A 72,089-nucleotide genomic window follows, 5' to 3' on the forward strand; every position below is an offset into this window, starting at 1 on the left:
CTTTCTATTTCATCGATTATCCATAAAAGAGATGAAAAATTAGGGCTAGGAGGAGTTTTGGGGATTTGGGGGTTAATTCCTAAAAGTAAAATCTAATAAAATTATTTAATTTTAATTTTATAATGTTATTTTCGGGTAATGCGGGTATCCGCGGGTATACCCGAGGGTACCCTCTACCCGCAATTTTTGAGGATGCGATACCCGCACCCGACCCTCCACCCGAATTTTGCGGGTATCGGGTACCCGATACCCGCGCGGGTATCGGGACGGGTGAGGGTATACCCGATACCCGCAACCCGATTTTCCACCCCTACTAGAGAGACACAATCCAATGTAGTTAAAGGAATTAATTAGTTGACTATAGTCGCTCTAAAGTGGAAGTCCATCACATTGAATTAGGGAAAATAATATTTTAAATCAATCCTTTTAAGTGTAAAAAGTAACTAGCGATATATGAGTCCATTTAATGTAAACTTCATTTGATATACACTCGTCTAAGTATGTAATTATATAGGATTGTCGCATGCATCTAGGTACGGTATCGTAAAAATCAGTATTTGATTCAAAATTGTGTTTCCCAAGTTGTGAAAATGGCATCTAGAATTTTACAATTAGGTGGATTCATGACTAAGAAATGGTGGATAAACCTTCAACTTTCTAAGCTAGTGGAATTATTATTACTCACTTTTGTTTCCATTACAAAATATATAGTGTTGGTTTAAAGAAGAAAAACAATGATGGAAGGGCTCATGCACCTTTCTTGGTCATGGTACACTTGAAGGACATTTGTTTCTTGAAAAGAAATTTCACATCTCTAAAAGTTTCATAGCTACTAAGCTATTATGTCAATTCCTTTTTTTTTTTTTTTTTCTTTCGAGTTGTGTCAATTCTTGCTGCAGAACAAATCCATTGAATTATTGATGAATGGGGTTCTTCCTTTTTATTTATGGGTTGTCCACCATGCCAAAATAAATATATTAATTTATGTTAATGAATCTCATTCTTTGAGCCCACCACCAGACAAACTTCATATTTACAACCCAAAAAATAAAATAAAAGATTAATAGTATAACTTGCACTCGTGTGCTCGTGTCCTTCTATATGATGTGAGTTCATTTTTCGTATGTCCAACTATTTGTTTTCTTTTTCTGGGGCCATCAAATTTATATGCAATCATAATTAAATGATTTTTCTGACTTGCCTCTAACGTTTTCATGAGGTTCTGAACTTGGAATCCTTTAAAAATAATTTCGTCGTATGCTTTATCACTTTGAGTATCATGCAGCTTCGTAGAGATATATTTAATTTTATTTAAATGTTTTTCTTTTCTATATATATATATATAATTCAGATGAATCGTGTAGAAAATTTTGATTTTAAGTTTCTCATGCTTTTCGTTCTAATTAAATAATTTTTGACTTGGAATATTTGATGAAGTAGTTGAAGAATCCTTTGTGACCTCAAAATATTCGTAAGCTAATAAAGGATATGTACTCTTGAGTAATTGGATATGACATATAGAAGTTCATTCTTTAATAATTTTAATTTCTTCTAATGGCTAAGTGTTGCAATTGCAATTTAATTATAAAAATAGAAAAAGGAATGAAATAGAAAAAAAAAATGAAGAACAGTAGCATTTAAAGAAAGAAGATAGGAGAGAGAGGAGGACGGATGAGAGAGAAGAGAGAAAAAAATAATTTTATGACTTTAAATGATATTAATAACTTATTTATTTTAAATTTATTTTATATAATTTTTACATTAAATTAAAGATCTTATCATCATCTTTAATTTAACATCCATATTGAATATTTTTTTATGAATCAAAGTTTATGATTTTTAAAAGAGAATCAAAATAAAAAAAGAAAAGTGAGGAGAAAGAAATTTTGGTGGGAAAAAGTAGCCGTTATACTGCTCTTTTATATTTTATATAGATTTGTGACGAGGAAAATGGAAATGAAAATGCAAATACTATATTTAAAAAAGTGTATTATCAGTAGCTTTCCTTCGTGTTCATCAACTACATCTAATGTCAAGTAATGCTCAATGGAAGAAAAATAAAAACTAAGAACTCATTGATGGCATAAATATACTAAGGGCCGAGCCTCATCAAAATATTTTCGGTGAAAAATCCAGTGGAAAAAACACTAATAAAGAAAAAAGAGTACTCGTCTATTACAATAAAAAAGAAAGAACAAATCAAAAACAACAACAACGAGAAGCACGATGATAAAACATCCTACCCAAAAAAGACCCAAACCAAAGGAGCCAGTACCCAGCGTACTAAGAAACTGAAAAAGTTCGAGAGAAGCCAATCTGACCCAAACATCCAAAAGAAACGACTACCACACCTCGACCAACAGATAGTGCATATTAATGATCCGCGACGCAATTGTCTTCCCGAAAAATGTGAGAAACATGAATATGCATATTAAGAGCCTTTTTCCAGCTACTTTCGAAGCGCCATGGTGCAGCCCGGGAGCTAGTGGAGAGAAGCCGAACCACGTACTTGGAATTAGACTCAATCCAGATTCAAAATCTCGTTCCAAAGCAATGATAAGAGCAAAGGATTCTGCCTCATAAGTGGAAGCAGTCAAGAACTTCATTACTGACTAATGAAGTATTTTTGTGAAGTACTACTACTAGTGCCAAGTAATGACTAATAAAGTATTTTTGTGAAACGAATTAAAGTGAGTGAAGAAATGGCCCAATTTAATTCTGATTAGATTTTGATTTTAGATAGTATTTCATCTATCTATCAAAAATAGTCCTAAAGGTGGACGACACGAGTTTTAATAAAAATGATTATTGTATTGTGAGTGAAGAATGGCCCAATTTAAAAAGTAATGTTTATAATGATAATTAATTGTATTATGAGTGGAGATTAGACAGGGACAAATTTAGATTTTTTTATTTATTGTGGGGGCCCAAAATATAAGCATACTATAAATATAAAATACATTAAAAGAATTGTACTACATAATTATTTAAGTTGATTACAATTACAATTTACGAATTTTCATTGATTGAATTTTTGCATCATCGACCATCAAAAATCTATTTCTCAATGCATACAATCAATCTATCAATTATACATTTATCTCATCCGACTGCATAAACGATTCTTTTTTATATTTATTGCAAAAAAATACCATTTCAAACTAAGTACTATATTTATTGGAAATTGAAGATTTAAAGATTTAATTATATATTGTGTGTGTGTGTGTATATATATATATTATAAAAGGTAAACAAAAGAATTATGGGGGCACGTGCCCCCATAACTGGTAACATAGATCCGTCTTTGAGAATAGGACCCATAAATAATTTTTTTTTAAAAAATTAATTGTTGTGTACATTTTAAAATGACAAAAAGAGACTATTTTTTGTGAACGGATGTAGAATTATATTTTATGGGTTATTACAGTAGTAACATCATCTTTCATTTCGTAGCAAAGTTTACATATCGATCCAAACTCTTCCGGCGATTGAAATTGCTTTTTTGCATGTTGATGGGAATTTTTTTTGAGAAACCGAAAATCGCACCAACCATTTTTCTTATGATACAAATTTTGTAAAGGGTTAATAGTGTTTTATGTCCCGAACTTTCAGCGTTTTCCACAAAATATCACGAACTTTCATTTTCTCCTAAAAAACCCTGAACTTTCAAGTTTTCCATAAAATGTCCCATTATACAAAATTTGGTAACAAAAAGATGAATTATCTAGCCGAAAGAAATATTTTGGGGACCGTCATTATTGGAAAACTATATTGGAACCACCATTGTTGGAAAACACTGAATGTTCGGGCTTTTTTATTATTTTTCCATCATCGAATTTTGTATAATGGGACATTTTATGGAAAAAATTGAAAGTTCAGGATTTTTTAGGAAAAAATGAAAATTCGGGAGCATTTTATGAAAAATACTGAAAGTTCGGGACATAAAACACTATTAATTTTTTGTAAATGTGCTGATGCTGCTATAAATCAAAAGATATTTTTCTCTCGCTCTCTCCCAGCGCAAGGATGACACACAGTTTTCTCTCACTCTCGTATTATAATCCTAATTAAGATAGTTTATTGCCTTCTAGTATGACATCATATTACATTTGTGGATGTTTGATATGTGTCAATACTAAAGAATTTATAGTATATAGTTTATATAAAGAAAATATATATATGCCTTTAACATTGGATGTTTGACACGTGTCAATACTAAGATATATGCCTTTAACATTGGAAAATTTTAAATCCTTAGGATTGTCACGTGCATGTCTTCATCTATTTATACAATATAGATAATGTCATACAAATTGACAATAAAAGATTTAAAATGCGATAATCCGTCTTTTCAAGTATATGATCAGAAAAAAAAAATAATAATAATAATTTGCGTTGTTTAGATTATTAGGGTGTATTTGCTTTGAGGTATAAGGAGGGGCTAATTAGCTCCATTTACCACTTTATACGTCAATTAATACTCTGTTATTTAATTATAGTATTACAGACATTTTCAAATGCGTTTGCGAATTATGACGTTGTTTTAAAAGGGCAAATAGCACCAAAATCCTTGTAGTTTCGCCCGTTTCGCATATTTCTCCTGACCTAAAAATTTCTTGTTAAAATCCTTGAACTTAATCCTGATTCTTAATTTTTCCATAAAATTGATCAGCCCCTAATTATGCTGACATGGCTATCGAAAATCCACGTAGGATTAAATTTCCGGCGAAACAAACGACGGTGTTTAAGTCATCACGTAAAACGACGTCGTTTTATATCTAATTTGGGGATTTATTGAAATCAAATTGAAAAATTCGGGGCAAACTTAAATTCCTTCTGAAATTAGGGGACAAAAAATACCCAATCCAGGTAGCAATTGAAGAAGAAAATTGTCATGTCTTGGTCTTCATCATCCTGCCGAAAATTACCCAATCCAGATATCTAACAGAATGAAGAGATAATATGATCAAGAGGAGCTGAGAGAGCGCCAAAATCTTCCTCAAATCCAAAACCTCCTCCATTGATGATTGTAATGGCATCACCAAGAATCTATGGTTTATCAATGTCGTCCATGGACGCAGTCAATTACACTATGTTCCTCAAGTCGAGAAATTTTGATGGCGGGCGCGGGGCTGACGCAAAACACTTGTTTCGGTTTGGCTTCAGATTAAGAGTGAGAGCGAGAGGGGTTCTGTGGTCGCCGCCGGTGACTCGCGACACCAACAGCGCCAGAATCTCTAGAACTCGGAGGACTTCGGTTGAGAGTGAGCGGCGCGACTCCATAGCGCTGCTGAATGAGAGGATCCTCCGTGAGCACTGCAATAGGGTTATTTAATTGGGTTAATTGTCGAAAAAACCATATACTTTTTCGATTTTTCGTTTTTTCCCATGACAAAAAAAAAAATCTGAACAGAAATCCATGAATTGAAAAATTAATTGCAATTTTCCCCCGTGTCCATTTTCCGGCGATCTCCGATGGAGCTCCGATTCAACGTGGCTGCCACATAACATTAATTTTCCACCTCACCTAAACCCCTAATTTTCCACCTCACCTAAACCCCTAACATTAATTGCCAGTTCTGTCAGCTCTGGCAACTCTGGTGGCCTTGTGAGTGACGGTCCGCTACTTCGAGTAGGTCAGCTCTGGCATTCCATTAAGATCTACAGATTGTGTATTTTGAGCAGAGCATTTCATTTCCAGATTTTGAGCCATCAAAATCTACAAACCAACATTTCATTTCCATTTACAATGATCATGAACAACAACATTTCAAATAAACCAACATTTCATTTCCATTGATTATCGCCGAAACGGATTTTTCTCGGTGTGAGATACACGAAGGGTGGCTGGTATTCCAAATCCACATAGTGCAGGCGGTTGCAAAAACTCCTGAATTTGAGCTTCCAATTATGTTTTGGGATATTTTGCTCGACGAACCCTAAGCTTCGACGAACCCTAAATCGACGAACCCTGGATCGACGAGCTTCCAGATTTTGTAATTCAATTGTCAAAAAAATATAAAACAGCGTCGTTTAATTATAATTAAAATGGCGTCGTCTCGTTCAATTCCCGGCGATTACACGCTGGAAATCCGATTGCCACCTCGGATTCAATTTGGGGAAAAAATGGACGCGGGGAAAATTGCAATTAATTTTCCAATTCACTGATTTCTGTTCAGATTTTTTTTGTCATGGAAAAAAATCAAAAATCGAAAAAGTATATGATTTTTGCGGCAATTAACCCTATTTAATTCAGGGATAAAACAACGCCGTTTTGGGGTTCGTTTAATGACTAAGCACATGCTTTGCCACATAGGCGACACGTCATATAATTAGTGGCCGGAAAACGTCATTAAGGGAAAATTAAGAATCGGATCAACGGTCAAGAATTTTAACAAGAAATTTTTAGGTCAAGGGAAATATGCGAAATGAGTGAAACTACCAGGATTTTGGTGCTATTTGCCCTTTCTAAAATATCAATTTTAATAGTATCTTATTTCTTAAAGATGGCAGGGTATCTATTATAAAAATGGGTTATATATGTATCTATTATCCAAATATGTATGTACTGTAATTAGTTTGGGTGATGGCAGGGTAAATTAGGAAGGAAACATGGTGAGCTGAAAGGAACGGGAGAATCAGAATCTTGTGGAATCCGCACAAACTTGAATTCTTGAACCGAATCTCCGGTGATTTAATTGCCCAGAAACGATAATCATTTTGCCTTCTTACCATAATTTATACATGGTACGGTGCTAATAATCTAATTTAATATATCTAAGCAGTTATAACATTAACTAATAAGTAATTTAAAGAAAATTTTAGTAAAACATATACTATTAAAGCAAACAAGCTCTTATATCTGTAGAACATAAATTGTATATAACTCAATTTAAAAAAATATCTATATAATGTCATCTTTATACGTATCGATTCGCTCTAGCTAGGTGTTTGGTTCTTTCCATAATAGTTTTGAGTATGAATATATCTACCAATCTCTCCCCTAAAAAAAAAGAATAAGTATCTACCAATCTCCCGAATATTGTAAATTAAAATTAAAGTGATTTACGTTTTGTTCTCTAGATCGTTTCTATATATCTTATTACTTCTTTCCTCTTTCCGATTCGACATACATTATTATGATCAATCCAACTCGGAAAAGAACAAATCAAAGAGAGGGAAAGAAAAAAGATTTAAAGAAGAGAAAGATATAAAAGAAGAGAAAAAGAAATGGGTAGCTAATATATGCTTTAGCTTGTGACTCTAAAGATGCTTCAATGAATAAGCTGTCTCCATTTTGCTTTACTAAATGCATATATTTTTTCCTTTGCATGGAACTTGTTTGATTGCAGAATCTGAAACCCCACTTTAATTCATATATGCAATCAAATTAAATACTCCCTCCCAATTAGCATCATATCATCTTTTAATCATTATCACACACACACACACGCACATATATTATGGGACTAATTTAAATGAGTTATAGTATATATCGCATAACATAGAAATCAGTTTCAGCTTTAGCTTGTGAAAATCTATAATTGTTTCATGATTCTGTTTAACGAATTTGTGGTCTAAGGTCATAATCTCATATGTAGCAAAAAAATTAATTTTTTAAATTCATCCATTTTTACAGCAAAATTTATAATGTTTCATAATAAATTTATTTTACATAATAAAATCTTTTGCAGAATAACCACTCCCCATGTATCAATTTTGTAATCAAATTCCTTTTTGGGGTCAATGCCATAGGTTAATTACATGTACATATTCTAATAAGCGTTGCCATAAAGCAGTTTTTATACATATCATAATTCTCAAATATATATTTACAATAGGCCAAGACAGAAAAGTGCATAAAATCAAGAAAAAGTGTGAGATTCTTCCTACTACTACTTTGACAAAAAAAAAAAAAAAATCTTGTCTTGGAGTAGTTAGTTTAGTTACTAGTACTAATATGATGCATGCATATATGTGTAGATATATAAAAGTGATAATTAATTAATTAATGACTAATCGAACTGGTCCTTTGTGTTGGTGGTGGTTGGTGGTGTCTTATTCGAAACGGTGCAGCACTGAAACCTGCAAGGGTCGGCCTCCATGAGCAGCTGCACCACCTCGTTCATGGTGGGGCGCAGCGCCGCAGTGGCGCACGTGCAGCGTATAGCGATCCGTAGCACCTTGATCATCTCATCTCTGTACGACTCCGCGATCCTCTCATCCAACACCTCCATCGCCCCTTCCTTGGTCTCCACCTTTGTGGACACCCAGTATATGATGTTGTTGCTCTCCCCAAACTCCGCCTCCACCGGCTTCTTCCCCGTTATCAGCTCCATCAGCACCACCCCGAAGCTGTACACGTCGCACTTGGTCGTCGCCTTGGATGAAAATGCATATTCCGGCGCCAAGTAGCCATAAGTTCCTGCCACCACCGTGGTGGTGGCCTCCGCGGCCTGCAGCACTTTGGCAATGCCAAAGTCGGCCACCTTGGGCTGGTAGTCAACATCCAGGAGGATATTAGTTGACTTGATGTCTCTATGAATGATAGGCGGCATGAGGTCGTGGTGGAGGTAGGCCAGGCCCTGCGCCACCCCGAGCGCCACCTGGTGCCGCACGGGCCAGTCCAGCACCACCTTCCCCTTGTGCAGTGCGTCCCACAGGTTCCCATTCGGCATGTACTCGTACACCAGCAGGCTGCACTCGGCCCTCCACAAGTAGCAATACAGCTTCACGATGTTCTTGTGCCTTATGCTCCCCACCGTCTCCACCTCCGTCTTCAGCTCCTTGTCCAGAACCACCTTGTTTTTCCCGCTCCACAGCTTCTTCACCGCCACCTCCTCCCCGTTGTTCAGCTCGATCCTGTACACCGTGCCCGACCCCCCGTATCCCACGATGTTCTTCTCCACCATCGCCTCCACGATCTCCCTCTGCTCGAAGCTTATGCGGTGGAAGCTCTTGATCTCGTACGAGAAGAGCAGGGACTCCTCGTTTTCCATCCCGACTCTGTCTCTGCCCAACCACCTCCTCAGGTACAGAGCCGTCCCGACTATTACCACGCCTACCGATATGAGGATCAGCCAGAGGCTGTTGCCCTTCCTCCGCCCGTATGATTGCGGGCAGGCGGCCAAGTCTGGGCCCGACGCGTCTAGCTTCCCGGGGACGCAGAGGCCTGGATTCCCCGCGAAGCTCTCGAGCATGCCCTGGTTCATGAAGGGGAGCGGGATGGGGCCGGAGAGCTGGTTGTTGGAGAAGTTGAGCGAGTTGGGCAGCAGTCTCGACAGGCTCTCCGGTATCTCACCCGAGAGACGGTTGTTGGAGAGGTCAACCACGTTACACGAGCTGAGGTTCGAGAGAGCTTCAGGAATGGATGAGCTCAGCATGTTCCCTTGCAAGAGAAGGACATTCAGCCGTCTCAGCTCTCCGATTTCGGATGGGATGGGCCCCGATAGAAGATTGTAGCTGAGGTCCATTTTCACGAGGTTCGTGGCGAGGGAGATCTCCTGCGGTATGGCGCCGGAGATCCTGTTTCCCTGCACGAACAGCTCTGATAAATTGCTGGCAAGACGAATGGACTGGCTGATGGAGCCGGTGAGATTGTTGTAGGCAACGTCGATGATCGACACGTGCGGCAGGGAGAGGAGACCTTCTGGAATGTTCCCCACGAAGTTGTTGTTGCTGACGCGGAAGCGGACCAGGGAGCTGCAATTCGAATAGCTCACGGGTAGCTCGCCCGACAGCATGTTCTTTAGAAGGAGGAGGTAGCTAAGGCTGCCCCTGCTGCACATGCCGTCGGGCAGCCCGCCCGTGAGGTTGTTCTCGGAGAGCTCCACAGCCAGGAGCGGGGACCGCCGCCCCAGGTCCCGGGGGACCTCGCCGGTCAGGAAGTTGCCGTAGAGGGAGAGCATCTTCAAGGTGGTGGAGTTCCCGATGGCGGCGGGGATGGGGCCCGTCAAGCAGCTGTTGTAGAACTGTAAGTACTCCAGCTTCGGGAGGCGGCAGATGGACTCCGGTATCCCGCCGCTGAACTTGTTGACGGACATGTCCAGGTCTCGTAACTCCGTCAAGTTGCCGATCTCTTCGGGCAGCTCTCCGGTCAGGTGGTTGTAGTAGAGCTCGAGCTGCCGCAGGTTGCGGAGGCGCCCCAGCTGGGGCGGGATGCTGCCCGTGTAGGCGTTTCCGGTCAGCTCGAGGTCGACGAGGGAAGTCATGTTGCCCAGCCACGGCGGGAGGGTGCCGTAGAGCTGGCAGGTCGACAGGACCAGTGTCTTGAGCGTTGTTAGCCCCGTCAGATTCTCGGGCAGCTTCCACAGGTTGAAACCCGGGTTCTCGTTGAAATTCAACACCTCCAGATTGGTGAGGTTGGTGATCGACATGGGGAAGTCGCCGGAGAATTTGTTGTAGGAGAGGTCGAGAATCCTCAGCTTCTTCAATGGGAAGAAGTCGGGCAGGGGTCCGGTGAGGTGCGTGGCGCTCATGTTGAGCTCCTCCAGGAAGGAGCAGCCGGTGATGCCGAGAGGGAAGTCGCCGTGGAAAGTGTTTAATCCGATGCGGAGGCTGCTAAGTCGTGGAAGATACGTGCATATTTCTTCTGGGAATTTTCCGGTGAGGGACCAGCCGGAGAGGTCTAGCTCCACCACGTTATGTTGGTCGTCGCATGAAACTCCGGTGTAGTTGCAGTAGCTCGGGCCTTTCCAATTGGGCACCGGAACGGAATTGGTCATGATGGAGAAGAATTCCGCGGTAGCGGCAGCATGGCAGCAAGTAGAAAGGGCGGCGATGACGGTGGCAGCGACGGCGAGGAAATGACGGTTGGGAGCCATGGATCAGAGAGTGAAAGTGTAGTTTGTGGAGATGTGGGAAGGAGGGAGAGGGAAAATGGTTATCCACATGGTGGTAAGGAGGGAGAGGGAAAGAGAGAGAGGGTCGAGTATATATAAGTGGGATAATTTGAGTGATAGAGAGACAAGGGTGAAAAAAAAATAAGATGAGGTTCCAATTTTGCAAAATAAAGAAGCTTTATGTTTATACCTCCACTAATTAATATTATCAACGTCAATGAGAGCCCTTACCCTTTTTATATTTGTAGTATCAAATAGTTTATTCTCTCATTGATATATACTTGAAAGATTTATGTTGTACGTATTGTACATAAATTAATCTTGTATGTATCACACTATCTTGAGTTGTAATTAAGCAAGTACAAAATTAAACAATATTATATCATTTTTTATAATGGTATTAATTTGAGTTGTGTAATGTAGACTAAATAATGTTTAAGAAAGACTCTCTATGCATATGGAGAATAAAAAACGCCAAAGCTTAAAATGAACAACTTTTAATCATTTATCATATGAAAAATATTATATTTCACCCCAATGTTTGAACAATTTCACATATATACACCGAAACGTATGCTAAATTCATATTCATATTATTATTCTTGTGACAAAAAGTCGATTTTCTTTCTTGTGGAATCAATTGCGATCGATCAAATAATTCGTTACTGAAATTGAGACCGCATAGGAATTTGGTAGCTTAACTTGAGTTACTAACCACGAACCAATTTAATTCCCAAGTATACATGCAAAGAATGAGCTGAGCTGCTCACAAGGCTAATTACAAATTTATAAGTTTATCTAATTTTGACAAGTATATATACGAAGATCACGTGTCCCTTATAGTGGCAGGAAAGGGGATTTGTAGAAAGTTTAGATAAGCTTAGAATATGTCCAAAGCCTTTAAAACAATCTTTTGATGATCAAAAGTTTATAATTAAAGGGCTGATAATGCCATCTATCCATTTTATGTGATTGATGATGTTAGGAAATCAAATAATGTATTATTGATTATTGCGAAAATAATATTTTTTATTTATAATTGATATATGCAACGTATATTAGAAAATACGTAGGATTTTTTCATGGACGAAGGGGGTAACAATTAAAAAAATATTGCTACGGATATTCCATCACAAATACAATCACAAATCTCAATGTTGTCGACGAATATTCCATAGCAACGAAAAGCTGTCGCAAGACTGTAACAACATGAATCCGATGACGATAATTGCCAATTGAAGTTCAGACGCCATCGTCGTTCCATTACAAGACTGGTGATAGTCGAGTTTCGTCGCAAGAATATTGTGCGACCATTGTTTCTACATCGGCCAACATCGATCGAAAGTTCATCGCAAGATTTAATTTGGTAAAAGTGCAGTTCAATTCAATGACACAAATGATTATGATTTTTTTGTAGTGATAATCATTGTTTCAAACATAATATTCCCTCCGTCCCCAAAAAAGTTTGCTCCAAATTCTTTTTTGGGATGTTCCTCAAAAGTTTGCCACAATCTCCTTACTTTATATTTTTGTACATGACCTCACCATCTACTTTACAATTACAATAATTTAAACACTATTTTTGTGTATGGTCTCACCATCAAATAATTTTTTACCAGCTTTTATTAAAACTTGTGCCGTACTCTTAGAACAAACTTTTAAGAGACAGAGAAAGTATATGATATAGCAAAAATTATAATGGCATGAAAAAAAACCAATTTAATTATATTTCTTTAAAAATATGGATCCAGAGTACTTATATGACAAATTCTTTTCCTCCATGTAAAGCAAGATATAGTCCATTTAAGGAGTTGTATTGATTCAGAGTTTGAAATATATGTTAACTATCAATTCATGATGAAACATAAAGTTGTCAATTTAGGACCTCAATAATTAAAACTATCAATCAAAGAGGTAAATAGAACTTCTGCACATTCGCCTTACTTCGACACAAAGAACCATATATTTTGGTTTTCTTTAATTTTTTTATTTACATTTATATTGATTTTAAATAATGAACATTGCTTCATTAATTACAAAAATAAAGTACGGCTATTTATAAGCTTGAAATATATAGATAAAAAGAAGGGTTAATTGTAGTTAATGACTAGAATTTCAGAGTTATTTGTAAAAATGATCTGAATTTTAAAAGATATAAAAGAATAGTCTAAATTATGAACATTGAGAGCAATGCGGAACCCTAGGGCGGCGGAAACCCTTGTTTCGTTTCTTTGATTTTTCTGATCGACGATGATTTCCGAGCAACCGGTGGTGAGAACTATGGACAAGGGAGGGCTGAACCTTCCGTTGGTGACTAACAATTACGGACATATGGATATTAGCAGTCAACGTAACCAAGTGGGAGTTATGGGGAAGAATGGAGAAAATTTGGAGGAACAAAACAATAACCTGCGGAGGGAGATTGATATGAAGGTTGTGGACAGGGGCCAAAATTCTGGAGACGGGAATAACCAGGATTCAGGGAAAGCTGCGGTTACGCCTGAAAATAAATCGTATGCGGAGGTCACTTCTTTTAGGCAGAAGAAACGGCAGGATATCGCTGCGCATCATTATCATGCTTTACGTCCGACTAAAGATGGTGATCAATTTTCTCTGAAAATTCCTAAAGAGCTATATTATCAGCAAGTGAATGAGTTTAAGTATGCCATTATTGGTCGCCTCATGTTAAGACGTGGTGATAAGCCACGACAGACTTTGGAGCTTCGTGCGGAACTTCAAAAACTTTGGAACCCTGCTTCTTCATGGCAATTAATCCCGATGGGGAAGGGATACTTTACGATTAAATTTACAACTGCGGAAGATAAAGCTAAAGCGAAAACCAAGGCGGTTTGGGACTTAACGGTTGGATATCTTCGCATTAGGGAATGGGTCCGTAACTTTGACCCTTTTAAGGAACATTCCTCGTTGGCTAATGTCTGGGTTCGTATCCACTACCTGCCAATCGAATATTGGCATCCCGATGTTATTGCGGGGATTGGGCGATTTCTGGGACACCCGTTGAAATTGGATAGCACCTCGGTGGGACGTGAGTTTGGTCAATTTGCTCGTATTTTGGTTGAAATAGATATGGCCAAGCCTCTCCCTGATACTTTACTTGTTGAGGGAGAACCTTTATCTTTTCATGTGGAATTTGTCTACGAGAATCTTCCTCTTTATTGCTCTAGGTGCAAGATTACGGGGCATGGCCAAGATACTTGTCGTCGAGGACAACCTGATAAGTCGGACAAGGAGATGAAGGGGAAGCTGCAAAATCAGGATCCTGTCACAATTAGTGAGGATAAACAGTGGCAGGTGGCCAGGAATGGGAAGCCAAACAAAGCTATGGCAGGAGTTTCTCAAACTGATTTGAGAGATAAGAATAACGGGAATTCATCACGGACTCCGGGGGACGAAAGAGGGGAAAAGAACCATAAAGAGCTGGATGGCGCTGTTGGGGTTGATGATATTGTCTCATACCGTTCACCTGTGGAGCTGGGGGGTGGAGTTTTGATTCAGAAATCGTCGTCTCCTCGGGTGGGTTCTGGTTCGAGCAACAGATTTTTGGTTCTTGAGGATGATGAGGTAGATGTGGAGGCTCATAAAAACAATATGAGCGACAAGCAAACACACATGAAGTATCCTTCTGACGAGGAGAATGAGGCTGCTACAGATTCTGAGGAGTCGGTGTACGACGAGCAGATTATTTTGGAGTCGAATCAGCAAGAACAGAAGTCGAGAAATCAAGATTGCACAGATGAGGACATTGCTCTTAAAGAACAACAATTGGCAGACAAGAGAAGAGAGTTGATTGAGATGGAAACTGCTATGCAAGCGCAAAGACAACAGAAGACTAAGGCTCAGGTGACAGGGAACTCTAATACTGATTCGGTCATGGTTAAGAGGGGACGTGGTAGACCAACTAAACATGAACAGGCGTTAAAAGCTTTGGAACTTAAGAAAGCTCAGGAGGGGATCAAAAGCAGGCTTCGGAAATCGGTTGATACTGGACAGAAAGCTATGGACTTCGTCATTGAAAGTGGTGATAAAGCGAGCATACGTGCGATGGATAATGTCGTGAAAGGGAGATGGGCAGATGAAGTAGAGATGAGCGATGCTCACTCTGCTGAATTCTAATTTTTCGGTGATGAATATAGTCGCGTGGAATATCCGTGGCATGACGGACGAATCCATGCGGTTACTTAGGGAGATCTGTTCTTCCTATTTTCCCATTGTTCTTGGTGTTATTGAGCCCAAAACAGCTTTCAGGAATGTCCCTAACAACTTCTGGAATTCTCTCAACCTTATCCCTGTGCATCAAAATTGTAGACTGCCGAGATGCTCGAATATTTGGTTCTTTGCACATCAGGATGTTTTTACTACTGTTATCTTTTCTTCTGCTCAATCGGTTATTGTCGACTGTTATTGGCAGAATTTCTCCTTCAGAGTGGCTGTGGTTCATGGTGCGAATGATCAGCTCACTCGTCAGATTCTTTGGCGTGATCTTCTCCGGTTTGCTGGGACTAGCATGGTTATTATTGGAGACTTCAACGCGGTTAAAGGGGCCCATGAGCGCATTAGTCAGGCTCTTCCGTCGCCGGGTTCTTGCAGGGATTTTTGCAATTTTATTGAAGATCTGGATTTTGTGGAATCGCCGTGTGATGGTTTGCGTTTTACTTGGTCTGGTAGAAGATTTTTACCACGTCATGTGGAATCTATTCTTGATAGAGCTTTTTTCTCTATGGAGTTTGGGAACAGGTGGTCGTCGATTGTTTCCTCGGCTCTTCCGCGTTTGACCTCTGATCATGCCCCTCTTGTGTTGCAATGCAAAGATGATTTTCGTCCTGGTCGGAGGAATTTTAGATTTCTTAATATGTGGACGACTCATCCAACGTTTCAGGAGATGGTGTCGTCGTCCTGGAACAGATCTATCGACACTCGTTGCTCGATTCTTTGTGTTATGCTTAAGCTGAAAAGACTAAAGCGGGATATTGGTGTTTGGAACAAGGAGGTTTTTGGGAATATTGATTTGAATATTAGGAGGTTGCAGGAGCAGCTCGCTGAGGTCCAACAACGTATTTCGCTGAATGGCTATACTGATGATGTTTTCGAAGAGGAGATTGGACTTCAAGCTAAGATAAATGTTCACCTCTCTCAAAAGAGTAATTTATTGAAACAAAAAAGCCGCGCTATGTGGTTGCAGGATGGGGATCGTAACACGGCCTTCTTTCACAGAATTACCAAGTTTAAAAGGCGTAACTCTTCCATCTCTCACTTGCAGATTGATGATAGGGAGGTCTTTGAACAGCCCGCGATCGAGCAGCATATTATCAGCTATTTTTCTTCGCTTTTCTCGGATGATGGCAGCCCGGGACCGGAGTATACGGAGATTGATATGTTTGTTGATCATGTCATTACGGATGAACAGAATTTGTCGCTTATTCGGATTCCGGAGGACAGTGAAATAATGGCTGCTGTCTTCGCTATGGATGCAAACAGCTCGCCGGGGCCTGATGGTTTTTCGGGCACGTTTTTTCAGCATTGCTGGGTCACGATTAAGGAGGATGTGACAAAGGCGGTTAAAACTTTCTTTCTGAACTCCTATCTTCCAAATGGTTGCAATGCTAGTACGCTTATTTTGATTCCCAAAAAGGAGTCGGTTAAGACCGTGGCGGATTTGCGGCCTATCATTTTGTCTAACTTCTTCTTTAAGATCATTACTAAGATCTTGGTTACTCGGCTAAGTTTGGTGGCTGCCACTCATGTTTCCTACAATCAGTATGGTTTTATCAGTGGTCGCAATATTCATGATTGTATTATGATGAGCTCGGAAGGTTTTTCGTGCATGCAGCGTACGGATCGGGGTTCCAATCTGGCTTGCAAAATTGACATCCGTAAGGCTTTCGATACAATTCGCTGGGATTTTATTTGCTATGTGTTGAAAGCGAATGGCTACCATGAGAAGTTCATTGATTGGATTTTGGTCATTTTCAAGTCGGCTAGGCTCTCAATCTTGTTCAATGGTACTCTTAGCGGTTACTTCTGTTGCTCGCGTGGGGTTCGTCAAGGAGACCCGTTGTCTCCTATTTTGTTCGGTATTGCTGAGGACGTCCTGAGCCATCTATTTTATAGCTGTGTTGCTTCTGGTCATTTGAAGCCCATGCGTTTTACTCGGGCTTCGAATTTCCCAACCCATTTGTTTTATGCAGATGATATTATTCTTTTTTGCAAGGCCTCTGTCAAGAATGCACGTAAGATCAAGGAGATCTTAGATTTTTATGGGAGGATTTCTGGCCAGATTTGCAGTGCGGAAAAATCTCACATTTATTTCGGAAAAGGTGTTTCCATTGCTATGCAGAGAGGGATTAGTCGTGCTCTGAGCTTTCTTGTTGCTAGCCTGCCGATCACTTACTTGGGGGTGCCTATTTTTACGGGTAGGCCAAGAGCGTCTCACTTCATGGCTATTCATGACCGTATCATTCAGAAGTTCGCTCGTTGGAAAGGTTTACAGCTTTCCATGGCGGGCCATATTTGTTTGGTGAAATCTGTTATTCAAAGCTCAATTACTCATTCGATGATGATTTATCGTTGGCCAAAATCCCTCCTGCATAATTTGGATAAGAATTGTAGGAATTTTATTTGGACTGGACGGACTGACTTGAAGCCTAACTGCCCAGTGAGCTGGAATAAAGTGTGTTCTATTAAGGAAGAAGGGGGCCTGGGTATCCGTTCTTTCACTTTGATGAATAAGTGTTTCTTAATGAAGCTGGCCTGGAAATTAATTAAAGGTGGGGAACCCTCTCATGAGATTATTCGCACACGTTACCTCGACATTTTTGGTCATGCCAAACGTGTGGCTAATTCGCCGGTGTGGCTTGGGATTAAGGATGAAGTGAAGGACTTAGTGGAGGACTCTTATGCTTATATTGGCAGCGGCGACTGCACTTATTTCTGGAAAGATGATTGGCTTGGTTATAAACTGGTAGAGAAACTCAATATTCCTCATTACATGTGGGATTATCTGAATTTTTCTGTTCAGGATTATTTCTATGATGGGGTTTGGCACTTTTCGGAGTCTTTTGTGAGATGTTATCCGGACATTGTGGTGGATATCGTTTCTATACACATTGGGCAGGAGAAGGACACCAGGTTTTGGAAAAATTCGGTGAAGGGCGAGGTGTCTGCTGCTCTGGCGTTCTCTAATGCTTGTCATCGTTTCCCTTCGGTGACGTGGGGGAAATGGGTTTGGGAAAATTTTATTCCGGTGAGACGCTCTCTGATTTGTTGGCGCATGATTCATAAGCGTCTTCCCACCTTGGATATTTTAATTCGTCAAGGGTTGATTACTCCGAATGGGTGCTCTTTTTGTTTTGAGGCGGAAGAGTCTATTTCTCATATTGCTTGGAGTTGTAAGAAGGTGGTTCCTATTTGGTGTGAGGTGTTGGGATGGTTTGGCAAGGAGGAGCTTATTCATTGCTTAGATATTCATACTTTATTGGTTCAAGCTTGGAATAGTAACTTCAGTTCACAAATCAATAATCTTTGGAAGGCGGTTATTATCAATATTCTTTGGAAGCTTTGGGATGTCCGTAATAAAATCATATTTGATAATGGACGGTTTGAGCAGCGGGCGATCATTGCGTTTGTTAAAACGGCTATTAAAGAGTTGGATGTGGAGTTTCCTCGTTTGGGTAATACTAATAATTCTTGGCCGGACTACTTGATTACGCGTCGTCTTGGAGTGCAGAGCAGAGCGGCGGCTCCTCCTTCTTTTGTCGACGTTCATTGGTGGCCTCCGGTCAATCATTGGATGAAAGTGAACACTGACGGTTCTGCCATTGCCGCTCCGGGGAGTATTTCTGCCGGGGGGGGGGTCTTTCGGGATAAGTGGGCAGCGGTTCGCGGTTGTTTTCACATCAAAGGCGGTATGGGTTTTGCTTTTGAAGCGGAGCTTTTAGCGGTCATCACGGCCATCAATATCGCCCATTCTAGGGGATGGCATTTCTTATGGGTTGAGTCGGATTCGTCCTATGTGGTTAATCTCCTCAATTCCAGATCAGAAGACGTCCCTTGGAGGTTTGTGGCGTCCTGGAAATCGGTGTTGAGGATTCTGCCGGAATTTAATATCATGGTGACGCACATTTATAGAGAAGGTAACTCTCCAGCGGACATTATGGCGAATGGGGAACGCACTGAGGGGTGGTGGCCTTATCCTATCGATGAAATTAAGAAGGCGGTGGCCTTGGACATGGCAAAGCATAGCCATATTCGGATGGTGAAATGATGGGCTGGTTTCTCTGCTGCATTTCGTCAAACAGCTGGTGTGATGTTTCTGAAATCTGGTCGAGCGATACGCCTCTCGCGGATTTGTGGCTATATTGCAGTGTTTGGTGGCACGTTCACGTGAAGTGGTTTACAGATAGGTGGTGGGTTGATCTTAGTCAGTGGACCAGCTACATGATTTGCGATATGATGGTTCGGACTCCAGCTGTTTCCGCCATTGATGAGCTGAACTTAGGCGTTCTTTTTCCTTTCTTTTGGATTGAGCTGAGCATCGGTTTTCTGAATTCTGAAGGTTTGAGTGGCTGCGACCCTAAAAGTTTCAGAGAGATTACGAGAATTGTTAGTAAGGTTGGTAGTGGGCTGTCGTGCATGGTTGATATTCACATTGGCAATTTTTCAAACAGTTGGGGGGCTTTTTGGAGGCTCTTTTTCGTCGATTTATGGCTGGAGTTACACTCTTGGATGTCGTGTAAGTTGGTTAACTGGGGTTGGAATGGACAGGCCTTCGGCGACGGCCTCTCTTCGGCCGGTTTGGCTTCGTGCGATAGGGAGAGAGAGCTCGGCGACGTCGCCTTAACGGCTGAGATTTTGCTGCATCATCTGGTTTTTGCTGCAGGGATTGCGCCTTCAAGATGGTTCGACTGTTCTTGGTGGTTGTTTGGAGGCACTGATTTGTTTGGTTGTGACTCTCTTCTGATGGATCGATGGCTGGAGGAGGGACTCGGCGTTGTCGTTTTACCGGCAGGGGATCCTTCTATGACCGACGTCGATTTGGCTGATTCGTTTATTTTTTACTTTGTGGGTCCTTGGTTTCCTTTTGTTTTTGTTTTCTCTTGTGTTGTGAAGCCGGGTTTTTCTAGGGGCGATGGTACGGCCGGAGCTTCTGAGATTCTCCTAATTCAGCTTCTTAACACTTTTTTCTTTATAGACGAGTACTCTTTTTCCTCTGGCTGAGGTTTTAACGAGGCTCGGCCCTTAGTTTGCTCTCTGTGCTCTCAAGGGTTTAGGTTTTTTTCTCCTTTCTTTTTTTAATAAATTTCTATTTTAATAAAGAATAGTCTAAATTATGAAGTCATTTGTAAAAATGGCCTGAAATTTTAAAAATACGGAAAAATAACCTAAAATTTGAAGTCATGTAAAAATAATCCAAACTTTGAAGTTATTTATAAAAATGTCATGAACTTTAAAATATATAAAAAATATTTTAAATTTTGAAGATCTGTAAAAATTGCCAGAACTTTAAAAAATCTTAAATGGTCTAAACTTTCGTAAATACAAAAAATGACTTGAATTTTGACAATGTAGAAGGCCCGAAATTGATATGTGCAGCGGGAAAAATCCGTCAACGTGGCTCAAACTCAATTAACACTCCAAGCTGGACCAATGAGACAAGCGACCCGATTAGTCCAACCCGTCAAATTTTGAACCAACTTGAATCGATAACGAGGCTGGCCTAATTACTTAAGGAAACTTGTTCGTCCAGTTTGATAAGTCAAGTTATATTTGTTGTAGGATCAACCTGGACCGCCCCAGGTTGAATATCTCACTTCAAGCCCAACTTGTCAGATTGGTCCGTCTAGCTCGAAAACCTATAGACCGACTTGAATCCACACTCAAGCTAGATATATCACATGAGGCCCAAGGGTTCTTGTCAATCCAGATTGACAAGGTTATCGGACCCAGTCGTCAAACCCTAAAAAACATCTCATAGCCGTCAAACCCTAGAAGACGTCTCTCGCCAAGCTGACGCAGTCAAAGGGTAAATCTTTATGATTCCGTCCAAATCGCAACAACTTGTGAGATAAGGGTTTAGATGAGGCCGGATTATAGAAACCCTAGCGGCTGACCGCCCTCTATATAAACAGCTCGACTAGGTTACAAAGACGGACGAAAAATCTTACTTGCTCTCTACTCCTTGAATTCTCTCTACTCCGCCGCCACGCTAATTGCTCTTCCAAGCCGGAAATAGCCAACTTGGCCTATCTCCGCCTCTCATATTCCATTATCACAACACACCGTCACCATTTCCACCCTCTGACGCCGCCTACAGCCTGAAAAAACAACACATTCCAGCATGTCTTTCTCTCTTATTTCATCTTGTTTTTTATTTCATTTCGTTATTCCGTTACTGACTTGAGCGTCGGAGGCTCTACGGTCGACACCCCCTCCCGGTGCTCAACCTAGGGCTCTTACGTGTTCTTGTGTTGACAGGTTGCTAGTGTCCGATCGATCCGGACGTACAGATGTTATCCTCAATTGTAGATTTTAGCCTCTACAATATGAAATGTGAAAATTCTAAGTTCACTTGGTCTCAGAATGCAAATAAATTATAAGAATTCTCTTTTCCTACGAACCTTAACCTTGCATAAACAATTTTCTTTTCTTTCGCAAAAAAATTGTATTAGTAGTACTCGTGATAATCCAATGAATAATTTATTAAATACTGGTTGATCCTTCTTATTGAGGAGTATCTTCAACCCAAATTTTTTGTCTCTATCCGTGCGCAATTAGGATTTTGTGAGCATGGAGTTTAAAAAATTCGTATTGTCAATAATATTTTGCGAAACTAAAATTGTTTGTGCGAGATTAGGGTTCGTATAAGAAGAGAATTATTATATTTTGTTAGGAATATTTCAGGTGAATTTGGAATTCAACATAATTTTCACATCAGCTTCGGGCTTTCCATGTTGTCATAATTCGAGTCCGAAGTGTAAGCTCATGTCATTTTTATAACTCTTATGAAAGTTGAGGCCAATTTTAGTATTTAATAAAGCTCGTGCCATTTTTTGTATTTTTTAATTCGTATTGTCAATAATATTTTGCGAAATTAAAATTGTTTGTGCGATATTAGGGTTCGTATAAGAAGAGAATTATTATATTTTGTTAGGAATATTTCAGGTGAATTTGGAATTCAACATAATTTTCACATCAGCTTCGGGCTTTCCATGTTGTCATAATTCGAGTCCGAAGTGTAAGCTCATGTCATTTTTATAACTCTTATGAAAGTTGAGGCCAATTTTAGTATTTAATAAAGCTCGTGCCATTTTTTGTATTTTTTAAAGTTCGTGTCATTTTTACAAATGACTCAAAAGTTCATGCCATTTTTTCGTATTTCTTAAAGTTCATGCCATATCATAAGGGGTTATTTGGTTTATATGAATAAATAGGATTAGTATTATGATATCCTGTTTGGTTTAGTACATACGATTCGATACTTAATTTTGAAATAATGTCACGCAGGATTAGTCATAATGTATGAGTCTTCGCCTATTCTCTATGATAAAATTAATCTCGAATAACCTCTGACTAATTCAATCTCAAAGAATTTCGAGAAAATTCAATCTCGAGCAACTTAACATCTTCTAATTTGATTATTTACATCTCCCTAGGTCCTCCGTTGATACTCTCATGCGATTTTACAAAGGATATAGAGATATTTTCATTATTTATATAATAATTAAAATAAAATAATATTTTAAATTAATATAAAGTTAGTAATAGTAATAAATTAATGAATTTTGTCATTCTTCCCCCCCCCCCCCAAAAAAAAAAACTTTAAGTTTGATGAGGATAAAAATATGCATCACTTGAAAATCGAAAATAAAAGCGGATTTGGCCTAAATTCACCGATAATAGCGCTGTTAACAGCCCTAATTTCCCGAGATTCGACCCTATCTTGAAGACCATCACATATCCGATAAAGATGAAGATTAACACGAAGAAATTGATAAATATGAAGAATTATAGTTCTATTATAACTACAAAAGGATTCCTAATCCTACTAGAATTTTTAGTATTTGGCCTATAAATATGAGCATATATTCATTATTCACAGGAGACAACTCTATAATTGTAAACTCCAACCACAAATAGTGAATTATTTTGACCAACTCTCTGTGGATATAGATCTTTACGATTGAATTACGTAAATTCTTGCATTCTTTCCGTTAGAAGCGATATTTTTGGGTACAACAAAGTTGTAGCGGAAAAAATTGTTATTTTATTTTCTTACTTCTAAAACATGCTTAAGGTAACATGATTATTGAAATAACGCAATGAGCTCATGCTTCTTTATCTATATCCTTTTATGAAACACATAAATAAAGAATAGAGAAACACATTAAATTTATAAATTTTCATTTTCTTTCTTCGTTTTTCTCTTTATCATAATAATAAGAGATTATTGTTTTAAAATTTTAAGTGTCGTTGCTAACCTTGTTTGAGATGATATATTTATTTCTCATCCCACAATTTGCATTTAGTTTTAGAGTTCATTGTGGGTTTGAATTAAAAATTCAATATTTTACTTTTATATGCTAATAATATTATTTGCATTGACATAATTTACTTTACATGTTGAATTATTTTAACTTTTGCAACTGGATTGTTTGTTCAGTTATTTGGGTGGTTTGGTTTGACGGATAGTAGATTAAATTGATAAGATTGGAGGATGATTACATAATTCACTTAACTTTGGGGTAATAAATAATCGCGTCATTCAATTGAATAATTAGAGTGTGGGTTAAGTTATCCATCACATATCAATTATGCAAATCAAACACTTAATTAAGTTGAATTATTTTATCAGTCATGTATTATCACTCTAACCAAATACTTAAATCATTTCAAGATATAAGTTAATTTTAAGTTTTAACTATGTGATAATATATTATATTATATTATCAAAGATCATTTAGTTATTTGAAATATAAATATGAAGGCATATTAGACAAAATAATTTAGTTATGAGCACTATTTTCTAATGTTAATATTTTGATATAATTGAAAATGGTATTGCGATTGTATTAAAATTATTATTTATCTCTAAATTTTTTGAAATTACACATTGAGTTGGATGCAGGGATTTAAACGAATCAAATCGAAGTGAATTTTATTGTATCCTATTCGTATCCATTAAATGTTTTCATATTCGAATCCACATTTAAATATCTTTTACATCTTATTTTCGATTATATTTGATTCGCACATTGATTCACGAATATTAGAATCGACTTGAATATTCACTTAGATTTCTTAAAGAATATTCTGAACTATACAAATTGAATATTCGATTCGAAATTTCTTACTATTCAATTTGATTTTCTAATATTCAACTTGATTTGATTTGAAATTCAATTCACTATTTTGAAGGAGAAAATTTTAAAGCAATTTCTTTAAATAATATTAAGCTCATACACAATATATATTTACCCAATAAACACTCAATAATAGATGGTAAAAAGATGATTCTAATGTTTTAAGTTCCAGCTCTCAAATTATAATACAAGCCACAAATTCAAAAGTTTGAAATCAAAGTACTCCATCAGCCCCCAAATAACTTCATATCTTTTTTTTATCGTCCCCAAATAACTTCCTATCAATTTTGGGATACCACTTCACCATTAATAATATTTCATTTATTCTTGCTTTTCACATTTTCACAACTCTCAATACTAATTATAACACATTTTCACTACTTTCAATATTAATTATAACAATTTTTCACCACTTCCAATATATTCAACAACTTTATCTTAAAACTCGTACATTTCTCTCCAAGCTAGGAAGTTATTTGGGGGACAAATGAATTAATTTTTAAAGCTTTGATTATTACTACTTCCTATGTCCCACAATTTCATACCCTTTTATCATTTTAGCATGTTCCCCGATTTCATGCCACTTTTGTCATTTTAATCCGTCCCCCAATTTCATGTTAATTTATATTTTTTGTAAAATTACTTCATACAATTCCATAAAAAGTTGAGATCCTTAATCAACTTTAATCACTTTAACACTCTAATAAATATGAAACAATCATTCTATCACGCATTCAATCATTTTGTTAAAACTTGTGTCACTTTTAAAGGGGCATGAAATTGGAGAGCGGAGTGAGTATTATTTTTTCCTTTATTCGTTTCTATTTAAGTAAATATTACTTTTACTATATATATATATATATATATATATATATATATATTATTCTTTATTTTTTAAATATATATATGTTTGAATAACGAATCAAATATCATGATTTTGATCACCTTATATATGATAACAACTAATCAAATTTAAAAAATATTTATATTTATATCCGGATCATAAATTTTGTATTTGAATCTACTATCAAATCAAATCGAATTAAAATTATTTGATTCTTTTACTTTCATAGTTGGACGCCCTTAAATAGATTTGTAGATTAAAAATGCGATTAATCCTTTATTTAATTATTCTCTTTAAAAGGCTAATGAGGCCTAACTCAAATGGAAAAGCTGAGAGGTCTTGGATTCAATCCCACTTGCGTGCGGATAGTTTTCTCACTTTTGTGTGAGTAGTGTTGTGGGTGATGGTTACGCCTGCACAAGCCGCATTTTTCCACATTTTGTGTGGTGTAGAGGTTCCGCCTGCATGCAGATTGCTTATTTGTTTAGATATTAGATACTTCTTGTAATTAAAAAAAAAAATTATTCTCTTTAAAAGATATTTGTGAATTATATATATATTTTTTTCCTTTTCCAAAAGCGTATCAATTCATTCCCAATATTTATTAGAATTAATTGGTAATGGATTGCGGTCCCATGCAACAACGCAAGTGCAAAGCAAAGATGCCCACTCCCTTAAAGCTAATTTATTAAGGATGTTGATTTGAGTAGCAAATTAAAGAACAAGGCAACTTTATAAAGTCATTCTTATCAACATTTTGGTCACACGCTTGTCTTAAATAATTTGATATTCTAGCAAATCTCCTCAGAAATATATATAATTCCTTACCAGATGCATGCTACAAATTTAATTTTAATTATATTATGCATACATCATATATATGTATTAATTGCTTTCGTAATAATTCGTAAATGTAATGGGTTTTTCCTATTTGGGTTACTTTGTTACACACCACTAATTAATAGTATTTCGATTGAAATGCATATGTACATTAATTACACTCTTACGTACTACTATCTAGTCAAGTTTTAGCATCATTAATCACAACATATATCAACACAAAGAAAAAAGAAAGAAATTAAAAATCCGAATTTGTAGTTTTTTTTAAGAGTTATTGGCGCTTAAGTACACGAACTTTTGGTCCATTTTAATTTTTTTCATGAACTTTGAGAATATTTATCAAAAAATACACAAACTTTGGCTCATTTTATTTTTTCCACGAAATATATTGTTCTAAAAAATGACTCAAATAATTCTTTTATTTAATTTTTTTTCAAAATGACATCGTTTCAATTACGAAATATATTTTAAAATTAAAAAAAACCACCATGAATAATTGTTATCTATCATTAATTAAATTAATTAACCTAGCTAGTTAATTATAAAATAGTAATTATTTGGATAATTTTTTATAACAATATATTTCGTGGGAAAAAATAAAATGAGCCAAAGGTCGTGCATCTTTTGACAATTCTCAAAGTTCGTGGGAAAAACAAAATGAGTCAAAGTTTATGTATTTTTTTACAACTTTCAAAGTCCGTGTGAAAAACCAAAATGACCCTAAAATTTGTGTATTTAGGCGTCAATAACCTTTTTTCTTAAAGGCCAAAGCATAATTTCATCAGTTCAGATATCATAACTTATTGTACGAGATAACAAGTTAATTGCAATTTGATTTAGAAGTATTTCCCAGAAAGAAGTAAGTGCATGTAGAAGGAAGAATTAAAACCTTGTTCAAGGAGGTCATAATCTAGTATATACATTTCAACTAAAGGTTTCGAGTAGATATTTCCATGCTTCTCTAATGATTTATTGGGAAAATTAATTTTGTAAAAAAAACACACGTGGAAACAAACGTAAGGTCAGTTCTCGAAAGTAATCTTGTCGTATGATTGGCTAACTTATTATTCTATTTTTATTTTTAAAATACAAATCAAAGATTTAATTAGTTGAGAATCATATGTTCGTGGATGAGTGAAGAGTGAGGTTGCGTTAGGCCGCATCCCAGTTGTCAGTTGCAATTGCTAAGGCATCTTCATGTTATTCCCTCCACAGAATATTTCGCCCTAAAAAGTCAATCCATAATCATGATTCCAAATTTCACATATACTCTATAGTATGTAAAATAGAATTATTTTGGCATAATGGAACTCCCATTTTCTCTTAGTGTGGCCTTTATTTTTAATTAATTGTATTGAGTTTCTATCAACTAATCATTATATCTAGCTACTAAGGGCATACCGTAACAAGTGGAACATCTCGTATGAGGTGACAAAAAATTCACATCTTGGTCAGATGAATTATAAAATTACCATGCAAGTCTGTAAGTCAAGTTTGACATAGTTGTAGAAATAGTTTACTTTAGTTGTCGAAACTTTAATAGACATCCCTGTTTTAGATTTGATATACATATGAGCTATTTAATTAAGTTCATTTTCAGAGTGAAAATAAAATATTACAGGCATATATATATTTGTCATTTTCTTGCACAGTGAACAGACGCAACACATATAATTGAATGAGATCCAATGTCATAATTATGTGCTTTGCACCGTGTTCCATATTATATCTAATCTTTTAATGATATGTTTTATGAAAATAAAATTTATTATAATTTTATAGATTATACTACTTAACTTTTTTATTTACAAAAATTAAAATTAAAATAAAAAAATTATATACCCTAGACTTTGAATGTATCAATTCTCATAATGAATTAAATTGAAATTAAATAATACTCCCTCCCTCCCAACGAAGATGACGCATTGCGTAATTATTATTATTTATTAAATACAAATGTCTTAATGAAACCATCATTCATCGACCTCTGATGATAATGCATTTGGTTTGAGATTAATTTATGCCGACCGATGCAATGGCCAAACTTACTATATTAAGAGTTCGTGTGCGGAATTTGGTTTTGGCGAAGGGGAAGAAGAAGATACAATTAAAGCTTTGTCATATATATACCCAATGTGTATCTCTCTATATATATATATATATATATATATATAGGAATTGGTTCAATTGAGAAGCTCAAATGTGTTGAGAAGTTGAGAAGCAATGTAATAGATGAACATGTTAGTACATTTTGATGAACATGGTAATTAGACACTATATAAATAAATTCTTTGGACATACCAAATACAACTGACGAACATACGAATCTATTTAATTTGTTAAAAAATACGTCACCGCCAATGATCGAACCCCAGATCAAACTCGTGTTCATAAAAACTAATTGGCATGTTCATCTATTAAATTGCTTCTCAACTTCTCAACACATTTGAGCTTCTCAATATAACCTAACCCTATATATATATATATATATATATATATATATATATATATATATATATATATATATATATAGGCGCGCTCCAGTGAGACCCCCTATTTTTCGTGTAACATGAGTACAATGAATAAGACACTAATGAACAAAACGTATATTTAATGAACAAGATGTATATACTGATGAAAAATAAAATTTAAAAAATTCTTAATGAATAAGATATATAAACTGATGAACAGGGCCGTATATACTGATGAACAATGCAGTATATACTGATGAATAACAAAATTTAAAATATTCTGCTCCCTCCAGGATTCGAACCCTGCGGAAAAAAAATCACCCTCCAGATACAATATCAGCCATGAAATTGATAAAATAAACGCACCAGATCGTGCCCTAGATCTCACTAAAATTAGGGGGTCTCATTGGAGTGGCCCCCTATATATATATATATATATATATGGGCGCGCTCCAGTGAGACCCCCTATTTTTCGTGTAACATGAGTACAATGAATAAGACATATAATACTAATGAACAAAACACATATCTAATGAACAAGATGTATATACTGATGAAAAATAAAATTTAAAAAATTCGTAATGAATAAGACATATATACTGATGAACAAGGCCGTATATACTGATGAACAACACAGTATATACTGATGAATAACAAAATTTAAAATATTCTGCTCTCTCCAGGATTCGAACCCTGCGAAAAAAAATCACCCTCCAGATACAATATCAGCCATAGGATTGACAAAATAAACGCACCAGATCGTGCCCTAGATCTCACTAAAATTAGGGAGTCTCATTGGAGCGCCCCATATATATATATATATATATATATATATATATATATATATATATATATATATATATAGGGGTGGGCTAGGATGAAAACACTCTTAAGTGTATAAATATAAACGTTTTTTCAAATTACGAATTTTATCCAACAGTGTTACGAATTCATCCAACATGATTACGAATTGTGAAAAATAAATTTTTGCTACCTTTGGATTCGAACCCAGGACCACGAATTCGTCCAGGAGGGTTACGAATCAACCGTAGATCTTGATGATCTAAGGGCTGAGATTCATCCATATTTTATACACTTAAGAGTGTTTTTATTCTAGCCCTCCCCTATATATATATATATATATATATATAAATGTGATGCCTTGAAAAATGAAAATAATAATTAATTAAATAGAACAAAGACAAAATGAGAATAATAACGTTATCTATGTAGACGGGCCAAGATAAGAGTTGGACTCTTTATCCGTAAGACAAAAATGCTCTGCTACTGATGCTTGCGGTCTATGCATATGTTTCTAAGATACAACGACTAGGTTATGTTGCACCACATGTCAATGTTCTGGCAAACTACTCGATATTTGGGACTGAATATCACTCCTCAAACTCGAACTAAATGCGGAACAAGAAAGATCGTTTGAATATGATCGAAACGATATGTTTTATGAATACTAAATGAATCGTATTGATTCTCCAATCGATGATTGAAATCTGCATCCTAGGGCTCTCTATTTACAGCCTAAAAGTGGCTGTTTTGAAGAGGGGTGCAGTAGTTGGGCTCGAAGGGGTGCCAACAGTTGGACACGAGCAAGTGAAACTCCTGACTCTGAGTCAGGCGTGTGTCACCCACAGGCCAATCGTCGCCACTTATGTAACTGCTGCTACATCAGCGCCACATATCCAAACCATTGTCACGTGTGTCCGCCACGTGCGAAGTGTAAAGTGTGCCTCAAAACATCCATTGGAACGTGCACGTGCTAGTTGGCCAGTGTGGCGATCAGCTACCGTCGACCTCCGTCCTCCCTCTCAGGAACAATTGGCCACATAATAGTTTTCCTAAATCTGGAACCTACGTAACAAACATATAAGGGGTGTTTACTTTGCATAATTGAGTATTTTTATCCTCAAAAGTAGGATTTCTCAAATTTCATCTTTTAATGGGATAAGAATCAAGCAAAATTAGCTTAAATAACAAAAATAATCAAGGGGCTTGGGATATCCTAAAGTTTCAATCCATCAAAATAAACAAGTGATTAGCCTTACTATTTTTATCTATCAAGGCTAATCCTCCATAGCATACTTACTACAAGTTTTCTAATTGCTGATATTCTTCTTTTTTGTACTTATCTCATGTCACACCCCAATTCTTGAAACAATAACTATAATTGGGGTACGACTAAACATCTAAATGAACAAGGGAAAATCCTTGTGAAATCCGAATAAAAGGGATAACAATCGGGCTTAGCCCCTTTGGATGAAGAAAGACAGGTATTCAAGTGATACGAATCAATCAACAAACATAACAACTTCAGGATCACAAGTTTAGTGTCATGCTTCAGATAACCAACATTCACTGATTGAAATACTTTGAGAGTCAATAGTTTAGGCTCAACAAAAAATATTGTTTAGAATCACAACATAATAGGTCTTAAGTTAAGAAACAAAAGACAGATACTGGCTAGTTCTGCAGCGGAAATCAAAATAAGGAGTTGAACTCTAGCCTCAGCTCTGCCCCGTCATCACCCGCCATTAACCTGAAAACATTTGAAAGTATTTTTGGGCTAAGTACTAATGTACTTAGTGGGCTGCAACTTTTAAAACATTTCACAATCTATAAGAGCAGTTTATCCAATCTTACTGACATGACATAGAAGGTTTTAAAGAGAAATAACTTCTATGCATGTTAAAACATTATATATATATATATATATTTTTCTTTGATTGCGCGCAGTTGTCACACTCTATTCTGTTACTCGCTGTGATCCCGGACCTTTTAGCCACCGACGGATCTCTGTCTCCCGCTGGCTTGGACTGAGGGCGTAACCCAGCCAAGTATACTTTGACCTCGGGATGCTACCCAGGCAGGCCTCTTATTTCTCATGCTCCGGAACACATCCAGCCGAGCACCCTTATAACGCCTCTGGTTAGAGCCCGATGGAGATCAACCCACCGAGTCACTAACAAGTGTACACAATTCTCAAACAACGTATTAGGTCATAAGAGAACCTCAATTGATTAACTGCGCGAGCCTTAAACATGGTAGAGTGCACAAAAATATTTATTGGATAAACAGTTTTTATTTCATGAAACATTTAAGCTCATTAGCTCAATCATACATTTGGAAAATAAGCCCACCTGTATAGGCAATGCCTGTCGTTTAACGTTATCTCTGAATCGGAATAGCAGTGCTAGTCCTCCTGACGTTCAAAGCCTACAAGAAATCTATTCTTAATAGGTCTCCTTGAATCTAATCTTAAGTCGTGGTGTAGTGCTTAATATTCTATGATTCACTTAGCCGGGTTTTCAAAATTTAATGAATAAATAATTGAAAACATTTCTCTTGAGTTAAGAACACCAACAATATTCTTACTCATCTTTCTTTAATAATTGGAATTATAAATAAAACCAATTAAATCATAAATACTTTTATTGCAAAATATAATGCAATTTATGTCATGCTTAGCATATAATAAATAATTACTTAAAATATGCACATAATAATAATTTAATATTATTATGAAAACTAGTCTTTGAAAATAATTAATTAAACTAATTAATAGTTCAATTAATAAAACATAAGACAGCCCGATTAAATTAATTGAAGGCAGTCCAAAGTTTAAAATAATAACTGATCCAAAGGGGTTTTAAATAAAGCCCAGCTGAATTAAAACAAAGGCAAACGGCCCAACTGAAAAAATTAAACAAAATCGGCCCACACAAAAGCCCAACTGCCCAACTCCAAACCTAGCCCAATACCCAACCTTTTCTCCCCTTTCTCTCCATCAATCACGCACGCCCCACTTCAGTCTTCACTCCCAACTGCTCAAAATTCGCCCCCCCCTCTCTCTCAGCCATCAGTCCGCCGCCGCGGGTTCGTCTCCGGCGAAAGGCCACCGGCCTCATCTCCTTCTGACCTAAGCACCTGTCGATCTCCCCTATCCTCTCTCCTCCTTGGCGACGACGGAACGCCGCCGCCTCCCTCGGCTTCTCTTTCTCGGCGACAGCAACCCATAGCTGCCGCCGTCCTGACCTCGACAACACTCAGCCCAGACCACCTCTCTCTCTCCAGCCGTGGCCGGGCAGCAGCGGCACCGCCGCCGTGCCCTGCCTCCCTCCGCTGAACCCATCGAAGCAGTCGCCCGTCCCCCTACTCTCTGCTCACTCCGGCCGACAGCAGTAGATAGAGCAGACTGCCGCCGCCGTCCCGCCCTCGACACAACCCAGCCCAGACTCAGCTCAGGGCGGCAACAAAGCCCTTGCCTCGCCGCCTCTCCCTCAAATCTCCGGCCGACAGCAGCAGGAGAACCACCGCCGCCGACCGCATCTGCCTCCCTCCACTCTCGACTCAAAACAACAGTAAACGTTCAAACAACGAAAAGCACAAACAAAGCTCAAGACTCCTTCTTTCTTCTTTTTCTTAAAATCATGCTCTGATGTATGTACATATATATATATACAGATCATTTATACATATCTACACTTGTATAAAAACTTGTTTGTGAATGCATGTATGCTCGTGAATCTTGGTTGGGCAGTTGAAATTCTTTATACATCTTTCTATGAAATGAGAGAAGTAAGGAGTCAAAGATGAAACCTTTAAGAGTTTCCAGTTGTTGAAACACAGATGGGTGGCTGCTTTGATTTACTTGATTGCTGGAAAGAGGTTTGAAAATAGATGGATTATTAACTGAACTGTTTTGTGTGAAAGGAGGTAACAACACAATTTGAGTTCTTACCAGTCGCTGGATTCTGTACGCCAAAGAGAGTCTGAAATGGTGGGAACTGCCAAGAAGAAATGGCCTAAGTATGTTTAGTTATGATAGAAAGATGGAGATTGGACTGCCTGCACAAAAGCATGGCTCAAGGCTGACTTTTGTGGCTGAAATTGGGGCTGCAGCAGGTAAGTAGGGTGGCTGATGGACAACATAGGGTATGGGTGTTGATTGGACAAATAAAAACTTCAGGGTTTAATAATCGATACACTGATTATCGATCAGTGTTTGCTAGATAAATAGCTCGTGTAAATGCTTGAATGCTAATTTAAAAAAATATGCAATGCATATAAATTCAAATAACTAAAATTTACAAAAGCTTTTGTAAATCATTTTTGTTGGAATTAAAAATAAATTCTTTTTCTCAATCCGGCTTGAATCATCTTAAATCTAAGTTCAAAATTATTCTAAACTTAGCTCGAGGAAACGGGGTATTACATCTCAAGTCCTCCATTCCTAAAAAATCATGCATAATAATACAATGAGCGATTATTGTTAAGGTTATGCATCGGTTCAGAACCGAATCGAACCAACCCAATCTTCTCAAATCGAAATCGAAATCGAACCGATAGTGATCTCATGCAAATCGATCAAAATCGAACCAGCGAAATTCGACCTGTTACCGAACCAAACTTTCCAATTTTTTATTTTTACTAAAAAAGAAATAAAATTCCTAAATTATCAAGACAATGTATAAATGAAGTAATTAAATTTTGTTACATTTAAAAATGTAATAAATTTTGTGACATCCAAAACTATCAAAAAGTATTTTTGTTACACGTAGATTTCACAAAAATTGTTATTATTATTATTATTATTATTATTATTATTATTATTATTATTATTATTATTATTATTATTACATCAAGTAATAGGGTAACCTCTTAATGGACTCATTACAAATACCTAAGGGGCGAGGCCCAATAGATTTTTTTAATTTTTATGATGTGGAGTAATATGGTATATGGACTTTCTATAATATATTTATTATAGCCCGTTGGAACTCATCTAGGATAATTAATCATCTTGGTCCGTTAGATATGATTAGGTGTTTGTTGTTTTTTACTCAATATTTGATGGACACAACGAAAAACGAGTACAATTTCGAAAATAAATTAATTAATATTCAAATTGAGTTGAATATATGTTTTAGTATTATCGAATTAACTTCTCGTTTGAGTTTCATAATGGAATATGAATATTATTAATTTTTATTTGATTAGAAATGTCTGAACAGGGCATACCTTAGATCATGTTTATAGGCGCCGATATACCCAAAATGGATACCCTCTTCACGGACAAGTCAAGTGCCAACTATATTGGGTTGCAGGGAAATGGGCTCATTTGTATGATTGTATCTTTCCCACCGGTCCCACAAATTTCAATACATACAAACATAAAATCATAATGTCTTGCATAATACTATCATTAAAAATAAGAGATTTTTTATTTATTTTTTTCATTTCCTATAACAAAGATCATATTTGTCATTGTTATATGCTTAGTCGAAATTAGGGTAATTCATATTTGTCATTGTTATATGCTTCGTCGAAATTAGGGTAATTGTACTTATACGCATCAACTTTCACTCAATTTTAATTTTATATAAAATTTAAAAAAATTATCTTTAAATACAGGAAAATTTAATTATTCTGATTTTTCACATTGTTGTCCATTAACTAATGTCAAGATGGGCACCTAAAACATAGTAAATAACTTAAATGGTCAATGTAATAAACAACATAGTTAAACGTACCTACATCACTTCAACTAGCTATGATGGTATTAATTTATCACTTCAACTTGCCACAATAACATTAATTCTTCATAAATGAACAATCGTGTGGAAAAGTAGAACAATTAAAAGTTCGTGTATTTGGAGACACAATTTTTAGTTCATGCATATCCAAAATTAGAATTGAGTGAAAGTCTGTGTATTTATGTGCAATTACCCTTATTGAACTTTACTCTTTTTTTTTAGGGCAAATTGCATGAAAATACCCCACCTTTTTTCAAATTTGATTTTTTGACAAACTTTTTTTTTGTTGCAAAAATTTGAACGAGCTTTCAATTTGTTGCAATGTCCGGCCCGTTAAATTTTCGGGCCAAATTAAATCTTAGTTGGCAGCCCGGCTGCCAACGTGGCATTAAAAACGCCAAATCACACTCACACGTCACCCTCTCTCCCTCTCTCTCTCTCTCTCCACCCTCTCACCCTCCTCTACTTCTTCCTCCTCACCCCCCGCCAATTCCCCATCCCCCTCTCCGACGAGCTCGATGTAGCTGGGGAATTCGAGATCTGGGGAGAGGCGGGAGAGATCGAAGAGGAAGGTGTGGAGGTAGTTGAAGGAGCGGAGGGGGATGCAGTGCTGGGAGATTAGGGCGAAGTAGGCGTTGGCGGAGTCGTTGAGCATGGCGGTGGCGAGGAGGCGGCGGGCGGCGGAGATGAGGGTGGCGGAGGAGAGGTGGGTGCGCTTGGCGGGGATGAGGCGGCCGCGGAAGACGCCGCGGAGGGGGGGAGGGAGGCGAAGGGGTCGGCGTGGATGTAGATGTTGAAGCGGTGGGGGTGGGCGGTGGAGAAGAAGCGTTCCCAGAGGGGGGCGAAGTGGAGGGCGGAGTTGGTGAGGAAGAGGAAGGCGATCTTGGGGGGGCGGAGAGGTGGGATTTGGCGGCGGGGAGGTGGTGGGGGGAGCGGCGGGAGGAGTCCATGGCGATGGCCTTGTGGAAGAGGGAGAGGTCGTCGAGCTCGTCGGAGAGAGGGTGGAGAGAGAGAGAGAGAGGGAGAGAGGGTGACGTGTGAGTGTGATTTGGCGTTTTTAATGCCACGTTGGCAGCCGGGCTGCCAACTAAGATTTAATTTGGCCCGAAAATTTAACGGGCCGGACATTGCAACAAATTAAAAGCTCGTTCAAATTTTTGCAACAAAAAAAAAGTTTGTCAAAAAATCAAATTTGAAAAAAGGTGGGGTATTTTCATGCAATTTGCCCTTTTTTTTATGGAGTATTTATTTGGCGTTTTACAAGCTCATTTTGTTTTTATCAAGTGCCTATGTCTTATATGAGATTCTAGATATGTTTGAAAAAATAATAATTGTGTGAACTCATCATATATAATACGACAATGGAAGATAAAAGAAGCATTTACCTAAACGAGCGTGATCTTATTTATGGAAGTTGCCAATACCGAATAATAAAAATGGTGAAGACAAAGAAGAAAATGATGACCCAAATATTGAATTCTCTACAAAATCAATTTGCAAGTTTTTCAATATGAAAAATAAATTACAATTTTGTAATAAAGAAGCTCATAACACTCTTAACAATGACTTAATCGAGCATATATACCATGTGTTTTGAATGTTACATCATCGGTCCTTTAAAGTATAACTTCGTTCTAGTCATAATTTCCACCTTCCGGTTCATAGCCATCGTCCGTGTCGCCCTTCTCATTTCCTTGATTTAAACATCGTTGTCTTTCCAAGATGATCGGTGTGAATGGCAATGGCAATGATTGTGGTTCCGACAACGCAACCGTTTGGGTGGGGGTGGTGCTGCTCACGAACTTAGGCGTTGGGAATCGATTTTTATCTTTTCTTTGATTTTTTGTTATTGTTAATTAATTAACTGCTCTACCACTCTCTAAAACACTTTTTTTTTCTTTTTTTTTAACTTTTTTGTTTAGGGTGCATTCTCCTTAGCTAAATTTATCATGAGAAAATAAGAGATAAATAAATTTCATCCTTTCAATTCTTCCTTTTTTTTCCACTTATTTCCTATAAAATAGAATTTGGCCGTTACTCATTCCTCCTTTTCATTTCACTACAGAGGGATAACAAATTCTATTACGTAGGAAATGAGAGAAAATAAATGAATAGTTTAAAAGGTGAAAAATTATTTATCCCTTTTTTTGTATAATAAATTTACAATCAAATAGAATATACCATAAGATAAAACGTTTATGCACTTGATCAAGAGGTCTTCAAAAAATTCATACAATGACGACGGTAAAGACAAAAGGCCAAGTGTCAAAAACTATATATTCCAATTCAATTTTATTAACGAAACAATCAAAATAAACTAGTAAATCTTTTGAGGAAAAAAAAAATAATAACTACATCCTTCACTCGAAAATAAATTAGAAACTTGAGATTAACCTACTCCACGGAAAATTATTATATAACCTCAGCAGAACTGAATACACAATATAATTCGAAATCAAATAAATTGGTAGTTGCTTATCATAGACATCTTCCTCCATATCCTGCGTTTCTAAACAGTGCCTGCTTTATGTCTTCTGCATCCAACACTGCCCTCTGCTTCAGATCCTGCCAATCACATTGATTTACATAATCCACAAATTTTAAAAAGAAAAAACTATATTCCTATTCTTACATAAATAGCATGAATCTTTTCGTAATGAAAAAAATGTCAATTTTGATGTCGCTCATGCTATTTTGTTTGAAAATAAGTGCAATAAATCTAGTCGGTCAATTTCTGGCACACAGCATGATAAGTAGTTTGAGTTAGTTGTCGTGACTTGGTTTGGGATAACATGGTATGGACCGACCTCCTCAAAATACATCTCATGTATTCATACACCACATCACATGTATATGTCTAAATCCTACCTCAGAGCACGAAGCTTGCATTGCGAAATCGTTGAAGCAGCTAATAACACAGTGCTGAATATCGATGCCCAATGCCTCTAGAGTTGTCACTGTTGATAGCAACAACCCTGGCTTTCCACCGCAACATATCCCTATTCTTGTCTCTGACTCCCTCCTCTCCACTTCAAACTGAAACCACACTAATTTTATCATTCCATTAATTTATTCACAAGATTAATTTTACTATTATGTAATTGTACCTTTGGTGAATTTCTGATCAACATTTCTTCAGGCTTGGCGTTCTTGAATAAGCTCAACAACTCCAATTCATTTCCCCCCAAATTCATTTCTTCTTGCAAATTATTTATGCTCTGAAGCAGCTCTTTCACGTAATCTATGGTGTCACCGAGTATTGATGTTCTGTCCATCTGCAAATCATTTCAACTATTTTGGTAAATAGTAGTAATACTTTAATTGTGCTGTCAAAATACCACATCATATACCAACAAAAATTGAACAACTTTATTCTTACTATCCTTGTTTATTACATTTAAAATTGGATCAAGTAAGAAATTTGCTAATAATAAGGATAAAATGGAAAATGTGACAAATCTTTTTTAACATTCATTTCCAAAATAGGTCATTTAATTCATGAATTAATGGAGTATCTTGAGAAGGATTCCTTTATGGAAGATTGGGTTATAAGAAATAAAACAACTCCAACTGTGTGCGTGGCTCGATCTAGTGGTAGTGTATATGGTTAATGATTTATTTAAAAAGTTTCAGATAATTTATATATAAAATTAAATAAAATATTTATGAGTAATGAAGAAATAGTTGGAGTGAAACAATGTACCTTGCTTATCTTGGGAACGACTGATCTAAGCATGGAGAGGCGGTCGTTGAGGCGCTTCCGGCGGCGGCGCTCCGCCATGAGGTTCTTGGAGGGCTGGCCGTTGAGCTTCTTCATCTTGCTCTTCCTCTCACTTTGATGGCTAAAACCCATGTCGAAAGCGGGCAGGCCGGGTTCGGCCTTGAGCGGGGCCCCGATATCCAAATCGCGGAACCCGTTTCCGAAAACGGCGGCGTCTTCGTCGTGAAGAATGGAGAAGGCGTTGCAGTAGTAGTCTTGTGGTTGCGGGGCGACAGTACTGTAAGGGAGTGTTTGGGAGTTGATTCTGGTGTTTGATGAATCTGAGGGAGGCGAGAGGCCGTCGCCAAACGGGGCGCTGTAGTGTAGGGTTTGGTCCATGGGGAGATAGAAATCTTGGAAGCAAGTGCTTGTTGGGATGGAAACATCTTCCAGAATGTTCCAACTTGTGTTGAATTCTTGATTGTGTGTGTTGTACTGCTCCATCTCTCTTAGGCCTAGTAACTCTTCCAACAAACCTTGGTGTTCCTTTGAGTACAGCTCCATCTCTCTCTCTCTCTCTCTCTCTCTCTCTCTCTCAGACAATGGCACAAACACAAAGACACACAGTGATGTGTTGGTTTGTATTAAGATATGACATTGCTTTGCATCTAATTGATGAAATATATAGGAAGATGGGGGAGGCCTGGGGTATGGGTGGTTGCCGGTCTGCTCAGCTTTGAAGTTGATGATTACTTTTGAGTATTAGTGTAAAAATAAATAGATTGAAACTTTGTGACATTGAGTTAGTTTTGTTTGACTGGCAAACAAATTCTAGTAATATGAATAAAAATATTCAAGTATGTATTTTGTTAATACTTAATAGTTTTGAAGAGAGAGAGGGAGGGGAAGGAGATTTGTTTTTTATTAATTTTGGCGTGTGTAATTCTAATGTCCATATTAGTTATCTGCGGCGAAACTATGTGTCATCTTTTCAAGATAAATTCTACGTTCAATTGGATTTGGGATGAACCCATCATTTCTGGAATATAAATTTATGAATAGTTTTATTAATTAAATAGAGTGGGAACGTGGGTTTAGGCTAACTCTGTGAAGGTGATATAATGTCTTTATCATGGAAATATGGAGTATCAAACAGAGTTGATATTTAAATAGGAAAGCTCACAACTTTGACCCACATTTCTGTCTCAACCGAAAAGGATGGACTTGGCATCATAGACCTGTCAGGGTTTTTTTTTTTTTTTCAAGGGGTATTTTCTAAATATTAAATTAATTGTGTTTTTTTTTTTTTTTTTTTTTTTTTTTTTTTGAGTGGATATTAAATTAATTGTGTTAGCTTTATACTTCTTTGTACTTTCCAATCTGCATGTGCAAAAGCTTAATAATGCAACTTCAACGTCACGTACCATACACGTAAAATCCTAGGCTTCATCAACGAATATTCAGCCGAATAATAATAATAATAATAAAATTTTAAATACATAAATAAATAGTTAAATACCATAGTATAATTTGTGAATTTTGATCTTTTTCGAACTCATCGTATTTTAAAATGTTTCAATAGTATTTTCATATTTAAATTTATAGCAAGTGCAACGCCCCCAAAGTTTTCAATTTTGAAGCGTCATATTTTCAATTTTAAGATAACTTGGTTTTAGTGCCGTACATGTAGCTAATTTCATCAAGAAAATTAGAGATGCTGCGTTAATTTCTACAAACCAATATGTTTATTAATTACTGAAACTCTTTAAAAGTAACGTTGAATTGCAAATTAAATCGATCAAATATTGTGATGCATTTGGCAATTATTCCGTATTAATTCCTATAATAAGTGATATAGGGAAGAGTTAATAGTCCTAGATAGAGTTTGATTGAGGATTCTTTTAAGACAATAATTTAGACTGATTTATAAATTAGGATAAAAAAATTTAGGCTAGCAAAAGTACGACAATAATTAATAATGTATTCGCGGGATAATTTTCGATCAATTTTAATTAATGTTCTACTTTTACAAGTCCGAAAAATTTAGTTTTTAATTCATTTTAGTTTCGAGTAAGCCTGGAACTCTTAAAATGAACCGACAATTGTCGCGCGGGTACATTATTATTAATTTATGTCCTACTTTTGCAAGCTTCGAAAATTTGTCATAGTTTCCAAATTAATCTAAGTTATTGTCTTAAAAACCCTTCTAATTCTATCGATACATTCACTTAGTAAAAGGAAATAATACACATAAAGATAAAAAACTAGAAACAGTACTAACTTCTTTCCATGTAAATGTATAATTTTATCCATAATGATTAAAACAAAAAATAATCATTTAAAAAAAAACCCTCCCGAACCCGCGCCCCCTCCAACGGTCCCACCTGAACCCTAACCACACCCATCCTCCATTTCCTTTTCTGCAATGCCGTCGCCACCCGCTGCAGCTCAAGATTTGTCTGTCTACCTATCTCTCTCTCCCTCCCATCCATCTCTATTTATGTGCCGCCATCATTCCCCATTCTCATTCTGTATCGCTGCCACCATCGTTGTCGTAGTTGCTCCATCTCTGACGAGTGATTGCTTCCCATCTTTCTCTTACCTCTCTTTTTCTTCCTATCTACAAAGTCTCTAAATAAATTCCTAACTTCCCCCATTTTCAAAATCCATCATGCGTCGCCACAACACATTTTCTTCTGAGAATTGTGGCTGCGACGCTTTCACGCTATCTTTGTTTTGCCTATTTCTCTCTCCACGATGCTGCCGCTCATCACCACAGTCTGTTGCATGCCGCTGCACAACCCCTTTCTCTCCCTCTCTCCCCCAACCCCCGCCTTCCCCTCATTTCTCGGCAGCCGCCACCCCCTCCATTGTGCGTCGTCGTTGTTTTCCACCACCATCGACATAGCCATGCTGACTCTGTCATCAATCTCCAATGCTCTCGCTCTCATCGCCAGTTTCTCTCTATCTCTTTCTCTCTCTTTGTCCCAAATACGAAATCTCAATCTCTTTCATTCTCTCTCGATTCTTAGCTTTCCGGTGAGAATCGCCGCCACTGCCACGTCATCATCACCATCGCTTCCGAATGATTATTACACTTTTGCAAAAGAATATGTAATTGTGTAAAAATACACTATCACAATTTTCAAAATTTCGCGTAAATCTTGTAACAATGTATTTTACACTATTACACATATTTTCGCAAAATTATGTACTGATAGTAAAAATGTGTAATAATTCAAAATACAATGTTACACAAATTTCGCAACTAAAAAATGTGTAACAATATACATACTGATAATAAAAGTGTGTAATAATTCATAATATTATCTGTATGGTTCAGAATTTCTTTTTTAGTATATGATTTTGGTTAGAATATATATGGTGCTTCGTCTATGGAGAATTTGAATTTAGTGAAAGTGACCCGCATTTTCTTGTAGTTCTTTTTGCACATTGATCTTGATGTCTATTTCAGGAACTTTATTGCAAGATATTTATTTTCTGCGCACTGCTATATCATTCATTCATAAAAGCTTGGAGTTAATTCGTATCTGTCATTTTTAAAGTATTATACAAAGATTACGCATAATTTGGTGCATTCGCACGGAATATCCACTAATTAAATCATAATTATGATTAACAATTCAAAACTCAAAATTAATAAACTCTAAGGGTGCGTTTAATTTGATGGATAAATTTATCATGAGAAAAGGAGGGATAATAAAAATTTATGCCTTTAAATGTCTCATTTCCTTGAAGTGAAAATAAGGAAAAAAAATTGTGAACTTCTCTTTTGTATAACATGTGAAAAAAGAAAAGAAGCATTTAAAAGCATAAATTTTTATTATCACTTCTTTTCTTATGATAAATTTTTCCATCAAAGTAAACTCATCCTAATTGGGGATTGAAGAATTGAAATCGAAAAGAATACACCATATGTTGGTCACACGATCTTTAAACTTTTTTTAATTCTTCCGACAGCCACGTATATATGTTTGGCTGGTCGTTAGTTACGTTGGGTTGGTTCGCCCATAACCACTCCCAACCACACAATTGCTTGTCTCACGCCCATCCATCGCCAAATGGTAGTCGATCGAGCCATAACCGTTTTCATTCTTGAGAATTATTTCTCAAAAAAATGTGGTTATGACTCGAATCCCGACTTATTAGTTGGAGGAGAAATATATATATTATCAACAAAGCTGCACTAAGGTCTATGGCGCGAAGGAATCCGGTGTGGGTGCAATACAAGCTCATGAATGCTATACATATATGCTCAAAATGAAATGATATGGAAATGTATAGGAGATCGAGGCAACGGCTGCATGTTGAAATTCAACATGATTTCTGAATTAAGAGTGGGACCCTTTTCATTTTTGGCTTTGCTCTAGAATTCAACTGAGTTGGTGGGCATGCTTGTTTTTAGCTCAAAACTTTTTCATATACTCCCTCCGTCCATGAAAAAGAGTCCCATTTGGGACTCGGCACGGGTTTTAAGAAAGTTGTTAAAGTAGGTATAAGTGGAGAGAGAAGTAAATTTATAGGGGTAGTGTTAATAACAATTTTACTTGCTTAATCCTTTGTTAATGGGTAAAACAATCCAGCAAATTCCAAACAAATTAAGGCATTATTGAGCAATCAAATGCAACAAATTTAGGATATTAATTAAGAAATCGATTGAGTAAACAAATTCAACAAATGGGTTAAGAAATCGATTCAGCAATTTCAACAAATTCAGCAAATGGGTAAAGAATTCGATTGAGCAAATTCAACAAACTACAAACAAATTTTGGCATTCAACGAATCGAGTGAGAAAATTCAACAAATTTAGGGCATTCATGGGTAAAGAAATTCAATAAATTCCAACAACAAATCTAGAAAATTCCAAACCAAATTGAAGACATTCTTCTGCCACATCACTCCATCCACCGCTACCAAGCTCCTCACCAGTGCGAGAAGCGCCAGCTTCGCCTTGAAGCTACTCACGCAGGCAGAGCGGACGAAGGAGTTGGCGTTGCAGACGACGACGAGAGGTAGGGCGAGAGCGAGTTCCCGTGGTGCTCCGAGAGAATCGAGACCAGCCGGAGGCGGCGATTCGAGGGAGGCAGCGCCTTATGGTTTCAGGCTCAGAGGGGGGCGGCGATTTGGGGTTTTGGGCTAAGATGGAGGCAGAGATTTGAGGGAGACGGCGCTTAGGGTGAAGAAGAAGAAGCGAGGCGGCGATATGGCAACAGATCCATCGGAGATCAGTGAGGTGCTTTCAGACGATGAAGAAGAAGGAGAGAGACGCCGCACCACTCTAGAGAGATCTAGAAGAGTTGATGGGGGCGGTGAGCCGAGGCACAGCGGCGGCGACGACCTAGCTGCTGCCGGAGAGGAGAAGGGGAAGAGGGGCGTAGGTCGGGTCCGAGCCTCGCCGGAGGAGGAACCACGCCGGGGAAGAGGGGAAGGGGAAGGGGAAGAAGGGTGTAGGTTTGGTGAGAGAGAAGAGGTGTGCGTGTATAAGAAATTAGAGTGAGAATTTTATGGTTAATTGTCTTTAATTAAGTTTAAGTGAGGAGAGTTTTTAATTATTGAGGTGGGTCCTCAATGGCAAATGAAGTAAATACATAAAGTTATAAAGGGTATAATTGTATAAAAAGTGAAACAGGACTCTTTTTTGTGGACAAAAAAAAGAGGGGAAATGGGACTCTTTTTCGTGGACGGAGGGAGTATAATTGTTGCCAAAATACATGCTAATTAAATAGAACATTCATATAGGGTGCGGTTATAGTGAGAACCACACTTATCGTGAGAACATAAGAACCATTAAAATCAATGCATCTACTATATAAATTAATGCATTCGTTATTAAATTTAATGCATCCGAAAATAATAATTTTTTTGCTCCCTTCAGGATTCGAACCCAAGATCTGCATTCATCTACCAAGATGATGCATCCACCGTAGATCTTGATGATCGAATGGTTTAAAATGGTTCTCTGTTCTAATTTTATTTAGTGGTTCTTATTTGAACATCTCCCCATTCATATATATATATATATATATATATATATATATATGACGCTAATGTTCCCGTAGCACTTGCATTGGTTGATAAAACCATTCTATTTTTCCACAATTAATTGAATTAGGGAATATCACGGCGTCAGGCGCGCGGACTTTAAATAATCCAACTAGACTAGCTAGTTAATTAAGCAGTTGTGAAATATTTAATCAAATAATTTGACCTGCGGTTCGTGGCTTATCACATGCAAGGAAATATGTATATAACATGGATTCGTGTATATAAATGGAATGTTTAGGCGTAAGAGGAAATATCCACATCGATCGGTTGGTTCATAATACTGACTCGAGTCTACCGATGCAGGGAGAGGTGGCTCGAGCTTTGGCGCGATGAGTTGGGTTCATCCGTCTTTATTCTAAATGCATGTAAAGACGCACTATAAATTAAAAAAAAAATTGAAATGCATGAATTTCTACAAAATCTTCTTTGGCATATCGTTTTTTCCTCTTCGAAACTTTTGAAAATTGTTTATTTATTTTAACCTTTTCGTTATAACTTTTCTTAAAAATATTATATTATGTTTGTCAAAGGCAGGTGATTTTTTTTTTTGAGGAGAAAACCACAGAACCAATTTATTTCAAATCCCGATGAACAATATCTATAAGCCAGGACGGGAAATCCTGCTTCCAGATCATTACACCATCAGACCAAGCAGCAAAATTTGCTAAACAATGGGCAGCCCTATTCGCCTCGCGACGAACATGCTGAAAATTAAAAACAATCCTTTCCTTAGCAAGCACAAACGCTGTTAGAACCGGGTACACGATCGAGATATTACAATAAATATTTTGAGATATTACAACTCAAAATAATTGAAAATATTACAAAGAAAATAATTTGAGAAATTACAACTCAAATAATTTTATACAACTGAAATATACAGTATAAATAAATTATACGTATAAAATAAGTCGAGTCGAGATGAATCTCTTCCCGCAAGAAGATTATCGCCCCAGTAGTGCTCTTCGGTTTAGGCGTATCTTCCCCAAAGGTAAAACGACTTCGTCTCGTCGGATGTAGCACCACAATCCGGCGAGCTCCGGCGAACTGAATAAGGATCAAGAACTGAGCTAGAGGTTGAGGTGGAATGCAGAATATGTTGTGAGTTATGAGTTGTGAGTGAATTCGTTAATTCTGAAGCTCACAACACACCCATATTTATAGGTGTTAAACCTAGTGTGAACGGAAGGTGTGAACGGAAGGTGTGAACGTAAGGTGTGAACTGCCGGTGTGAACGGACGGCAGTCAACTCCGGCGGCTGCGGTAGGTGGCCGCAATCGTTGAACGCAGAAGTTGAAACTGATTTTCCCTCTTCAACTTCCAAACTTTGACATGCAATATCTCACTCGCCGGAAATCGGTTTTGAGACTTCAAGTATATCACGTTGATCTACTCGAGGTGTAGATTAACATCCAATAATTATTTTAATTAAATAATAAATATTTAATTAAATAATAATTTTCAGATATGGCATAAAACCATATTTCCAACAATCCCCCACATGAGTGAGAAATCAGTATGCGAATGTATGCAGACACTTAGCTCAGTTCTCTTAAGAAACAACATTGCATTTGGAAAGGTAGCTTGTGGCTTTGAACCTGCCATAGTCAATGTTATCGAGTATACCGACGGCCTAGTGGATATGGTTCCTTGAACTAGTCCTCCTCGGTGTATACTGAGTCAACAATATTGACACAATATTGCTTCAATCCTTATTCGTTCTCACGTTTGTGTCCATTACAGGCCTTGGAACACCTCTTTGGATTCATAAGTGTTTCAATCGAAGCGGCCCACTTCACACTTACATAGGTGACTCTTAACTCAAGTATCCTGCTATACTTGTCCTCTTCGAGGAGTTCTAGAGTCATTAAAAGTCAAAGACTTAACCTCACCACGTGCAGGTTCCCGAACACTCACTGTTCTACAAGGAATAGGCAATTCGAGTGTTCAACACACGGATTTTCATAGCTTAGTTGTCCCATTGAACCAAGTTCTTGGGATCCTCCAGTCATCATGGTTGGGTTGCCACTATGATTATCCTTAATTTGTGGACTTCAAACCCATTCCCCCTAACAGTTTATACATCTGATCTCGATGGATACTTTTTGTCAAAGGATCCGCTATGTTATCAATTGATCTTATATAATCAATTGTGATAACTCCACTAGTGATCAGATGTCTCACGATATTATGACGTCGACGAATATGTCTCGACTTACCGTTATACAAATGATTTTGTGCTCGTCCGATAGCAGCTTGACTATCACAATGAATTATCACGGACGACACAGGTTTCGACCAACATGGAATATCCTCGAGGAAATTTTTAAGCCACTCGGCCTCTTCACCAGCTTTATCCAAAGCTATGAATTCTGATTCCATGGTCGATCTAGCAATACATGTTTGCTTCTTGGATTTCCAAGACACAGCACCACCCCCCACAGTGAATACATAACCGCTCGTTGAAAACGAGTCTTTGGCATCAGATATCCAATTTGCATCACAGTACCCTTCAAGTACAGAGGGCTCCCTAGTATAATGAATCGCATAGTTTTGAGTATATTTCAAATATCTCAAAACCCTTTCAAGAGCTTTCCAATGTTCATTATTAGGGTTAGCTGTAAAGCTGCTCAACTTGTTGACCGAGCATGCTATATCGGGACGAGTGCAATTTGTTAGATACATCAGGCTCCCAATAATCTTCGCATATTCTAACGCGTCAACAGGTTCTCCCTTGTGTACACTCAAATGCACATTAGGTTCCCATGGTGTCTTAGCTATTGGCTTGTCAAAAGCGTTGAATTTCTTTAACACTTTCTCAACGTAGTGAGATTGTGTTATAACAATACCATCAGGTCTTCTTAGAATTTTAATTCCAATGATAACATCAGCTAAGCCCATATCTTTCATGCTAAAATTTTTACTTAGCATGCCTTTGGTTTCTTGAATCACTCGGGAATTACTTCCCATGATGAGCATGTCATCTACATAAAGACAAACAATAACATATCCGTTATTAGAAATCTTAATGTAGATACATTTATCGCACTCATTGATTCTGAATCCATTTGACAACATTACACTGTCAAATTTTAAATGCCATTGAAGCGGTGCTTGCTTCAACCCATATAAAGACCTTTGAAGTTTGCATACTTTGTGCTCTTGCCCAGGTACTACAAACCCTACAGGTTGCTTCATATATATTTCATCTTCCAACTCGCCATACAAGAACGCAGTTTTCACATCCATTTGGTGAATCTCGAGATTGTGCAAGGCAGCAATAGCGAGAAGCATCCGAATAGATGTTAGTCTAGTCACAGGTGAATAGGTATCGAAGAAATCGTACCCTTCTTTCTGCCTGAAACCTTGAACGACAAGTCAAGCTTTGTACTTATCTATAGTACCATCAGATTTGTACTTCTTCTTTAGGATCCATTTGCATCCTAAAGCCTTAGCACCAGGTGGTAGATCTACTAGCACCCAAGTATGATTCTGCATAATGGAATCAATCTCAATATCGATGGCTTCTTTCCAGAGAGCTGCATCTGAGCCAGACATAGCTTCTTTAATCGTCACCGGTTCGCCATCTAACATCAAGACAACATAATCCGGTCCATAGACATTAGCTTTTCTAACTCGTTCCCCACGTCTTGGTTCTACATCCATAGGTTTAGACCTTGGTCTTTTCCTATTAGGTGGTACAGGATTAGAACCCGTGGCATCATCTACTTTAGTAGAATTACTAGCTACTTCCATAGGTTTAGAACCTGTAGCATCACCATCAACTCCATCATTAGAGTTCGATGTAACTTTATCCTTGTTAGGATAGATATTTTCAAAGAATATAGCATTCCTTGATTCTATCGTTGTCCCAACATGTATATCAGGTATCTCCGATCTGTGCACTATAAAATGATAGGCACTGCTATTATGTGCATAACCAATGAAGATACAATCCACCGTTTTAGGTCCTATTGTAACTTGCTTTGGTAAAGGCACTTCTACCTTGGCTAAACACCCCCACACTTTGAGGTATTTATACGAAGGTTTCCTTCCTTTCCATAGCTCATAGGGAGTTACATCTTTCCATTTGAGTGGAATCTTGTTCAAGATATAGTTGGCCGTTAAGACAGCTTCCCCCCACATGTTCTGGGGTAATCCTGAACTAATCAACAAGGCATTCATCATCTCCTTAAGAGTTCGATTCTTGCGTTCAGCAACGCCGTTAGATTGTGGTGAATAAGGAGCCGTCGTTTGATGGATTATACCACTTTCGTTGCATAATTCAGCAAAAGGAGCTACATACTCTCCACCTCTATCACTTCGAACCATCTTAATTCGACATCCAAGTTGATTCTCGGCTTCTTTTTTGAAGTTTATAAAAGCTTCAATAGCCTCATCTTTACTTTTCAATAAGTAAAGGTAACAATACTTTGTGCAATCGTCTATAAAGTTGATAAAGTACTTCTTGCCACCTCTAGTTTGCACGAACTTTAAATCACAAACATCGGTGTGAATAAGTTCCAATGGTTGAGTGCTCCTTTCTACCGATTTAAACGGTAACTTAGCCATTTTGGCTTCAACACAAACTTCACATTTTACTTGTGAGTTGTATTCATCAACTTTTAGTAAATTCATTTTTACTAATCTCTTTATAGCATTTAGATTAACATGTCCAAGTCTACAATGCCATAAATCTGAACACTCAATCAAGTAAGCAGAAGAGGTTGATGCATCTTTATTGATTTTAGCCTTGGCAGGCTTACAAGCTCTTACTCCAAGTTTGAAAAGTCCTTCGGAGGCATAGCCTTTCCCTAGGAACTTTCCCCACTTGCGTATTACAACATAGTCAGATTTGAAAAACAATTCAAAATCCTTTTTCGTAAGCCTAAAGCCCGAAATTAAATTCTTTCGGACAATTGGAACGTGTAATACGTCTTTCAATGTGATCTCCACGCCCGACGTGAGTTGAAGAATCACATCTCCCATGCCAAGGACTTGGGATGTCCGCTCGCTAGCCTCCATTATCGTTTTGTTTTCCACTTCCTTGTAGTTGTGGAACAACTCACGATTTATACATATATGGACGGTAGCGCCGGTGTCCACGAACCAAGCGTTAGGATTGTCCACATGATTCACCTCGGAGATCATGGCAGCAAAGTCATCGTGGTTCCAATCGTCGAAGTCCTTCTCGACGTTGTTCACGTTGCTCTTTGCCTTCTTCCACTTTGGCTTGCGGCAATCCTTAGCCATGTGACCTTGTTTGTCACAATTATAACATACACCATCAAACTTTGATGGTTGACTACCAACTTGCTTCCCTTTACCCTTATTATTAGGGTTAGGACGACCACGTTTGTTGGAGGGACCGCCTTTCTCGGTGAGATTGGCCTTTGCCTCCATTGGAGCTTTTCCCTTTTGATCACGACTTCTCACGTGATCCTCCATTTGAAGCTTGGATAACAATATCGGCACGGACATCTCCGAGCGCTCATGCTTCAAAAGGTTTTGAAATTTCCTCCAACTAGGAGGTAATTTCTCTATGATGATTGCAACGAGCAATGCATCCGCCAAGGGCATCCCTTCGGCTTGAACCTCATGTGAAAGATTTTGGAACTCTTCCACTTGGTCCATCAATGGTCGGGAGTCGACCATTTTATATTCCAACCATTTGGCAACGACATACTTGGTAGTATTCGCCTTGTCCACTTGATACTTTAGATCAAGGGCCTCCCACAATTGTTTCGCGGTTTCCTGAACCTTGAAAACACGGTAGAGCCGTTCGTCCAGAGACATGAGAACGGTGTTACGGCACAAGTAGTCGCCGCGGCACCAGTTCAAATATCCGGCACGAATTTCTTGGCTCGTCTCCCCTTCACTCGGGGTTGGAGGTTTATCCTCCATCAAGAATCCGGCAAACCCCACGGTTGTGAGGTAGAATAGCATCTTTTCTTGCCAATATTTGAAATTCTTGCCCGAGAACGTTGATGGTTTCTCGGCAAGACCAATAGTTCTAGATGTTTGCAATGGGGCCATGGTTGACGTTGAAGCCCCCATTGATGCAAACGAGGAAAACATTGACGACGTGGTTGAACCGATGGTTGCAGAGGTGGTGGAGCCGTCCATATTGACGTCGGTGTGAGCCATTTCTCGAACGTGTATCAACGACAGAGAGATAATCTTCTTGCGATTGTTAGAACCGGGTACACGATCGAGATATTACAATAAATATTTTGAGATATTACAACTCAAAATAATTGAAAATATTACAAAGAAAATAATTTGAGAAATTACAACTCAAATAATTTTATACAACTGAAATATACAGTATAAATAAATTATACGTATAAAATAAGTCGAGTCGAGATGAATCTCTTCCCGCAAGAAGATTATCGCCCCGGTAGTGCTCTTCGGTTTAGGCGTATCTTCCCCAAAGGTAAAACGACTTCGTCTCGTCGGATGTAGCACCACAATCCGGCGAGCTCCGGCGAACTGAATAAGGATCAAGAACTGAGCTAGAGGTTGAGGTGGAATGCAGAATATGTTGTGAGTTATGAGTTGTGAGTGAATTCGTTAATTCTGAAGCTCACAACACACCCATATTTATAGGTGTTAAACCTAGTGTGAACGGAAGGTGTGAACGTAAGGTGTGAACTGCCGGTGTGAACGGACGGCAGTCAACTCCGGCGGCTGCGGTAGGTGGCCGCAATCGTTGAACGCAGAAGTTGAAACTGATTTTCCCTCTTCAACTTCCAAACTTTGACATGCAATATCTCACTCACCGGAAATCGGTTTTGAGACTTCAAGTATATCACGTTGATCTACTCGAGGTGTAGATTAACATCCAATAATTATTTTAATTAAATAATAAATATTTAATTAAATAATAATTTTCAGATATGGCATAAAACCATATTTCCAACAAACGCATCAAACAAATCATCAGTTAAAGAATCCGAGCCCTTGTAGTTATCATTCACCACATGCACCGCCAACATTGAGTCTGAGTAAACCACAATCGGGCCAAGATTATTCTCTAAACAAAAACCAATACCCACCAACATCGCATGCAGCTCACCCATAAGAATTGTCTCCGTCCTCCCAACGAAGACCATTTTTTGTATTTTTTTTAAATTTGATGTATCGTAAATTTTCCTATTTTAAATTTATGTCATTTGAATTTATGTATTTTTAATTTAATTTAAGGAATTGTATTACTCCATTTAAATTTGTGTCATTTAAATTAAATAAAAAATCTAAATTAATTCTATGGAATCAGCATAATGAATCAGATCAATACAAACTACTTTGACTTATAAGTAGTCCCGAAGTATGGACTAGTCAGTAACTGACTCAGCCAACGTGGATATTCAGTATAAATAGGTTCACACACTATCATACACGTTCAACACTTTATTTTGGAATTATGTATATATTTTTGTGCCGTAACATCGGGTTTCAGACAATATACTTATAAATGAATGAGTCTAATTAACATATACTAACACTTTTCTTCACAAAAATCATAATTAAGCTCATTTACTTAAGTTCGTGAAAAGCATTGTAAACTGTAGATTTAGGTGAAATTACCGCAGCAGTCTTCTCTCTCTATTAACTCTATCAATAAATCTATGCAACCACATTGTGGTCACTCATAATTTAGTTTAATGAAAATTTTTCAATTTATTTAATTTATTTTTAAAAATAAAAGTAGAATTTAGTTATTTTATTGTATTCTCTACTTTATAATTATTTTTTAATAAAATAACTAAATCTTATTTTTATTTTCAAAAATAAATTAAATAAATTAAATTTTTTTCTATTTAAATGAATTGTGAGTGGCCACAATGTGGCTATTTAGCATCACTCTAACTCTATTTATATATTCACACATAGAGTAATAATTATTCTATATATTTATTTCTGGGTTGAGACACAATTAATGGAGATCGAACTTTAAAGTTGAAACCTCATACACAAATAGCTTCTTTTTTTTTTTATCAAAGAATTCGAATATTTTTCTTTTTGACGGTGGAATATTTTTCTAATATGCAATCAACTTAATTCCCAATTCCTCTTCCAACAAGCGCAAAGAAGGGGGGGAATTATTTTCTTTTTTTTATCTATTTTTAATTATGAGCAGCCCACAGATAAACTCAAAACCGCGGTTTTCTATGCCGTAGTGTTTGTCAGATAGCATTTGTTAGCTAGTTAGGTACCTAGTTTTTAATGTGACAGAGAATATCAAAATGAAGAAAATATGAAAATAAGTACAAAGTGTATGTATAATTCTTTAATGAGTTAATTGCTTATACTAATTGTTTAACTTTTTTCAAATTTTAATTTTGTATATCAATTTTAAAGTTTATAATTATTGAATTACTGATTTAATATAATTTTACTACCAATCAAAATTTTGACTAAATGTATTATTAATATAACTAGCCAAATAATTGAGGTTGTTAATTTCATAAAAAGTACGCCGTTTATGTCAATCGATTGTCATAAGAGAACAATTATGTCAAGTCAATTATTTGATTATTTATGTCTATAGAAAGTTTGATTAAAAAAAATTATTTACAGTAAAAATTAAATTAAATTAATAATTCAATAATTATCATGCTAAACTATAAAAAAATTTGTACACAAAATTAAAATTTGATTAACCGTCCCAACTAATAAATATTTCTTTTTGGACCGTCCCAATTAAGTTAATCAATTTTCATATATGGAATAAATATAAGCAAATAAACATTTAATCACTTATTTACTATATTACCAAACACATTTAAAATAGTATTTTTTAAATTTCGCGTCGAAGAGAAGTTGATCAACTTAACTGGACGGAGACAATAATATTTTATGAACAAAAAACCCTTCTTTTGTAATGAGATATCCTCCAATAATATCAAAAAAAGAGCAGGAAAAATATTAAAGTTAGACACAGATCGAAGTGATCAGGCTTAAACTCCGATAGTTTAATCCGAAAGCGGTAGGTAGTGGTTAATTAGTCACGATTACCAAATGAAAAACCAAACCAAAAAAGGAAGCGTTACGAAAAATATTGTGACTTTATGGGTAACAAATTTGAATAATTTTTCCGGCCTTTAATTATACCTTCAAATGAGCTTCTTTCTAATTTAAGCATAAAAAATTATGTATTCCAACCGCAAAACAATTAAAGAAAATGATGGAAAAAGCAAAGAACTAAATGTAAACAGGACTTTAATGGCGTCCTCTAACATGTAGACTGATAAAATAATTAAGCTTATCATCTCCTTAAAAGGATTTTATAAAATGAGAGAGTTATCCAACATACTTCAACAGAAAACTTATTTAAGCAAATCAAACACTTAAAAACTAAAAAAGATTAAAAAACAAAAGGACTGACATGATCGACCCAAACAAATTTACACACGTTTACATAATACTTCGTCCGTCTCTTAAACATATGTAAATAATTTTTTTACGCGAATTTTAATTAAATATTATTAAGTATATTGATAGTGAAGAAATAATCTCACATTGATGGTATTATTAAGTTCTTTTTTTCAAAAAAAAAATTATCAGGTTAATTATAAGTAAATAAGTGTAATTATAGGATAAGATTATCTAATTTATATGTGGGATTGTGTCCAAATTGAGAGATGTACCTAAAAAAATGCATAACTTTAAGGAACGGATGAAGTATATACTATTGCACGTGCGTGTAGTTTTAGATTCAAGGATAATAAATACTCCCTCCGTCCCATGAGCAAGACCGAGTTTCTTTTTTGGTTTGTCCCACGAAGCAAGACCAGTTTTTAGAAATAGCAAAAAATTTACTCTTTATTCACTTTTTTTGAGGACATATTTGACTAAAAAATAAGATTGAGAAAAATGAAGATATTATTTTTTTAATGAAATATAAGATAATTATGGGGGGGACAATGACATTTGGTGTAGATAATGAATTATATGAGTATATTTGGTTATGTATTGACTTTTTATTTTAGAAAGTGACCTATTGAAATGAGAGTCATACAAATAAAGAAATGTGTCCTATTAAATTGGGAAGGGGTAAGAAATAAAATTAAAGAAAACATAAAATACTCTATCGGTCTTGTTATTTGTGGTTCATTTTTTTTCAACATAAAAATTTAAAAAAATGTGTAAATTGAATAAAAGTAATAAAACTTACATATTTTCAAGAATTAATTGTTCACTTTTATTAAAATAAACAAGAAATAGTGAACCCAAAATAAAAAACATAACACAAATAATAGGCCGGAAGAAGTATAAATAAAATAAAGCGTAACATTAAATGAGATAAAATAAAAAATAAAAAATTTTAGAGTTTGTGTGTTAATCTAGTAATAGGTGATTAATGCCTAAAGTTAAAAGTTATTGATTCGAATTAATCATCATATAATTTTTTAATTTCTTTATTTGCTCGTTATTTTATAAAGTATATAAAAATATATTGAGAATTCCGTGTAAACAACGAATACATAACATAGCAAACCATTGGCTAGAATTGAAGCATGGGAAAGAGAAAATGAATCTAAACTGCAGACATGTATATGATGTGGCCGTGCAGGAGAAAGACATATGTCTTGTCGCATTCAAAACTCTGATGTTTATAGGAGTCCAATTGTGGTGGCCCTATTTACAATTAAATAAATAAGAATAAAAACAATTCGATGAAAAATGTGTAATTTACGTCATTTAAATTCCTCATTTTGAATATTTTATCATTTGTTTCATTATTACTGTTACACATACGTTATACTCCATATTGTTCGATTATTTGATGATCTGCGTTATTTTTCTAATTTAGTTTTTTCCAATTGAGATTTGGTTTGTATCAAGTAATCGTTTTCGTTATAATAAATTTAAAACAGATCCTGGAAAATTATTAAATATATATACATATACTACACTATTTCATTAATTTTGTTATACTATGTGATATAGTTAGACTTTTATCTAGTTTTAGTATGAGTGGAGAAATTGAGACACTGTAAGCCATCAAACATCGATCTCCGCTCTAGCTGCAAACATATTTAGTAAAGACCAAACATATGTATATGGTTCGATTCAACGTTATTGTGAAAAATGAGAATTAGATTTCATAAATGTAAATATGTTTACAATTTATACTATAAGAATAGCTTATAACTTAATCATTTCATATATATAGTGAAAACCGTAATTTAAAATGAGAACTGAGAATATTGGATTGGTGTGTAAAGTTAATACATTCATTATACAATTAACTGCATTCGGTAAAAATGAAAAAAAAAAATTCGCTTCTTTCAGGATTCGAACCCAGATGATGCATCCACCATTGATATTCATGATCCACGGATTGAGAATGGTTCTATGTTCTCATTTTAAATCTTGGTTCTCATTTGAACCTCCCTCTATATATAGGAGTTGATTATATTGAAAATCACAATTTAAAATTAGAACTGAGAACACTGCACTGACGTGTAAAGTTACTGCATTCACTATACAATTAACTGCATTCGGGAAAAATGGAATATATATATATATATATATATATATATATATATATATATATATAGGGTGCGGTTATAGTGAGAACCACAATTATCGTGAGAACATAAGAACCAATAAAATTACTGCATCTGCTATACAAATTAATGCATCCGTTATTAAATTTAATGCATCCGAAAAAAATAATTTTTTTGCTCCCTTCAGGATTCGAACCCAGCACCTGCATCCATCCACCAAGATGATGCATCCACCGTAGATCTTGATGATCGAATGGCTTAAAATGGTTCTCCGTTCTTATTTGAACTTCTCCCTATATATATATATATATATATATATATATATATATATATATATATATATATATAGGGTTAGCTTATATTGAGATTTTAAATATTTTGAGATTTTGAGATAAATGAACATATCAATAAATTCTTTGAACATAACCAATATAACTCATGAACATATGAATCTATTTAATTTATTTAAAAAACACGCCACTTGTAGGGATTGAACCCCAGACCAACGCGCGTTCATAAAAATTAATTGACAAGTTCATCAAAATGTACTTATATGTTCATTTATCTCAAAATCTCAATATATATATAAATCTCAATTGAACCAATTCCTATATATATATATATATATATATATTCGCTTCCTCTAGGATTCTAACCCAGATGGTGCATCCATCCACCGTTGATATTCATGATCCAAGGATTGATGATGGTTCTTCATTCTCATTTCAAATCTCGGTTCTCATTTGAACCTCCCTCTATATATAGGGGTTGATTATAGTGAAAACCGCAATTTAAAACGAGAACTAAGAACACTACATTGGCGTGTAAAGTTAGTGCATTCACTGTACAATTAACTACATTCGGGAAAAAAATAAATCGCTCCCTGCAAGATTCAAACCCTGATGGTGCATCCATCCATCCATCCATCAAAATGATGCATCCACCGCTGATATTCATGATCTAATGATTGAGGATGGTTCTCCAACCCTTCCCATTTTAAATCTCAGTTCTTATTTGAACATTCCTCATGTAAAGTGAGAACACTACACTGACATGTAAAGTTACTGTATTCGTTGTACAATTAATTAAACTAAAAAAATGAAAAAGAAAATATTAATTGCACTCTCTAGAATTTGAACATGGTGCATTCATCCATCAAAATGATAATGCATCCACTGTAGATTTTCATGATCAAAGGGTTGATAATGATTCTCCATTCTTATTTTAAGTAAAAATTCACACACACACACACACACACATATAGAGTATGGTTTAGAGAGAACTACATTATTTGTGAGAACGTGGGAACCATCAAATTTAATGCATTCACTGTAAAAATTAATGCATTCGCTGTTAAAATTAATGCACTTAAAAAAAATTGATCCCTTCAGGATTCGTGTCACACCCCAATTCTTGAATGAATAAATATAATCGAGGTGCAACTAATTCATAGAAATAAACAAGGAAAATACCTTGTTAAAACCCGAAATAGGATAGAAAGTCGGGCTATGCCACTTTGGATCACAAGTTTTGTTTCATGCTTCTGACAACCGACATTCATTGGCCTAAATTTAGTAGTGAAAAGTCTAAGCTCGATCAAGTATATCGTTTGAAATTTAACATGAAGATCTTAAGTTGGGAAAACAAAAGACTGATATAAGTAATTGCTACAGCGGAAGTCTAACATATGAATTTATCTCTAGCCTCAGCTCCGTCCCGTCAGCACCGGCCAGCCAACCTGAAAACATTTGAAAGTATTTTTGGGCTAAGTACTAATGTACTTAGTGGGCATGCATTTTCTGAAACATCTCATATTTTAATAAAGACAGTTTATCCAATTGAACTTGACATGACTTAGAAGGTTTTAAATTGAAAGGACTTCTAAGCATGTTAAAATAATTTCTTTCATTTGTGCGCACATGTCACACTCCCTTTCCGTTACTCGCTGTGATCCCGGACCTTTTAGCCACCGACGGATCCATTACTCCTGCTTTACTTGGACTGAGGGCGTAACCCAGCCAAGCTCCCATTTGGGACCCAATGCTCCGGAACACATCCCGTCGAGCACCCTTATAACGCCTCATACATGATTAGTGCCCGATGGAGATCAACCCACCAGGTCAGCTAATAGGTGTACACAATTCTCAAATAACGTGTTAGGTCAAGAGAGAACCTCGATCGATTCATTGTTGCGAGCCTTAAACAGAGCAGAGTGCACATAAACATTTTATTGGATAAACAGTTTTCATTTCATTAAATAAACAGTTTGCATTTCATTTAAACATTTAGAGCTTAATAACTCAGTCATACTTTATACATTTGGAGAGTAAGCCCACCTGGTTAGGCAAAGCCTGAAGATCATAATCACATATAAACCTGTCTTGGGAAAGCAGCGCTAATCCCCCTGGTCACAAAGCCTACAAGAAATTCTATTCTTAATAGGTCTCGTGAAGCTAACTTAAAGTCTTAGTGGGTGCACTTAACTACTATGATTTATCACGCCGGGTTTTCAAAAATTTAATGAATAATAATTGAAAACTAAAATTCTTGAGTTAAGGACACCAACAATATCCTTACTCGATTTTCTTAAATAATTGGAATTATAAATAAAACCAATTAAATCATAAATACTTTTATTGCAAAATATAATGCAATATCATGTCATGCTTAGCATATAATAAGTAATTTACTTAAAATATGCACATAATAATAATTTAATATTATTATACAAATCATTCTTTAAATAAATTAATTAAACTAATTATAAAGTCTAATTAATATAAGAAGGCAGCCCATTTTAACAAAACTGTATAGATTCAACTTCAACCAATAAACTGCTTTTACTCCGAACTCGTATGGAGTCGAATTTTATATCAATAGAAACCTCTTTGAGTCTAGTTTAATTGAAAAAAAATATATGTTGAAAAACTCCAAGTAGTTTAAGAGATATAGCGATTTTCCCATCGCCTACCAGATTCGGCAGTTTCTGCCAACTGAAAGTCCAGATTTTTGAAAAATAGCAAACGTTATCGGAATGACCTCAAAGTTTATATGCAGATAGCTAACACATATATCTTTATACAATAAAAATTTGAGAGTTAAATATCATCATATGGTTACTGAAATAATTAACCTAATCATCTGTCTCACGACAGTTTCAGCAGATACGGGCAGTAGACTTCTCGAATTTTAAAAGGGTAGTAAACGAAGTTCAAATGACATGAAACTTTGTACGAATATTCACCACACTCCCATCTATACTCTAGAAATTTCCCATAATATAATAGAAACGGGAATGCACTGAAACAAGGGCGTTAACTTACCCCTGTCCAAGTGAGCACTAATGGAAGTTGTTCGCCGGGGGTTTTTTTGGTCGTCGTTCCGCGATGGTGTTTAGCCGCGAAGGTCTACGACTTAGTTTTCCTCGTGCGAGGTAAATCAGGCTACACAACGGTGGTTTCTCGATCCTTTTTCGTCGTAAGGATAGTGAGAAACGAAGGCCGTAAGTTGGCCGGTTGCTAAGTCGGGAATTCGACGTTGGCCGCCGAAGGATATTGCGGCCTTTGGTCAGGAAAATACAGAGAAGGCTTCGACCTTTCGATTGTTGGATTTGGTAGCCTGAAGATGGAGGAACGAGTACACGTTCTCGGTTCAGAGCCTAGTGGCCGGTCGGCGAATAAACGGCCCGGCGAAGGGAGCTCACTTGAGCTTAAAAGTATGCAAAGTTGTGATTTAAAGCTTGTTGGCTTCACTTTCTCTGCACGGGTGTGGTTCTTGCTAGAGTGGAATGAGCTGTGTGTTAACTGATATGCTATGTATGGTGATCTTGTTTCTGTTGGAATTTCGTTGCTGGGGTGAGGAATTAGATAAATAAGGGAGATATTTAAGGGAGTAAGGTACTTGCTGCAGTAGAAGACATGGTAGGAAGCGTGGGTGAAGGAGTCAAAAGATACTGTATGGTAGGAAGCGTGGGTGAAGGAGTCAAAAGAGTGGGCGCGCATGGTGGTGAGATGCGCTGATAACTGTGAGTCAAAAGAGTGGGCGCGCATGGTGAGTGTGAGACGTGAAAATTGAAAAAAATAACCAAAATCCCTTAATCATAGGGATTTTGGATGACTTGCAGGAGTGGACGCATGGGGGTGAATAGTGTAGCAATTGTAGAGGCATGGTGAAATACAAGCAGCAGCATGCGTGCTGTACTTGGCTGTGGTGCAAAGGAGGAGGTTGGTTTGGGCTTTGGTATTTATAGAATATCATTTCAATAAAAACTAAGGCCCAAATAAATATTTGTCAAAGCCCAACACATTTAAATAATTAAAGCTTAACATAGACTTAAATTAAATCATGCACAAATAAATACTAATCATATAGAATAATCACATATTCATATAATTCGATTTATGAAATGCACAAAATTTCAAAAGACTAAATTTTTATAAAGGCTTCTGAAAAGAAATTTTGTTGGAATTTAAAATATAAATCATTTTTCATTTTTCCGGCGTAAATCATCCTAATCTAAGTTTAAAATAAATTCTAAACTTAATATAAATAGGCGGGGTGTTACATTCCTCCCTCCTTATAAAAATTTCGTCCTCGAAATTGCATACTTGGGAAATCTAGTTTGGAGTACTAGACATTCACTATCAGTGCACCTACATAGCTTGATGCTTATCACATTTTCTAATCGTGAGAATGCTACGTCTCATGTCTCGAGAACTGTTGACAAACGAACTCATTCTAATAATATTGTGCTTATTGTGATGGAAGAAAAATCTTATTGTGGCAACTACATAGTAAGAGTCTATACATTGGAATGACGCTCTACTCAAGGTCAAAAATCTTAATTGACAATCACCGAGAGCTTAGTCATGTGGGCTGGCCAGACCCAGCACAACGAATTACTCAGTCAAATGGGAGCTTCGCCCCCAATCATGTCAACTTCTTATCTCTTATAAAGCTCTAAGTCAACTTCTAACTTAAAGCACTCACTTCTAAGTACTTCAATCATAAATCTTTGGTATCATATAGGTCCATTCTATGTCGTTCTAGCGGTGCTATCACGACTAACATTCGTAAGGCATTTTTGGGTGGTTCTCAAACGATTTGTAAAAGAACTCATCATTCTAATCATATAGGCAGTGAACCTAAAATGATAACATAAAGCTTTCTCATCATTCATTCATACATACATACATACATACATACATACATATATTTGCTTTCTTTGAAATTTTGAGTCATATGGACATTAAATGTCCCTTTCATGAAAAACTTTGCTTATGCCGGAAAGATTCAAGGAATCTAACTCGACCATACATACATACATACATTGATTCGTTAAGGGCTCGGGTTGTCCCAAACACGAAATACATTCATTGAGTTGTTATGGGTTCGGGTAGTCCCAAACACGACAAAAAGCATTCACATAACATCATAAACATAAGGCGCGCATTTTCTTGAAAATTTTCATAACTTTGAATATACATATATATTTTGAAATTATTATCGTACCTTAGTTGCGGCAGTGTGACGGCGAGCTGAGGGCTACTAACATTCTTAGAAATCTAGAGATACTATTCTAGACTCGACATCAAAAGCTTATGGTTATCAGAAACATGAAAGAAAACTCATGCTCTGATACCATTCTGTCACACCCCAATTCTTGAATGAATAAATATAATCGAGGTGCAACTAATTCATAGAAATAAACAAGGAAAATACCTTGTTAAAACCCAAAATAGGATAGAAAGTCGGGCTATGCCCCTTTGGATCACAAGTTTTATTTCATGCTTCTGACAACCGACATTCATTGGCCTAAATTTAGTAGTGAAAAGTCTAAGCTCGATCAAGTATATCGTTTGAAATATAACATGAAGATCTTAAGTTGGGAAAACAAAAGACTGATATAAGTAATTGCTACAGCGGAAGTCTAACATATGAATTTATCTCTAGCCTCAGCTCCGTCCCGTCAGCACCGGCCAGCCAACCTGAAAACATTTGAAAGTATTTTTGGGCTAAGTACTAATGTACTTAGTGGGCATGCATTTTCTGAAACATCTCATATTTTAATAAAGACAGTTTATCCAATTGAACTTGACATGACTTAGAAGGTTTTAAATTGAAAGGACTTCTAAGCATGTTAAAATAATTTCTTTCATTTGTGCGCACATGTCACACTCCCTTTCCGTTACTCGCTGTGATCCCGGACCTTTTAGCCACCGACGGATCCATTACTCCTGCTTTACTTGGACTGAGGGCGTAACCCAGCCAAGCTCCCATTTGGGACCCAATGCTCCGGAACACATCCCGTCGAGCACCCTTATAACGCCTCATACATGATTAGTGCCCGATGGAGATCAACCCACCAGGTCAGCTAATAGGTGTACACAATTCTCAAATAACGTGTTAGGTCAAGAGAGAACCTCGATCGATTCATTGTTGCGAGCCTTAAACAGAGCAGAGTGCACATAAACATTTTATTGGATAAACAGTTTTCATTTCATTAAATAAACAGTTTGCATTTCATTTAAACATTTAGAGCTTAATAACTCAGTCATACTTTATACATTTGGAGAGTAAGCCCACCTGGTTAGGCAAAGCCTAAAGATCATAATCACATATAAACCTGTCTTGGGAAAGCAGCGCTAATCCCCCTGGTCACAAAGCCTACAAGAAATTCTATTCTTAATAGGTCTCGTGAAGCTAACTTAAAGTCTTAGTGGGTGCACTTAACTACTATGATTTATCACGTCGGGTTTTCAAAAATTTAATGAATAATAATTGAAAACTAAAATTCTTGAGTTAAGGACACCAACAATATCCTTACTCGATTTTCTTAAATAATTGGAATTATAAATAAAACCAATTAAATCATAAATACTTTTATTGCAAAATATAATGCAATATCATGTCATGCTTAGCATATAATAAGTAATTTACTTAAAATATGCACATAATAATAATTTAATATTATTATACAAATCATTCTTTAAATAAATTAATTAAACTAATTATAAAGTCTAATTAATATAAGAAGGCAGCCCATTTTAACAAAACTGTATAGATTCAACTTCAACCAATAAACTGCTTTTACTCCGAACTCGTATGGAGTCGAATTTTATATCAATAGAAACCTCTTTGAGTCTAGTTTAATTGAAAAAAAATATATGTTGAAAAACTCCAAGTAGTTTAAGAGATATAGCGATTTTCCCATCGCCTACCAGATTCGGCAGTTTCTGCCAACTGAAGGTCCAGATTTTTGAAAAATAGCAAACGTTATCGGAATGACCTCAAAGTTTATATGCAGATAGCTAACACATATATCTTTATACAATAAAAATTGGAGAGTTAAATATCATCATATGGTTACTGAAATAATTAACCTAATCATCTGTCTCACGACAGTTTCAACAGATACGGGCAGTAGACTTCTCGAATTTTAAAAGGGTAGTAAACGAAGTTCAAATGACATAAAACTTTGTACGAATATTCACCACACTCCCATCTATACTCTAGAAATTTCCCATAATATAATAGAAACGGGAATGCACTGAAACAAGGGCGTTAACGTACCCCTGTCCAAGTGAGCACTAATGGAAGTTGTTCGCCGGGGGTTTTTTTGGTCGTCGTTCCGCGATGGTGTTTAGCCGCGAAGGTCTACGACTTAGTTTTCCTCGTGCGAGGTAAATCAGGCTACACAACGGTGGTTTCTCGATCCTTTTTCGTCGTAAGGATAGTGAGAAACGAAGGCCATAAGTTGGCCGGTTGCTAAGTCGGAAATTCGACGTTGGCCGCCGAAGGATATTGCGGCCTTTGGTCAGGAAAATACAGAGAAGGCTTCGACCTTTCGATTGTTGGGTTTGGTAGCCTGAAGATGGAGGAACGAGTACACGTTCTCGGTTCAGAGCCTAGTGGCCGGTCGTCGAATAAACGGCCCGGCGAAGGGAGCTCACTTGAGCTTAAAAGTATGCAAAGTTGTGATTTAAAGCTTGTTGGCTTCACTTTCTCTGCACGGGTGTGATTCTTGCTAGAGTGGAGTGAGCTGTGTGTTAACTGATATGCTATGTATGGTGATCTTGTTTCTGTTGGAATTTCGTTGCTGGGGTGAGGAATTAGATAAATAAGGGAGATATTTAAGGGAGTAAGGTACTTGCTGCAGTAGAAGGCATGGTAGGAAGCGTGGGTGAAGGAGTCAAAAGATACTGTATGGTAGGAAGCGTGGGTGAAGGAGTCAAAAAAGTGGGCGCGCATGGTGGTGAGATGCGCTGATAACTGTGAGTCAAAAGAGTGGGCGCGCATGGTGAGTGTGAGACGTGAAAATTGAAAAAAATAACCAAAATCCCTTAATCATAGGGATTTTGGATGACTTGCAGGAGTGGACGCATGGGGTGAATAGTGTAGCAATTGTAGAGGCATGGTGAAATACAAGCAGCAGCATGCGTGCTGTACTTGGCTGTGGTGCAAAGGAGGAGGTTGGTTTGGGCTTTGGTATTTATAGAATATCATTTCAATACTCCCTCCGTCCCTAAAATAACTTCCTCTTTTTCCATTTTGGGACGTCCCCCAAATAACTTCCTCTTTCTTTCTTTCCATTTTTGGAAACCTACCCCACCACTAATAATACTTTATTTATTCTTACTTTTCACTTTTCACCACTCCCAATACTAATTATAACACTTTTCACAACTTCCAATAATAATTATATCACTTTTTCTTCATTATCAATACACTTTACAACTTTTTATTAAAACCCGTGCCGTCCCCAAAGAGGAAGCCATTTCAGGGACGGAGGGAGTAAAAACTAAGGCCCAAATAAATATTTGTCAAAGCCCAACACATTTAAATAATTAAAGCCTAACATAGACTTAAATTAAATCATGCACAAATAAATACTAATCATATAGAATAATCACATATTCATATAATTCGATTTATGAAATGCACAAAATTTCAAAAGACTAAATTTTTATAAAGGCTTCTGAAAAGAAATTTTGTTGGAATTTAAAATATAAATCATTTTTCATTTTTCCGGCGTAAATCATCCTAATCTAAGTTTAAAATAAATTCTAAACTTAATATAAATAGGCGGGGTGTTACAATTCGAAACCCAGGATTTGCATTCATCCAACAAGATGATGCATCCACCGTAGATCTTGATGATCGAATGACTGAAAATGGTTCTCCATTCTTCTTTTATTTAGTGGTTCTTTCTTGAACCTCTCCCTATTATATATATATATATATATATATATATATATATATATATATATATAGGGAAGAGTTCAATGGAGACCACTCCCCTATATAGAGAATGAAGACCAAATCAAAGTCATTGATCTTACCAAAATCAATGAATCAGATTCATCCGAATTCTTCAAGTTTAGGAAATCCTGTAAATTCATCATTTTTCAATTCTGGGAACCAACAAACATTATTATGAACTTACGAACATAAGTATGTTTATTTGTATGTTCATTTGTTTTTATACGAACATATCGACGAACATTAGTATGCTCATTTGTTTTTTATACGAACACATCGACGAACATTAGTATGTTCGTAAGTTCATAATGATGTTCGTTGGTTCCCAAAATTGGAAAATGAGGAATTTACGGGATTTCCTAAACTTGAAGAATTCAGATTAATCTGATTCATTGATTTTGGTGAGATCAATGGCTATGATTTGGTCTCTATTCTTTATATAGGGAAGTGATCTCCATTGAAGCTGACCTTATATATATATATATATATATATATATATATATAGAAAAATTAAACAGAGAATGTTAAATATTTAGAGAATAGAGAATTCGTGAAATAAAAATGAACATATCTACAATTTTTATGAACAGATCAATGTACCGCATGAACAACAATTTGCCCCGGGTTCGAATCCTGTTGGTGGCGAGTTTTTCTCTTTTTTTACTAAATACGTCTGTTCGTTAGTTATGTTAATCTGTTCGTAAAATGCATAGACTTGTTAAAAATGAAATATATAATAATTCTCTGTTTAACTTGACCCTATATATATATATATATATATATATATATATATATATATATAGGGAGAGGTTCAAATAAGAACCACTAATAAAATAAGAACGGAGAACCATTTTAAGTCATTCGATCATCAAGATCTACGGTGGATGCATCATCTTGGTGGATGGATGCATGTGCTGGGTTCGAATCCTGAAGGGAGCAAAAAAATTATTTTTTTCGGATGCATTAAATAGGGTTGGGCTAGGGTGAAAACACATCTTTTTGTAAAACTAAAAACGGCTAAAATGTATGAATTCTATGTAGAACACGTATGAATTAGCTGTGTAACTGTATGAATTGCGAAATTCATACGTGTTCTACATAGAATTCAGTCGAACTCAAGACCTTTCGCAATTCATACAGTTACACAGCTAATTCATACGTGTTCTACATAGAATTCAACCGATTTTAGTTTTTACAAAAAGATGTCTTTTTATTATAGCCCCACTCTATATATATATATATATATATATATATATATATATATATATATATATATATATATATATATAGGGAGAGGTTCAAGAAAGAACCATAAATAAAAGAAGACCGGAGAACCATTTTCAGCCATTCGATCATCAAGATCTACGGTGGATGAACATCTTGTTGGATGAATGCAGATCCTGGGTTCGAATCCTGAAGGGAGCATTTTTTTAAAAAATTTTTAGTGCATTAATTTTAACAGCAAATGCATTAATTTTTACAGTGGATGCATTAGATTTTATGGTTCTCCCGTTCTCACAAATAATGTAGTTCTCTCTAGAACCACACCCATATATATATATATATATATATATATATATATATATATATATATATATATATTAAAGTGGAAATTTTTAATTGCTATGCTAAACCAAAATATACTCACGTTCACCAACACGCGCCTAACAGTGCATACATTAAAAAAAAATTAGCAATCACCTCTCATTTAAGTAGATCGGACCCGATCAATGAATTGTCAATATATTCGTTTAATAATATTGTATTCCTGTAAATTATGTTGTAAATTTTCTTTCTTGTTATTGCTGTTAATTAATTGTATTTTCGTTAGTATATCCACAAGATATTTTTGCTACTGATTATATGAAATTTTAAAGCTAGTATATGAAATTAAAAAAAATAATGATAAATTTATGAACATACACAATTAAAAACATAAAAAAAGAAAAACAATTTTACAATTGTAAACGTGAACTTCAAGATCGTGAAGTTCTATTTTTTGTTCCGGAAGTTCATCTTTTGACATATGGTACAAAAATCACCCCCTTAATTGTAAGGGAAATTATATGGAGCCATTCAACACCCTATAAGGGTGCCCGATACCCATCACCCGACACTTAGTAAAGAGTTTAATGGAGTAAAATAAAAAAATGTATATTCATAAAATCAAATATTAAATAACTAGATAAAAAATGTATTAATTTAAGCCTACAAAAATTAAATGTTTTAATTTGTAATATTTTATGTTATTCACTATTTCAAATTTACACTAGTTTTAGCTGAAATCACTATACTTAGAAATAATAAAAAGTACTAGTATATTTTTTTTATATAGATCATGTTGAATAATGTTGATATTATTTCATATAATAAATAAAAACGATAAGGAGTTTCTTAAAAGATTATATATATATATATATATATATATATATATATATATATATATATTATCCCAGTTTATTTTAATTTTATCTACGTTCAAGATTATTGATATTAGTTTACATGATGGAAACAGATTACAAGGAATCTCTTATAAAAGGTTTGGCTCATTAATTAGAAAATACATTTTATTAAATAATTTTTTTATTTTAGTCAATTTATAATTTCACATATAACTTTTGCAAATTCAAAATTGTGATTTATGTAAAGTTGATTACCAGTTTGTGATCAATATAATATTTTAAATATGTATAACAGTTTTGATGCATAACGCATTATATATGGATCATATGTGAATAACGTATTAACATTTTGAATTTTGTAACACCATATGTCAAATTATAGTATGGTGGAATAACAACATATTAGTAAAATATGAATGTCAACACTCAAATTTCAATATAAAGGATATAGAACTAACTATGAAAAACGTCGCACATTGAGTTTTTAGTTCAATTGTTCTTAGTAAAAAATAACACAAAATTCTTCTGTGCACCCCGGTGTACAATGTCATTTTGATAACATGATAGTGTCATTTCAATATAATCTTAGTGTCATTTCGCGACAATGTTATTTATATAACATGATAGTGTTATTTGTAAAACAAAATAGCGTTAGTGACATTTCAAGATACTAGTGTTAGTGTCATTTAGTGTAAGTGTTAGTGTCATTTTGCACCCGGGTGCACAGGAGACCATCTCAAAAAATAATTACAAGTTAGTAAATTGGAATTAAATTAGTAAAATATAATATGAACTAATTTATATATATATATATATATATATATATAATTTAAGTCTTATAACATATAAAATATATAATAAAACAGTTTGAGTTCAAATTGAAATAAGAAATTAAAAAAGAAACACTTATAACTATTACATACATACGACAAAAGAAAATAGAAATAAAAAAAATTAGAAGAATATTTAATAAAATAAATTTTTTGAGGCAAATTTAATAAAATAAATTAAAGATATAAAACAATAAATCAAATAGAACTAAAAAAAATAAGAAAAAAAATACTACGTCTAAAAGGAATTGATATATCCTAAGACCTATCAAATGTCCAAAAATAAATCAATCCATATTCGGTAAGTAACATAATTAGGAAAACATAGTATAATTAGTTTAGGGGTTATTGCCAGAAAATACATATACTTTGTCAATTTTCTGGTTTATATCATGACCTTATAATTTGGCCAGAAAATACATCAATTTTCAATTTAATAGCAATTATAACATGACTTTATAGTTTGGCCAAAAAATACACCAAGTTTCAATTTATTCTCAATTATAACATGACCTTGTAATTAATTTAGTATAATAATATCAAGTTTAATACATTAATATTTTTAATTTTCTTTCCATCTCACAATATACTATATATAAATACATATATATTTGATAAATATACACCTATATGTAAATAATATATAATATTATTTACTTTTTAACATAGTTTCTATTATATATGTACGTAATTTTTTTAATTGGTCCTAATATTTTATAATTTCACAATTTAAATAAATAAATACTTATATATATATAATATATTAATAGAATATTAAAATCAAATTTATATATATATATATATATATATATATATATATATATATAAACAAGATATTATATTGATGGCTTAAAAATACATACATATATATATATATATATATATATTATGAAATAATTATTATGAAATAATTAATCATCTAACTTAATTTTTATAAAAATTAATCAATCAATTAAAAATATTTTATACATAAAAATTTAATATAAATACAATAAATATTAATACATCTATGATGAAAAATAATCTAAATAAGGTCATGTTATAATTGAGAATAAATTGAAATTTGGTGTATTTTCTGGCCAGACTATAAAGTCATGTTATAATTGCAATTAAATTGAAAATTGATGTATTTTCTGGCCAAATTATAAAGTCATGATATAAACCAGAAAATTGACAAAGTATATGTATTTTCTAGTATATATAAGGAAATAATATTTACTATTATCAAAGAAAGGAAAGAAAATATATGAAGGGGTAACATTGCAAAATAATAAATCAATAATTAAATATATAATTACAACAAATATAAAATTACCAATCTAGCCCAATATGGCAGCCATAATTATGGTCATTTAGCATTACTCTAATTGTAAAATGTGTATGAAGATAGTGCATTTAAATTAAAAAGAAAAAAAAACTATAGATTCCATATAAATACTCCCTCCATGACTAACTTTTCTTTTTTGGTCGTCCCACCTGACTTGACATAAATATATTTTTACTATAATAGATATGAGATTCATATATTTTACACTATGATTTTATTTTTTTTAATGATTGTGTCGAAAATAACTAAGTCAAATAAAGTGGAACGAATGAAAGAGAGTAAGTATTATTACCATCTTTTTAGCACTTTCAAGGTAGAAGTACAAGAATAGACTAGTACATGAGGTGTAAGAGATTTTCATATCCTATCAACTTTTTGTTGATTTCCAAGCAACCTATCACCATTCAAAGATTATTTTCCCTCACATTAATATAATTTTTAATTTATTTAATTTATAATAACACTTTTAAAAATAGTACATATATGGTTTCTACATCTGTACACATATAAAATAAGTGGTTCTTACCCACTTCATACTCTTAATCCTTTATTTTTATTCTACTTATCCAAAGTGAAGGAGTACATAATATCTGCATTATTAAGACGGTTGCCGTCAGTCTCTCTACTCTTTTTTTTAGACTATTCTAGCATAAAATTATTGTAGTTTCAATATGAAAACAATATTGTACTTTCAATTGATTACAAATATGTATAAATAATAAAGTTTGTTTTTATCACTTAATAATTTATTATAATTACATACTCCCTCCGTCGTATACATATTTTTTTTTTTTTGATATGTTCATCAAATGAGTATTTATTTTCTTTTTTGGTAAGTGTATCTCACATAATAAAAGTGAGATTCTTATTCCACTCATATATTTAATCATTTTTTTAAAATTCGTGCCACCCCTAAATAGATAATCATCTCATGTACGAAGGGAGTATAAGCCGAAACCGTATAAAATGATAGAATTATATAATGGAGAAGGTTGTTGAATCATGAGAAAGATTTGTGTCCATTAACTTACGTATAATAGTATCTAGACGATGTATATATAACAGTAATTTGGAATTTAGATGAAAATACGTACTTAACATAAATGTTGAATGAAGATAGAAAAGAAATACTAAAAAATTATTTAATTGTAACGATATTATGTATATACATATATATATGTATATATAGATTAATTGTTTGAGATTAAAAGTTTAAATTAATTACTAAATTAGTTATCTTGTGTGCAACTCTTCCTAGCTAATGATATGTTGGAGATTCCGGCCGGGTGCGGTGAACTCTTCTACGGAATATTCCTTCAGGCCAAAATATTTGAGTGCCTGTTCACACGGTGCAGACAATCGTAATTTGTATTCAGAGGGTGTTTGGCTAAGTTTATTTTAAAGAGCTTATAAGTTTCAACAGCTAATAAAATATTTCAAGAGCTTGTAAGTTGTCAAAGTATTTGGGATAATTAAGCTTATAAGCTAGAGAGAGAAAATATGTTTTTAGAGAGAGAAAATAGAATAGAAATAAACTTGAATGATTTATGATGAAAATAATAAATTATAGTTGAAAAATATTTGAAAAATGATTGTTGCATATAAAATTATAAAAAAATAAGTTGGGTAGAGAAACTTATTTTTTGGGAAGCTTATAAGCTCTTGGAGCTAATTTTTGAAGCTTATAAGCTGTTTTTCAAGCTTATTTTGAAACTTATTTTTTGAAGCGTATTTTTGAAGCTTATAAATATTTGAAACTTATTTTTGAAGCTTATAAACTCTTGGAGCTTATTTTTGAAGCTTATAAGTTGTTTAGGAGCTTATTTTGTCAAACACTTTGAAGGAGCTTATAAGTTGTTTTGAAGAGCTTCTAAGCTTAGCCAAAGACCCTCTACATGTTAACTAGCATTTAGACCCTGTGCAATACACGAAAAAATATTTTAAAATTTTTAGATTTATATAAAATTAATACTAATTCAATTATCATACTTATAAATGTAATAACAAATTAAATTTAACTGAATATATTGGAATTGAATATTGAAAAAAATAAAATTAAATAAA

General features: G+C 35.6%; 2 protein-coding genes and 1 long non-coding RNA gene across 3 annotated transcripts; all 3 read right to left on the reverse strand.

Moving 5' to 3' along the window:
• Positions 1-7,779: 7,779 nt before the first annotated feature.
• Positions 7,780-10,968, reverse strand: LOC131010643 (receptor protein-tyrosine kinase CEPR1). The gene has a single exon (XM_057938272.1). The coding sequence runs from the start codon at positions 10,821-10,823 to the stop codon at positions 8,016-8,018; it is 2,808 nt and encodes a 935-aa protein (XP_057794255.1). The 5' UTR covers positions 10,824-10,968; the 3' UTR covers positions 7,780-8,015.
• A 19,615-nt stretch (positions 10,969-30,583) lies between these two features.
• LOC131010645 (uncharacterized) lies at positions 30,584-33,320 on the reverse strand. The gene is made up of 4 exons (XR_009096634.1): positions 33,126-33,320; positions 32,984-33,042; positions 31,525-31,600; positions 30,584-30,923 (listed from the first exon to the last, which is right to left on the reverse strand). It is a non-coding gene; the product is annotated as an uncharacterized LOC131010645 (long non-coding RNA).
• A 3,863-nt stretch (positions 33,321-37,183) lies between these two features.
• Positions 37,184-39,546, reverse strand: LOC131010644 (transcription factor bHLH93-like). The gene is made up of 4 exons (XM_057938273.1): positions 38,624-39,546; positions 38,028-38,195; positions 37,789-37,956; positions 37,184-37,485 (listed from the first exon to the last, which is right to left on the reverse strand). Exons 1-4 carry the CDS (start codon positions 39,182-39,184, stop codon positions 37,399-37,401), a joined length of 984 nt encoding a protein of 327 aa, XP_057794256.1. The 5' UTR covers positions 39,185-39,546; the 3' UTR covers positions 37,184-37,398.
• Between the last annotated feature and the right edge of the window lie 32,543 nt (positions 39,547-72,089).

The sequence above is a fragment of the Salvia miltiorrhiza genome, chromosome 2 (genome assembly GCF_028751815.1).
Source record: "Salvia miltiorrhiza cultivar Shanhuang (shh) chromosome 2, IMPLAD_Smil_shh, whole genome shotgun sequence".
NCBI lineage: Eukaryota > Viridiplantae > Streptophyta > Magnoliopsida > Lamiales > Lamiaceae > Salvia > Salvia miltiorrhiza.

Excerpts from the sequence above, each read along its gene's own strand:
- LOC131010643 (XM_057938272.1), bottom strand. The coding sequence starts at position 10,823 with ATGGCTCCCAACCGTCATTTCCTCGCCGTCGCTGCCACCGTCATCGCC.
- LOC131010644 (XM_057938273.1), bottom strand. The coding sequence starts at position 39,184 with ATGGAGCTGTACTCAAAGGAACACCAAGGTTTGTTGGAAGAGTTACTA. Across the intron at positions 37,957-38,027 it reads TGATCAGAAATTCACCAAAG|TTTGAAGTGGAGAGGAGGGA; the intron begins GTACAATTACAT and ends GTGTGGTTTCAG. Across the intron at positions 37,486-37,788 it reads TGCAAGCTTCGTGCTCTGAG|GATCTGAAGCAGAGGGCAGT; the intron begins GTAGGATTTAGA and ends TGTGATTGGCAG.